Raw genomic sequence first — 72,089 nt, 5'->3', positions numbered from 1 at the left:
TCATGCATGTATATTCATCCAATAAAGCTGTGACCTTGCAGACCAGAATGGTTTGTGTGTGCTATCTATTCCAGCTGATGGGGGAGAGGAGGGAGCATTCAGCTACTTGCGTGACCAGATTTTATTCCCTTTCTTATTCCCTTAAGGCCAACCCAAACCTCACATCTTTTTAATTCTACAACTGAAGATTGGTTTCTAGGAAATTCAGAGTTGCCTATTTTTTTCTCTTATTTTGCCTTTGGTCATAGGTCTATGCCCTAGAGCAGACATGTCAAAATCTGGCCCGCCAGACAATTTCATAATTTCACTTAAGCTAGCCCGCTGGCAGACAGGTACAAGTGCCGCATCAGCTGTAGGTTCACGCAGCTTCCTGGTCTCACATTAAAGCAGCCTGCAGAGGATTGCTGGTCAGCTGTAGCGATCCTAGCAGGCTGTTGTAACCTCAGTAGCACGTTCCCTCTGCTGTGGTCTCATACGTCAGAGGAGGGGTGGGACCGCAGCAGAGGGAACATGCTACGGAGGCCGACGGCAGCCTACTAAGATCGCTACAGCTGACCGGCGATCCTCTGCAGGCTGCTTTAATGTGACACCAGGAAGCCGGGATGGAGGGAGGGAAGGAACAGAGGGCCAAATCTCAGGCCAAAAGGAAAAATGCCAGACCTCCGGGGGAGGGAAGGGAAATGGAAGGGAAGAAGAAAGAAGGAGACCCTAGCAAGCGAGTTATCAGAAGACAACCAGAGCCTGGGACCACAACATGATTTGAATAATGGCCAGACAACAAAAGATAGAAAAAATAATTTTATTTTCTGTGTTGTGATTACAGTATGTCAGATTTGGAATGTGTATCCTGCCAGAGCTGGTGTTAGACAGCAAGCGTGAACTAGGACCTAAAAGAGAGAGGAAAAGTCTTTTTTATTTATTTTGTTTATATCACAGAGCCGGCGTGGGGTTGGAGAGGTTGTAACTAAGGGGTCCTTTTATTAAAGTGCACATTTAGTGTGCGCTAAATCGGTTAGCGTACTTTAATAACAGGACCCCTAAGTATCTTAATAAAAAATTTGGCCCGTGACTTTAGCCTATATTTTAGATTTCGGCCCCTTATGTGATTGAGTGTGACACCCCTGCTCTAGAGTAACATATTTTGGATTATAGTTTCTCAGTATTCCTAATCTTCAAGAAGTGAATCGTGTAAAGAACTCTGTCTACAGAGGAGTTTAATCTGTTCATGTACCCTATATTTTGTTTTATACTGTCACACTGCCATCTAGTGGCAGAAAAAAAAATTTAAGTTCCTACATATGTTACAAGAAACTCCAAGGATGAGGCTATTAATTTTACAGTAGTCATCACATATAGCAATGTTACTTACCGTAACAGTTGTTATCCAGGGACAGCAGGCAGCTATTCTCACTAGTGGGTGATGTCATCAGACAGAGCCCCGGTACGGACGTCTCACAAGCACGTGTTGCTTGTAGAAACTTAAAGTTTCTAGATGCCCGCACCGCGCATGCGCCGGTGCCTTCCTACCCGGAGATCCGGGCGTGTCTCCTCAGTTCAGGTAGCTAGCCTGAGAAGCCAACCCAGGGGAGGTGGGTGGGACGTGAGAATAGCTGCCTGCTGTCCCTGGATAACAACTGTTACGGTAAGTAACATTGCTTTATCCCAGGACAAGCAGGCAGGTATTCTCACTAGTGGGTGACCTCCAAGCTAACCTCAGTGGGATGGAGGGGGAGTTGGCGACTTAAGAGAATAAATTTTTCAATACTGTTTGGCCAAACTGTCCATCCCGTCTGGAGAGGGTATCCAGACAATAATGTGAGGTGAATGTGTGAACCGAGGACCAGGTGGCAGCCTTACAAATTTCCTCGATTGGTGTTGATCTGAGGAATGCTACTGAGGCTGCCATTGCTCTGACCTTATGGGCTGTGACCTTACAAGGAAGTGATAATCCAGCCTGGGCATAGCAGAAAGAGATACAAGCCGCCATCCAATTAGAGATGGTGCGCTTTGATACGGGTCTTCCCAACTTGTTAGGATCGAAGGAGACAAAAAGTTGAGGAGTGGTTCTGTGTGGCTTGGTGCGATCCAGGTAGAAAGCCAAGGCACGTTTACAGGCTAGAGTGTGAAGGGCCGATTCTCCGTGGTGAGAATGGGGCTTAGGGAAGAATACTGGAAGTACAATGGATTGGTTGAGATGAAATTCGGAGACCACCTTAGGCAGGAATTTCGGGTGAGTGCGGAGGACCACCTTGTCATGATGGAATACTGTGAATGGTGGATCCGCCATCAATGCCTGGAGTTCGCTGACTCTGCGAGCGGACGTAAGGGCTACAAGGAAAAGCACTTTCCAGGTGAGATACTTAAGAGGGGCCCTGTTGAGTGGTTCAAACGGGGGCTTCATGAGATGGGAAAGGACTACATTGAGGTCCCAAACTACTGGGGGTGGTTTGAGAGGAGGGTTAACATGGAAGAGTCCTTTCATAAATCTGGCGACCACCGGATGGGCCGAGAGGGGTTTCCCTTGTAGGGGCTGGTGGAACGCCGCAATAGCGCTCAGGTGGACTCGTATGGATGTGGACTTGAGCCCAGATTGAGATAGGTGTAGGAGATAGTCCAGCACGGAGGATAAGGAAGCTCGCTGAGGTTCCTTTGACTTAGAAACACACCATGAGGAGAATCTGGTCCATTTCTGGGAGTAGCATTGTCGAGTGGCGGGCTTCCTGGAAGCTTCCAAGACCTCCCTCACTTCTTGTGAGAATTGGTGAGGGGTTACGTTGAGAGGAACCAAGCTGTCAGGTGGAGAGACTGCAGGTTGGGATGAAGTAGTGATCCTTGATGTTGAGTAAGTAGTGAAGGAAACACTGGAAGTGGTACTGGTTCCCTGCTGCTGAGTTGAAGTAGGAGGGAGAACCAAGGTTGTCTGGGCCACCGAGGGGCTATTAGAATCATGGTGGCCCGTTCGAGTTTCAGCTTGACCAGGGTCTTCTGGATCAGCGGGAATGGTGGGAACGCATATAGAAATCGTTTCCCCCAGTTCAGTAGAAAAGCATCTGCCTCGAGGCGATGAGGAGTGTAGATCCTGGAGCAAAACTGAGGCAGTTTGGAGTTGTGGGGAGCCGCAAAGAGGTCTATCTGAGGCGTCCCCCATTGCGTGAAGATTTGGTGAAGGGGTCTGGAATGGAGAGTCCATTCGTGCGGTTGTAGCAGACGGCTTAGTTTGTCTGCTAAGACGTTGTTCTCCCCCTGGATGTATACTGCTCTGAGTAGGGCGTTGTGGCGCACCGCCCAGTCCCAGACTCGTAGAGCTTCCTGGCAAAGGAGGGCCGAGCCCGTGCCTCCTTGCTTGTTGATATAATACATGGCGGCCTGATTGTCTGTGCGAATGAGGATTACCATGTCGTGAAGTAGGTGTTGGAAAGCTTGGAGCGCATTGAAGATGGCTCTGAGTTCCAGTAGATTGATTTGGTGTAGTCTTTCCGCACTGGTCCAGAATCCTTGGGTGCGGAGACCCTCCAGGTGGGCCCCCCATGCATAATTCGACGAATCGGTTGTGAGAACTTTCTGATGGGGGGGAGAGTGCATCAGCAAACCTCTGGATAGATTCGAAGAGGTCATCCACCAAAGTAGAGACTGCCGAAGAGCAGGTGTGACTAAGATGCGTTTGGATAGTGGATCGGACGTCTGATTCCACTGTGATGCCAGGGTCCACTGGGGGATCCTGAGGTGGAGTCTGGCAAAGGGTGTCACATGTACTGTGGAGGCCATATGGCCCAGGAGCACCATCAGTTGTCTCGCCGGTAGGGTTTGGCGAGTAGACACCGACTGGCAGAGATGAAGAAGAGACTCCATGCGTTGCAGAGGCAGGAATGCTCGGAGTCGGGTGGTGTCCAGGACCGCTCCGATGAAGGGGAGGGACTGGGTGGGTTGTAGATGAGACTTGGAGAAGTTGATCTCGAAGCCCAAATTCTGGAGGAAGTAGGTTGTAGCCAAGGCCGCCGAAGTGACCTCTGGGGCTGACGGGGCCTTGATGAGCCAGTCGTCGAGGTATGGGAACACCTGTAGACCCCTGTCCCGGAGTGCTGCGGCCACTACCACCAGGCACTTTGTGAAGACTCTGGGGGACGAAGATAGGCCGAATGGTAGCACTCGATACTGTAGGTGCAGATTTCCCACCCGAAATCTGAGGAACTTTCGGGAGGCCGGGTGAATGGGGATGTGAGTGTAGGCCTCCTTGAGATCCAGGGAGCATAACCAGTCGTTCTGCTCGAGGAGGGGGTATAGAGAAGCCAAAGTCAACATGCGAAACTTCTCTTTGACCAGGAACTTGTTGAGGGCCCGAAGGTCTAAAATGGGTCGCAGGTCGCCCGTTTTCTTCGGGACGAGGAAGTACCGGGAGTAAAACCCTCGGTTCAATTGGTCTGACGGGACCGGCTCGACAGCCCGAAGCTGAAGTAAGGTTTGGACTTCCTGAAGAAGAAGGGCGGTCTGCGTCGAGCTTGAAGGATACTCTCTTGGAGGATGGTCCGGGGGGACCCGGTGGAATTGAAGAGAGTATCCTTCTCTTATGATGGTGAGGACCCATAGGTCCGTGGTTATGGCCTCCCATCGATGGTAAAAAAGATGGAGGCGGCCCCCTATGGGAGAGGCCGAGGTTATGCTCCCGGGAGGGGCGTCAAAAGGGCTGGGGAGCCTTAGGTACAGCCGGTGGCTGAGGTTTTTGCTGAGACTTCTGGGGAGGTTGTCTCTTCGCAGGCTGTCTCGCAGCAGGCGTTTGTCTGGGCATGTAACGCCGCTGGTAAATCAGGGGTGGCCTGGAAGGTCGAGACTGTTGAGGTTTGGGTTTGGGCCGCAGGATGGATTGAAAAGATTTTTCATGATCCGACAGCTTCTTGGTAACAGTTTCGATAGACTCATCGAACAGGTCAGCTCCAGCACATGGTACGTTGGCGAGTCTGTCCTGTAGGTTGGGATCCATATCGATTGTACGGAGCCATGCCAGGCGACGCATAGCTACCGCGCTTGCGGCGGCGCGTGCCGAGAGTTCGAATGCATCGAAGGAGGATTGCATCAGCTGGAGGCGTAATTGGGAGAGGCAGGCTACCACTTCCTCGAACTCGAATCGAGCTTGGTTGTCTATGAACGGAGTGAACTTGCGGAGTACCGGCAAGAAGAACTCCAGATAGGAAGAGAAAAAGAAATTGTAGTTCAGTACCCGTGACGCCATCATGGAGTTTTGGTAGAATTTTCTACCAAATTTGTCCATCGTTCTCCCCTCTCGGCCCGGCGGTACAGAGGCGTAGACCTGGGAGGGATGAGAGCGTTTAAGGGAGGACTCGACCAGTAGGGATTGGTGGGAGAGTTGAGGGCCCTCGAACCCTTTATGGTGCACGATGCGGTATCGAGCATCGAGTTTGCTGGGGATCGCCGGTATGGAATACGGTGTTTCGAAGCACTGCATGAAGGTCTGGTCCAGTAATTTATGCAAGGGGAGCCGAAGCGACTCCGTTGGAGGGTTAGGTAAATGCATGGTGTCCAGATACTCTTTGGAGTATCGGGAGCCCGTGTCAAGGGTCACATCCAGATCATCCGCCATTTGTCGGAGGAATGATGAGAAGGACAATTGTTCCGCCAGCGTCGGTCTGTGGGACGGGCTGGAGGAGGAGGAGGCCTCCAGGTCCGTGGACATGGGGGAGTGGCAAGGAGAATCGGGCACCGATGTCTCCTCGTACTCCGGGCCCCCCGGGGGGGACACCTCTGATGAGGAGTATCCCCTACGTTGCAGTTTTTTCTGCGGTGACACCTCCGAATGGCGTGAGGAGTGCCAGGATGAGTGTCTCGATCGGTGCCCGTCTCGGTGGCGGGACGGGGATCGGGATCGTCTGTGCATCGCATGGTCTCCCGAGGCCCCCAAGTGGATAGGGCTGGAAGCGGTGGATCGCAACTGGGTTTGCGATGCGGGTTCTTGCGATGCTACCCAAGTCTGGTAAGGAGTACGGAAGAACTCTTCCTGACTATGCCCAGGGCTTCGAGTATCGATCGGAGGTCTGGTCCCATGTTGGCGCGGAGGCGTAATGGGTTCTAATGGCGGCATATCGGTAAGCGAGGCTTGCCGCGTGGGCATCGCCGCCCTCCCCCGTTCGTCCTCGTCGGTTGTCGAGGTCGAACGGTGTGGGGGAGGGGGAGGAGGCGGACCGCCCCTTTGGACCGGTACCGGGAGGTCACCCTGTATGGCAGCGATGAGCCCGGGTCCGATGGTCTGCATGAGCTCAACGAATTGAGCTTCCAGCACGGACCGTAGCGAAGCCGATAAGGAGGGATCCGCACCGAAAGGGGGTCCTCCTGCACGGACATCGCGCTCCTTCGAGGCCGAGTGCTTCTGCTTAGTAGCTTTCGGCACTTTGATGACCATTGGTGGCACTGTGGAAGGAAGAGGTACCTGAACCGAGGAGACCGGGGCAGGCACCGACGTCGAGCTCGTGGATGGTGTCGGGGTGAGCGATGCCGGTTTCACCACACTCGATGCAGGAGGGGTCGATGCCGGTTTCGCCCGAACCGGGGAGGTATCAGATGAAGTGGAGGCTGAGGGATCCTTAGCTGCGTCCATCTTGAACATCGATTCCCACAATAGGCAACGCCGCTTGAATGAGCGTGCCGTAAGGGTAGAGCAAGGCCTGCACGATTTCGGGATGTGGTCAGGGCCCAAACACTGCAAACAGCGCCAGTGAGGGTCCGTGAGTGAAATCGCGCGTTGGCACTTGCTGCACTTTTTAAACCCGGTGATTGGCCGGGACATAGGCCGGAAAATCTCCGCCGCGAGGTCGAAGCCAGTGGGCCTGAGCCACGTGGCCGGCCCGTTCGACCCGCCGGAGGAAATAATCTTCTTTTTTTTTTTTTTTTTTTTTACTGAAAAAGAAAAGTACTGTTAACTGTAATTAAAAGAAAGCGAAAACGCGGACAAGGAAGGCAAATTTAACTGAATTCAGCTAGCGCATGATGAAGTTGAACTTCTCAGCTCCGCGGAAAAGAAAGAACTGAGGAGACACGCCCGGATCTCCGGGTAGGAAGGCACCGGCGCATGCGCGGTGCGGGCATCTAGAAACTTTAAGTTTCTACAAGCAACACGTGCTTGTGAGACGTCCGTACCGGGGCTCTGTCTGATGACATCACCCACTAGTGAGAATACCTGCCTGCTTGTCCTGGGATAAAATAAGATTATTTCATAGAATAATGTGTGGTGTATATAGATAATTGAGTGTCATCTTCATATTATATTAGATGATACTTTGAGGTGAATTCAATACAGGTCGCTAAATGCTAAGCACCGAAATAAGGTGCTAAGCTGGTATTTATTCTATAACTACAGAGTTACATGCCATGTCTATGGTTGGCATCAATGATGGAACCTAAATGTGACAGGTATGTAAATGCAACCAAAGTGTTTTGTTCAATCTTAGATCCGGCCATTTTTCTTCTGTACTGCACGTTTCGACTAAGATTTAATGCAGTTTACAATAAGATTAACCATCACTGAATGAAAGTTAGGTGGGTACAACTCTGAGAAAATATAGGTTTGAGGTTTTCTGAAGCCATAGTACGAGCAAGGTTGTTGCAGGTGGAGGGGGATTACGTACCAGGGACCCAAGATATGGAATGACGTGGATGCATGCAGCTTCTTCTGAAATACGCCTGAAGGGGGGGGGAAGGCTAGTTTGAAGGAAGCGATAGGCAATAAGAAAAATTCATTCAGGAAATGGAAAAAGGACAAAACTGAAGGGAACCAGAAGGAGCACAGGAAGTATCAAAAAGAATGTCACCATGTAGTTCGAAAAGCCAAAAGAGAGTATGAAGAGAGGTTAGCCAGGGAGGCACGAAATTTCAAACCGTTCTTCAGATATGTTAAAGGGAAACAGCCAGCTAGGGAGGAGGTGGGACCGCTGGACGAAGGAGACAGGAAGGGAGCGGTGAAGGAGGAGAAAGAAGTCGCAGAAAGACTCAACATGTTCTTCTCGTCTGTATTTACAAACGAAGACACAACCAACATACCGGAACCTGAACAAATCTTCAATGGAAATCAAGCAGAAAAATTAACATCCATGGAAGTGAGCCTTGATGATGTACACAGGCAGATAGAAAAACTTAAAACTGACAAATCCCCGGGTCCGAACGGAATCCATCCCAGGGTTCTGAAGGAATTAAAGGAGGAGATAGCGGAACTACTGCAGCAAATTTGCAACCTATCCTTGAAAACAGGCATGATCCCGGAGGATTGGAAGATAGCCAATGTCACGCCCATCTTTAAAAAGGTATCAAGAGGTGACCCGGGAAACTACAGACCAGTGAGTTTGACCTCGGTTCCGGGGAAACTGGCGGAAGCACTGATTAAAGAACACATCGATGAACATCTGGAAAGAAACGAACTTTTGAAAACAACCCAACATTGTTTCTGCAGGGGGAGATCATGCCTAACGAACTTATTGCACTTCTTCGAAGGAATTAACAAACGGATCGACAGAGGAGACCCCATAGACATCATATACCTTGATTTCCAAAAAGCCTTTGACAAGGTGCCTCACGAACGTCTACTCCGGAAACTGAAGAACCATGGAGTGGACGGAGACGTACATAGATGGATCAGAAACTGGTTGGCGGGTAGGAAACAGAGGGTAGGGGTGAAGGGCCACTACTCGGACTGGATGGGGGTCACGAGTGGTGTTCCGCAGGGCTCAGTGCTCGGGCCACTGCTATTTAATATATTCATAAATGATCTAGAAACAGGCACGAAGTGTGAGATAATAAAATTTGCCGACGATACAAAACTATTTAGTGGAGCTGGGACTAAAGAGGAATGCGAAGAATTGCAAAGGGACTTGAACAAATTGGGGGAATGGGCGGCGAGATGGCAGATGAAGTTCAACGTTGAGAAATGTAAAGTATTGCATGTTGGAAACAGAAACCCGAGGTACAACTATACGATGGGAGGGATATTATTGAATGAGAGTACCCAAGAAAGGGACTTGGGGGTAATGGTGGACATGACAATGAAGCCGACGGCACAGTGCGCAACAGCCGCTAAGAAAGCAAATAGAATGCTAGGCATAATCAAGAAGGGTATTACAACAAGGACAAAAGAAGTTATCCTGCCATTGTATCGGGCGATGGTGCGCCCGCATCTGGAATACTGCATCCAATATTGGTCTCCGTACCTTAGGAAGGATATGGCGTTACTCGAGAGGGTTCAGAGGAGAGCGACACGCTTGATAAAAGGGATGGGAAACCTCTCATACGCTGAGAGATTGGAGAAACTGGGTCTCTTTTCCATGGAGAAGAGGAGACTTAGAGGGGATATGATAGAGACTTATAAGATCATGAAGGGCATAGAGAGAGTAGAGAAGAACAGATTCTTCAAACTTTCGAAAAATAAAAGAACAAGAGGACACTTGGAAAAGTTGAAAGGGGACAGATTTAAAACGAATGCTAGGAAGTTCTTCTTTACCCAACGAGTGGTGGACACCTGGAATGCGCTTCCAGAGGGCGTAATAGGGCAGAGTACAGTACAGGGGTTTAAGAAAGGATTGGACAATTTCCTGCTGGAAAAGGGGATAGAGGGGTATAGATAGAGGGCTACTGCACAGGTCCTGGACCTGTTGGGCCGCCGTGTGAGCGGACTGCTGGGCATGATGGACCTCAAGTCTGACCCAGCAGAGGCATTGCTTATGTTCTTATGAACCACTGATGAGGTCTTGCAATGAGAAAGGAGTGCATAATGGTGATGTCTGTGCTAAGTCCTGCGGCGTTATCACCACAGATGGCTTTATGGACCATGCAGGCTCTCTTGTATTGTATTCTCCTCTTTACTGGGAGCCAATGTAAGTCTTTCAGGAGTGGGGGAACACTGTCAAATTTGCTCTGCTGGAAAATTAGGCTGGTCGCTGTAGTCTTTTGCAATCTTTTTCTGCTATACCACTGCATAAGGAGTTACAGTAATCCAGGTATGGGAGGAGGTCCGCTTGTGCAATTGTTCTGAAGTTCGACTAGCTCAGCACAGGTCTGATCACTCTTCATTGCCCAAGTCTGAAGAAGAATTTCCTGTGTTAATTTAGTCCATACAGGTGAGATCCAACTTTAGGATTACTCCTAGTACCTTTGAAGACCGCGCTAGGTTGAGTGTTCTCCAGTTGTCAGTGCTAGGTCTGTATAAGATAATGTACTGTAGTTTCTGAACCACAAAATCTTAGTTTTTAGTTTATTGAGTTTAAGAAAGTTCTTGTTGACCATATGCAGATGCCATTGATCAACCTTCCTATATGTGCTTTAGTGTCTTTAGCTCGGGTCAGTAGGAAAATGTCATCTGCATAGGAGAGCATGTGAACTTGAAGATTCAAGAATATCTTACCAAGGGCACAGGGAGGGGAAGAGAGGTGAGCCTTAGGGAATTCCACAGGAGGCCTTTCAGGCCTCAGATATGTCGTTGCCTTTTCTCACTTCATAAGTTCTGGTGGATAGGAAGTATGTGAACCATTTCATTACCGTGCCTTGTATGCCTAGCTCGCTAAGTTTGAATAGTAAGAGCGAATGGTCCACAGTCTCAAATGCCACTGATAGGTTAAAATATAGGAAAACCAATTGGGTGCCCTTGCTTAGGTATGTTTTAGCCTCATTAATTAGAGGTTCAGGTGGATTACAAGCAGCATATTGCTTCATAGAATTCTGTATAGAGATATACTGTATATACTCAAATATAAACCAAGATTTTTGTGCCCCAAAATAGGGGCTCTGTTTATATATAGGTCAGCGCCCCCCCCCCCAGACTTGGCACAGTCTTCCATCAGTTCGTCAGGCTCTGCACCCTATCCCTCCTTCCTACCCTGTCCATTATACCTCCTCTCTGTTGATATTGTGCTTGCTGCACCTTCCCTATGACCTGCGTACCTGGAATCCCTGTTGGTCCAGATGTGTAGTGGGCAGGAGAGAGCTTTCTGTGCTCCTGCCCCACTGCTAAACCGGGCGCTGCCACGAGTTCTGGCTTCAGCTGTGCCAAGCAGGAGCGCTGGTGCTACCAAGGTTTCTGAAATGGGAGTATGATGGCCGACTACTGCTGGATGTTGTGCTGTGACAATCCAGACACAACTCATAAAAAGAAATCATACTCTAAGCATTTTTGAAGAAATATTGGTTGCTAAGCGACACGGTCTAGTATAATTATGCGATGCTGTGTACTTATTTCACTTTGGACCGAAGATACTGCAACATTTCTTTTAAGTTGATGCTGCAATTCTTAAAACCCTATATGCTAAAACGCTATAAAGTAACATTAGTCATATCTTTAAAAGTTTGTGTGACTGAAAAAACTAACAACAGATTTGAAATCAGCGTGAAAAACTGATTTTGAAAAAAAAACATGTTGTTGCCTTGTGTTATTTTATTTAAGCATTTATATACCACTTATAGTCTAAATCGTTTACATTCAGGTACTCCATATTTTTTCCCTATCTGTCCTGGAAGGTTCGCACTCTATCTAATGTACCTGGGGCAATGGGGGATTAAGTGGCATGCCCAGGGTCACAAGGAGCAGTGTAGGATTTGAACCCACAGTGCTTAGCATCTAGCTAAGAATTGTCACAGAAGTAACAGGGCAAAGAGAGCACAGATATGAAAACAGAGAAAAATCTTCACATGGTTAGGATTCCAATCCCTCATTATGTAATAAATGTTACATGTAAACATAAATTGGAGTGCTTTAATTCACAATTGTAAAATAGATATGTTTCTTGTAACAAAGCAAATGGCAGCATATAAAGACCCGCATGGTTCATCCAATCTACCCAGAAAGGTGGCTAGGATCGGACCTGCTGCTCCATGCATGTAAATATGTTATACTTTTTGTACGTAAGAACAGAAGCTTTTTCCATACTAGGACAGACCAAAGGTCCATCAAACCGAATACCCCGTTTCCAACAGCAGCCAATCCAGGTCACAAGTATCTAGCACAACAAGAGTAAAACAGATTTCACGTTACTTATCCTAGAAAGAAATAAAAAAAAGTAGTGGATTTTTCCAAGTGCTTATGAACTTTTCTTTTAGGAAAATCTCCAAACCTTTATTAAACCGTGCTGCTTTTGCCACAATTTTTTGCCACAAATTTCAAAGTTTATTTACATATCGAATGAAAAGCACAGTTACTTACCGTAACAGGTGTTATCCAGGGACAGCAGGCAGATATTCTTAACGTATGGGTGACGTCACCGACGGAGCCCCGGTACGGACCTTTTTAACTAGAAAGTTCTAGTTGGCCGCACTCCTTCCCGCCCGACGGAGGAGTGCGTGGTCCCCAGTTAAGATAAGCCAGCTAAGAAGCCAACCCGGGGAGGAGGGTGGGACGTAAGAATATCTGCCTGCTGTCCCTGGATAACACCTGTTACGGTAAGTAACTGTGCTTTATCCCAGGACAAGCAGGCAGCATATTCTTAACGTATGGGTGACCTCCAAGCTAACAGAGAGGGAGGAGGGATGGTTGGCCATTAGGAAAATAAATTTTGTAACACAGATTGGCCGAAGTGTCCATCCCGTCTGGAGAAGGCATCCAGATAGTAGTGAGTAGTGAACGTGTGAACTGAGGACCAAGTGGCAGCCTTGCAGATTTCCTCGATAGGTGTGGAGCGGAGGAAAGCCACAGAAGCAGCCATAGCTCTGACCCTGTGGGCCGTGACAGCACCTTCCAGAGAGAGACCGGCCCGAGCATAACAGAACGCAATGCAGGCAGCAAGCCAGTTGGAAAGCGTCCGTTTAGAGACAGGACGACCTAGACGGTTAGGATCGAAGGTCAGAAAGAGCTGAGGAGACGAGCGGTGAGCCCTGGTACGATCAAGGTAGTATGCAAGGGCATGCTTACAATCCAGCGAGTGTAACGCCTGTTCCCCAGGATGGGAATGGGGCTTAGGGAAGAAAACAGGCAATACAATGGACTGGTTGAGGTGGAAGTCCGAGACCACCTTAGGCAGAAATTTAGGATGGGTACGCAGAACCACCTTGTCATGGTGAAAAACAGTGAAAGGTGGGTCGGCAACCAGTGCATGCAGCTCACTAACCCTCCTGGCAGAGGTGATGGCAATGAGGAAAAGCACCTTCCACGTAAGAAATTTGAGTGAAGTTGTGGCAAGAGGCTCAAACGGAGGTTTCATGAGGGCTGATAGAACCACATTCAGGTCCCAGACGACTGGAGGAGGCTTCAGAGGTGGTTTGACATTGAAGAGGCCTCTCATGAACCGGGAAACCAGGGGATGAGCCGTAAGAGGTTTTCCGAGGATAGGCTCATGAAACGCAGTGATGGCACTGAGGTGGACTCTGATTGAGGTCGACTTGAGGCCAGCGTCGGAGAGAGAGAGCAAATAGTCCAGTACAGTTTCCACCGCCAATGAGGTGGGATTGTGATGATGAAGGAGACACCAAGAGGAGAACCGGGTCCACTTCTGATGGTAACATTGGAGGGTGGCCGGTTTCCTGGAAGCATCCAAAATACGACGGACAGGCTGAGACAGATTCTCTAGAGAGGTCAGCCCGAGAGAAACCAAGCTGTCAGGTGGAGCGAGGACAGATTGGGATGTAGTAGAGACTGATGCTGCTGAGTAAGTAGTGTAGGAAACACAGGAAGAGGAATGGGCTCCCTGGAGTTGAGCTGAAGCAGGAGGGAGAACCAGTGTTGGCAAGGCCACCGAGGGGCGATGAGAATCATGGTGGCTCTGTCCCTGCGGAGTTTGAAGAGCGTCCGCAACATCAGAGGCAGTGGAGGAAAGGCATAGAGGAACCGATCCGTCCAGTCGAGCAGGAATGCATCCGGGGCCAGACAATGAGGAGAAAAGAGTCTGGAACAGAACTGGGGCAGCTGATGGTTGTGAGGAGCTGCAAAGAGGTCCACCTGAGGAGTGCCCCAGCGAGCAAAGATGGAGCGGAGTGTGGGAGGATCCAGAGTCCACTCGTGAGGTTGAAGGATGCGGCTGAGATTGTCGGCCAGGGAGTTCTGTTCGCCCTGGATATAGACAGCCTTGAGGAAGAGACTGTGGGTCGTGGCCCAGGTCCAGATGCGGTGGCCTCCTGACAGATGAGGGGAGATCCGGTGCCGCCTTGCTTGTTTATGTAGTACATGGCAACTTGGTTGTCTGTGCACAGGAGCAGAACCTGAGGGTAGAGAAGGTGCTGGAAGGCCTTGAGAGCATAGAACATGGCCCTGAGTTCCAGGAAATTGATGTGATGTTGACGCTCCTGAGGGGTCCAGAGTCCCTGGGTGCGAAGATCTCCAAGGTGAGCTCCCCATGCATAAGGGGAGGCATCTGTGGTTATGATCATGGAGTGAGGGGGTAGATGAAAGAGTAGACCCCTGGAAAGATTGGAGGAGTTCAACCACCATTGAAGAGATTGCTGAAGAGACGATGTCACAGAGATGGGATGAGAAAGAGGATCGGTGGTCTGTGACCATTGGTTGGCAAGAGTCCACTGAGGTGTCCTGAGGTGGAGTCGCGCCAGAGGAAGTACATGGACCGTCGAGGCCATGTGGCCCAGGAGGATCATCATCTGCCGAGCTGGAATGGAGTGATGAAGGAGCACCTGGCGGCAGAGGTGGAGCAGAGTTCGATGGCGGTCGGAGGGGAGAAATGCCCTCATTAGAGTGGTGTCGAGAACTGCTCCAATGAACTGAAGTCGCTGTGTGGGAAGCAGATGCGACTTGGGGTAGTTGATCTCGAAACCCAAGAGATGGAGGAACGAGATGGTGTGATGAGTGGCTTGTAGTACAAGCGGAGACATAGGTGCTTTCACCAACCAATCGTCCAAGTAGGGGAACACCTGAAGGTCGTGAGACCTGAGGAAGGCCGCCACCACAATAAGGCACTTGGTGAACACTCTGGGCGATGATGCGAGGCCAAAGGGTAGCACTTTGTACTGATAGTGATGGTGCTGTATCTGGAACCGTAGGTAGCGACGTGAAGTCAGATGGATTGGGATGTGAGTGTAGGCCTCCTTGAGGTCTAGGGAGCATAGCCAGTCGTGGTGGGAGAGAAGAGGGTAAAGCGTGGCTAGGGAGAGCATTCTGAACTTCTCTTTGACTAGACACTTGTTGAGGTCCCTGAGATCGAGGATGGGACGAAGGTCTCCTGTTTTTTGGGGGACCAGGAAGTAGCGGGAGTAGAATCCCTGAACCCTTTGGTCCAGAGGTACCTCTTCGATGGCATTGAGGAGAAGGAGGGATTGGACCTCCCTCAGGAGGAGGGGGGTTTGGGAGGAGTGAGAAGCAGACTCTACGGGAGGATGGTCTGGTGGAAGAGTCTGGAAGTTGAGAGAGTAGCCGTGGCGAATGATGTTGAGGACCCACTGGTCCGAAGTGAAGACCTCCCAACGGCTGAGGAAAAGCTGAAGACGTCCTCCGATAGGTTGAGGGAGAGGCAGCGATGGTGGGAGAATGGCTATGCTCTGGAGAAAAGAGTCAAAAGGGTTGAGACGGCTTAGATGAATGGGGATGGAAAGAGCTGCTGACATCTCCCTAAGGAATTTAGAGAAAGAGGATTGCTCTGGTTTGGAGACGGTGTCGGTCATGGAGGGTTCTTCATCGGTTGACGAAGCGTCCTCTTCGGTACCGTGAGGGGAGTCTTCCCACAAGTCTGGGTCCCTAACGTCGGGGTGCGTACGTTTGGACATCGGCGTGGAGGGCTCGGCATGGCAGGTCTTTGAGAGAGATTTGCCTGAGCGCACCGAGGCGGTACCGGGTGAGGAAGACCGATGTCGTTCCTGGGACCGGACAGGGTCGGCAGTAGCACGGGTATGCACTGTAGGTGTTTCGGCCAAGAGCACCGGCATGGAGGTATTAATCGGTACCGAGGGGGTCGACACCGATGGGACAGTGCGAGGCTCGGACCGGTCCTGTACCGGAAGGTGCGGTGCCAGCAACGCCGGCAACAGTTGTTGGAGTTCCTGTAACTGTGTTTGGAGTATGGCTGCGATGCGATCATCCAGGGGAGGCACCGGTACCGTTTTTTTCTTCTTCGGTACCATAGGTGCCGCTCTACGCTCCGGCGATGAGGAGGCCGATGATGAGGCACTCACCGAGATCGGAGCGGAGCGTTTGCGGGGCCGGTGCGGTGCCGGAAGGGCCGGTGTCGCAACCGTAGCAGGAGGGCGCTCGAGGGAAGTGGAAGGTTTCTTAGCCGGCTTACCTGGGCCCAACGACCCTGAGGAAGGGTCCGGTGGTGTCGACGTCGTCGGTGCCGACTTTTGGGGTGCCGTCGACGTCACGGCAGGTTCCATGGCAGATCCGGTACCAAACAAAATATTTTGCTGGATCTGCCTATTTTTCAAAGTGCGCTTTTTAAGTGTAGCACAGCGGGTGCAGGTGTCAGCCCGATGCTCTGGACCCAGGGCACTGGAGGCACCAATTGTGCGGGTCTGTGAGAGAGATCGGGCGTGCACACCGCTGGCACTTCTTAAACCCCGGTTGAGGGGGCATGAAGGGAAACACGGCCTCCGCAAAATCAAAGCCGGAGGCCTGTATGATGACAACAGGCCCCGCCGGGACCGGCTGGAAAAAATAAAGAAAACTCGACGAGTTTTTTTTTGTTTTTTTTTAATAGGAAAAATAAAGTAATCCAAAGGGAAAAAAAGAAGAAATTCGGAAAAAATACGCGAGCGGGAAGGCAAACTAAATGATTTCAACGGCCGTTGAAAAACATGCGACTTCTTCGCTCCGCGGAAACGAAGAAACAGGGGACCACGCACTCCTCCGTCAGGCGGGAAGGCACTCGCGCATGCGCGGTGCGACCAACTAGAACTTTCTAGTTAAAAAGGTCCGTACCAGGGCTCCGTCGGTGACGTCACCCATACGTTAAGAATATGCTGCCTGCTTGTCCTGGGATAAAAAAATATTCTCTTCAGGTTGTTTTAAATTTATTACTTACCCCCTCTTCTATGAAACCGCGCTGCTCCCGATGCTCATAGGAACTCAATGAGCGTTGGGAGCAGCGTGGCTCTCTACGCTAAAAACTGCTAGCGCGGTTTCGTAGAAGAGGGGGTTAGTAGACTCATTGCATGCCCCATAGTCCTAGTATTTTTGGAAAGAATAAATAAGTGATTCACGTCTACCATTTCCACCCCACTCTTTTATAGACTTCTATCATATCTCCCTTGAGCCACCTCTTTTCCAAGCTAAAGAGCACTAGATTCTTGAACCTGTCCTCACAGAGAAGTTTCATCCCATCCCCTTTATCATTTTCTTTGCCCTTGCCTGTACCTTTTCTAATTCTGCTACATATTTTTTGATACCATATAGCTTCACAAACAGATACCCTACAGCATATTCTCTACTATCAGGGTATTTTGATATTCCTTCTCCAATTAAAAAGTTATTTCTAGAAGTGAATATTAAATGTATTATAGAGCTCATCTAACATAGATCTATCCAGGAGGAGAACAGATGTTGTTTAGGAACTTCCTTGAAAAAACCACAGCGAAACACAGTTCTATATCGGAACTTAAATCCCCTTGCTGCGTTGATACAAGAGAGGAGCATTAACTTAACCATAATTTTTTAAAGAATAATTTATTGAAGCATAATTAAGATAAAATGAAAATATTAAGATAAAACAAAAGGAATAAAAAAAAAAAAGAACATAAGAACTGCCATCTCTGGATCAGATCTTCGGTCCATCAAGTCCGGCGATCCGCACACACTGAGGCCCAGCCAGGTATACACCTGGCGTAATTTTAGTCACCCATATCCCTCTATGCCTGTCGTAAGGAGATTTGCATCTAGTTTGCTTTTAAATCCTAGAACGGTGGATTCCGCAATAACCTCCTCTGGGAGAGCAATCCAGATGTCCACCAATCGTTGCGTGAAGCAGAACTTCCTGATATTTGCCCTGTACTTGTCCCCCCCTTAGCTTCAGTCCATGTCCTCTTGTCCGTGTCACATTGGACATTGTAAATAATTTTTTTTCCTGCTCTATTTTGTTGATTCCTTTCAGTATTTTGAAAGTCTCGATCATATCCCCTCGCAGTCTCCTTTTCTCAAGGGAGAACAATCCCAGTCTCTTAAGTCATTCCTCTTATTCCAAGTTCTCCATACCTTTTATTAGCTTCGTTGCTCGTGGCCGAGGTCTTGGAGAATATGCTGTAGGATATCTGTTTGTGAAGCTATATGAGTATCTAAAGATATACCCTCAAGAAAATATTATTTAGCATTACATGCTGGGAGTGTGCATTGCTTACATATTTTATAAGACATGGGGCTCCTTTTACAAAGGTTCGCTTAGCACGCACTAAAATGCCCCACGCACTAGCCGCTACCGCCTTCTTTTAAGCAGGTGGTAGTTTTTTGGCTAGCGTACGTTAATCTTGTGCATGCACTCAAAACACTAGTGCACCTTCGTAGAAGGAGCCCATGGTGCTCAAAATTGCACACAATATTTCAATTGCACTCGCAACCTAGAGCGATACCAAGGCATTATAATATTCTGTTTTGTTCTCCTTTCCTAATAATTCCTATCATTCTACTTGCTTTCTTAGCTACTGCTTCTCACTGAGCAGAGGGTTTCAACACATCAAACAATGATACTTCTTTTCATGGGCAGTGACTCCTACTGTGCAACCTTGCCTCATCTACCTTGTAGCTATAGTCTGGGTCCTTTTTTTCCTACATGTATCACTTTGCAATTATTCACATTAAGGTCCTTTTAGGAAGGCGTGTTAGGGCCTTAACGCGTGCTAGCCGCTACCGCCTCCTCTTGAGCAGGCGGTAGTTTTTTTGGCTAGCGCGTGCTAATCTGGTGCGTGCGCTTAAAACGCTAGCGCACCTTCGTAAAAGGAGCCCTAAAGTGGAGGAGAGTGTGGCGTAGTGGTTAGAGCTACAACTCACAGAGAGTTGCACAGGGACAGAAATCCCACTCATCCCCGCCCGTCCCCGCTAGGATCCTCTCCGTCCCCACCCTTCCCCATCAGGATCCTCTCCATCCCCACCCGTCCCCGCCAGGATCCTCTCCGTCCCCACCTGTCCCCGTCAGGATCCTGTCCGTCCACACCCATCCCCGCAAGGAATTACCTCCATCCCTGCCCATCCCCATAAAAAGCAGCAATTACTTCTGACAGGATCATCAATTCCACAGTTTGTTTTGTGTTTGCGCTGCTGTTTTCCTTGTGGAATCTCTTTGGTGGAACCCTTTTTTTGTTTTCTGTTCAGGTAATTCACTTATAAACCCCCTCTTTTACTAAGGCTGACATGTCCATTATATTATATGGACAACTCTGCTTCTAAAGCCTTCCATCCCCGTGGGAGTCCCATGGGCCAGAGGGGGGTCCCCGTGGGAGTCCCATGGGTTAGGGAGGATTCCCACGGGACCCACGGGATTCCCGCGATCCCCATTCCCGTGCAGACCTCTACTCACCACCCTGAAGTTATAGGTTCAAACCCCGTGCTGCTCCCTATAACCCTGGGCTAGTCACTTAATCCTCCACTGACCCAGGTACATTAGATAGATTGTGAACCCACCAGGACAAATAGGGAAAATGCTTGAAGTACTGTTATGTAAACCACTTGAGTGTGGTTGTAAATCTATTAAAAAAGGCAGTATACAAGTCCCAATCCCTTTCCCCCCTTCATCTGGCACTTGGATGCCCAGTCACCTGGTTTCATTCAATGCTCTTGCAATTTTCCATAATCCTCTTGTTATTTTACAATTTTGAATAACTTTATTAGTACATTTAATTACCACATTAGTTATTTCCATCTCTAGTTTATTACATTAGCTATTCCCATCTCGATCATTTATAAATATGTTGAGTGGAAGGTGACATAGGGTTGTATCGCTCCGAGGAATGGATGTTACCAGTGGTGTGCCTCAAGGTTCAGTTCTTGGGCCTGTTCTTTTTAACATTTTTGTAAGCAAAATTGTTGAAGGGCTGTCAGGTAAGATTTGCTTCTTTGCAGATAACACCAAAATCTGCAATGGAGTAGAAACCACTGACGGTGTAAAAAAAACATGAGGAAGGACATAGCAAAGCTTGAATTATGGTCTGAAATTTGGCAGCTAAGATGTAATACTAAGAAATGCAAGGTCATGCATTCGGGCTGCAAAAAAATTCAAGGAACAGTACAGTTTAGGGGATAAAGAATTTTTTGTGCAAAGAGGAGCGGAACTTTGATGATTTTAAGGTGGCCACACAGGTTGAAAATGCAATGGTGAAAGCTAGAAGGATGCAGAGGTAGAGAGGTATGGCTAATAGGAAAAAGGAGGTATTGATGCCCCTGTGTAAGACTCTGGTGAGATCTCATTTAGAATATACTTCTCCCTCCGTATTCGCTGCGATAGGGGATTAACAGACCAGCAGATACAGAAAACCCGCAAATAACTTTTCATGTTATTCACAGTTTTCTATTAAAAACCATCGTGAATATGGTGAAACCACAAATAACATGGTGGGAGATCTGGCCTGTTCCTGAAGGAGAGGCAAAACATGGTGATTTGTGGGGAGGAGCCAGTAAGCTAAAAACTGTGAATAATCGAAACCACAATGGCTGAAACCGCAAATACGGAGGAAGAAGTGTACTGTATACAATTCTGGAGACCACACCATCAACAAGATATAAACAGGAAGGAGTCTGTCCAGAGGAAGGCTACTAAAATGGTCAATGGTCTTCTTCATAAGGCATATAGGGACAGACTCATGGTCTCAATACGTATACTCTAGTCTAGAGGGAAGGAAATACCTACATGGTATAAATGTGCATGAGGTGAGTATTTAATTTTAAAGGACGCTCCAGACTAAGAGGGCATAGAATGAAGTTAAGAGGCTGGTAAGAAGTAATCTAAGGAAATACTTTTTTTTATAGAAAGAGTGGTAGATGCATAGAATAGTCTCCTGGTAGAGATGATGGAGACAAGACTGTGTCTGAATTAAAAAAATAATGGGACAGGGCATCTCTTAGGGAGAGGAGATATTGGATGCTGCGGATGAGCAGACTGTATGGGCCATTTGGCCTTTATCTGCCATTATGTTTCTATGTGGTTGAGCAAGCAGCAGGAGAGGTGCCTGCTCAGACAATTCAGAGTAACTTAGAAAACATGATGGCAGGCAAAAGCCAAATGAACTATCCAGTCTGTCCATTCACAGCATCCACTATCTCCTCCTCTACCTAAGAGATCCCACATGCCTGTCCCATGCTTTCTTGAATTCTGAGTAGTGCCATCAGGGGGCTGGGTAAATCCCCAGCCCAGTTTTTGTGGGGTTTTTTTTTAACATTTTTCTGATAGTTTGATTTGTCAAGCATGAAGCCCGCTCAACCAACTAAACTACTTCAAGAAAAAAGTAAACAAACAAAAAAAAAAAAGCATAAATGCAGGCTGGAGCTTCACTGAAAGCCATGACAGCACATCACTGCCAGAACAGCTGCTCTCAATGATCAAGTCACAGGGTGCCAAACTCTCCACTGCTCTCAAAATTACTCAATATTAGAGGAGTCTGGGCACTATTAAGCTCGCACTTAGCAAGAGCCATGAGGTGCAGAATAATACAGAACTGCTGCTCTGGAGAAGGCAAGAGAGGAACCATACCTATTGGGGAGTTAGGGAGTTTACAGGGTCAATGGAAAACACAACTGCCCCCAAGGCCTTACAACAAAATAATTCTTCCAGAATGGTCAAGTTTTTCTCATCATTCTAAGAGGATTTCTTTATCAGTTAACAGCACTTTTGTTGCACAAACCCACAGAGAAGTTGCATAGAGTGACAGATTCAAGAATTCTCACACTACTTCTGATTCAGCAGCAAAAATCATAAGTAAACACTGGTATATAGAACGCTCATCTTTGGCAAGGAAAAAAGAAGTTTCTTGAAGGTATTATTCCTAATATTAATGAGCTTTGCTGGGTGTATATAGAGTAACAAAGGTATCATCCCATTCCCTAGCTAATTCCATCAACACCACAAAAATAATGCCCAAAATGCTGCAAAGTAGTTATCCAGATGTTCTTCATAACAGAGAAAGGAATTTCAAATATGGAAGCCCTCTAGTTTTATTTCAATCAGTAAAACATTTTACAGATAACAACCAACCACATGTCTTTGTTATTTTGTGCAGTTCTTATAACAGATAAAAATGTTCTTTCAGTACACTTACTAGGGGGGAAGAAAAGAACTCAAACTCAAATATTGCATTTCTTTACAAAAGGAGTCACTTTGAGGAATCTCTTGTGAAGTAAGCACCTTGAGCATCTTAACTATGCATGGGACATCACAGATGCCTTTTACAATATAATTTGCAGTGTTTCTGGATGTCTTGTCAGCTTTTGCTACAGTGAACCATGAAATTATTTCATTTAAAAAAATTTGGAATAGCAGGTAAGGTTTTTGGTTGGTTCCTGCCCCCCCCCCCCATCAATGAATGTACCAATATGTGATAGGAATGAGCTTCATTGTGAACAGGACTACCCCAAGTATCTTCATTATCAGTAACTATTATATTGCCTTATTATGTAAATTGCTCATATTATAGATTTTATGGAGATGACAATACTTTGTAAGAACAAAATCATTATCATTGGAGAACTTTTCTAGAAACAATAACTTGAGATTGATCAATTTTCAAAAAGTTCCTATGATAACACCTAGAGAAATGCTGAAACGATATCTTCAAGAAATATTGGAAATTCCCGAGTCTTCATTACCACCTTTCACGCAAGTTTATTATCTTCTGGTTAGGACTTGAGATACTCAGCAAGTAATAAATCAAGAACCTATGAACATTTCAGCTGTATTAGAATCATCTGATAGAGAAATGTCCGTTTCAGATACTTTATTGTTGACGCTTGCACTTATCCCCGGTAAGAGTTGGCTCATGAGAATGTTCTATAAACATAGGCAAAAAGAATTTCTAGGTTATAAGATACAAATGTTTCCAGATTTAGTAAGGGAGACTCAAAAGCGTAGAAGAGAATTTCTTTTGTTAAAACACGGTGTTTTGGTTTTAGGGGCAATTTTTTTTCTTAGACACCCTTGTAAATGTGTAATTCATTATAAAACTCAGAAGTATGTTTTCTTTGAACCTCTCCAACTGACGACTTTCCTGTCCTTGTCCCCATTGGAGGAGAGTGCTTAATAGAATAAATGTCCTTACTCTCTGATAGCTTATGATGTCATAAAGACTACTTTTCTTTGGTTAACTCGCATTTGAATCACATTTTGGATCTATTTGAGGACTTGAGAAGATTTATATAAGTTTATTATTGCTTATTTAGTTTTGGTGTGACAAGTTAATTTCCCTCATCATGAATCTACTTTCTGTACAAGTTCATCTTGATTATATAAATTGAAAATTTATAAATAAATAAAAGAACAAAATCACTTCAAAAGACTTGTGGAACATACTACTCCCTTCCAAAAGATAGGCTAATGCTAGACCCAAAAGCCCATATACTTAAATCCATTTTTTATCCTTATTTTAACTTTATGATGTAACCATAGTAATACTTAGCTCGGGTGTACGCTCTTTACCCGGCCCTCTGAACGACAGAAGATCTCAGTTTCACTCTCATTTAAAGTAAGAGAGCTTCTTCAGGATCAGAATGGTTAATACTGTCCGAATTTCAGGCCCCCATAAGGACTTTCAGCTTTTTCAAAGGATCATGAAGAGATCCTGCCTCGAAGCTTCTTTCAAGGCGTCTTTCATCACTTCCGAGTTAATATGCCAGAAGTGTCAATCTATTCTGAGGATCATAAAATAAGGATAAAAAAATGGATTTAAGAAGATGAATTTAAGAAATGATACAAAAGAAAATGGTACAGAAAGAAAATCTCCATATACATTAAATTGAATAACGTAAAAGAGACTGAAGGACTGATAACTCGCCAAGACTAGTTCTACCGGCTAATAACTGTGGGCACTTGAGATCCAAAGTCGCTAATTCAATTTAATTCAAATTAAGTATATGGGCTTTTGGGAATACTTTGTAAGAGACATTGTTTTGTGGGTGCATAGGGGTGACAGCTACTAAGCTGACAATGTATGTAGTGCTGTGGGGGGTTCTTCTAATTTTATTTTCCCTTGGGGGTGATGCGGATGGAAGGGGTGGAAAAGGGTAATGATGGAGGTGGGGTAGGATTGATTTGGGGTGGAGGGTAGGGGGAATGAAGGATGGGGAGGGGTGTGTTTTGTGGGTGCATAGGGGTGACAGCTACTAAACTGACAGTGTATGTAGTGGTGTGAGGGGTTCTTCTAATTTTATTTTCCCTTGGGGGTGATGTGGATGGAAGAGGGAACAAGCAGTGGTGGGTTGGGTCATGGGAGTGTGCATGTGGTGATGTAGGGAGGATGTGTCTATAGGGGGCTATGGGGAGGAAATGGGGGTTACCTGTAGTGTGTAACCTCTTTAGCTAACAAAGTGTTTTAAAAGGTTTTATCATACACACTGGGGGCATAGACACTACAAAATACCATCTCGTTTCTCAAAATCATCCCCCAAAGGAACACAGTTCTCCTATCATCAGTTCTATCCAATACCTGCAACTGGTCCACTATCCCTTTACAGAACAGTATGGCTACTCCCTGCTTCTTGACCGTTGCAGAGGCAGCCACGCTAAACCCCACCCACCAGCGCTTTAGCCCAGCTTGCTCCGGGTCATTTAAGTGTGTCTCTTATAAACATGCAATATATATGCTATGACAAGCCTTTGCTGCTCATTTGCCAAGAGGTTACACACTACAGGTAACCCCCCCTTCCTCCCCATAGCCCCCTATAGACATATCATCCTCCCTACATCACCACTACATACACTCACCAAGCATGCCAACACATTCGCCAGTCCCAACTGCAGTGTGTCCAAAAGATAATTCCACCAGCCTCTCCGGGCAAGTTCATGGCAGTCACACTGATTCCTGGGTCTTCTGCAGGTCATGAGGGGGTGCTCCTTTCCTCCATTCCTTATAATTCTTTAAAATCGCTTTGTTCAATGTCACAAAATCTTCTCGTCATACCTTCTTTAAAATTAATCAATAACTGCTATCACTGCCCCTACTCTCTGGCATTCACTGCCAAATCATTTGTGCAATGAATCTGAAATAAAAATTCAAATCAAAATTTAAAACATTTTTGTTCCAGGATGCCTTTGGACAATAACTGTCCTAAGGACAAAAAAACCAAACAAATTTTATCGCTTTTTACCCTAACCTATTGTATTTTTCTTTTTTTGTTTCGCTTTCTCTTTTACAATTGTAGTTCTTCTCTTTCTCTCATATTGTTTGAAGTAAGTCCATTTGTCTTATTATGTTTTATTAAGATGTTTTGGTTTTATCTAGTACCCCTGATTTTGAATCTGTTTTTATGTAAAGTTTATATTGTACACCGCTTAGAAATTTGATTAAGCGGTTTAAATTTTTTTTTTAATAAACTTGAAACTGGAATCTTGATCAGCCCACCGCCTTCTCTGATTTAGCAGAAGTCTTATCAGCATTGCATGTTGCCTCCTCAGGGAAATTAGGGGCCTCCATCGCTGATCGTTTTTTGTCAAAGTTCCCATCATCACAGCCAGTGTATCGCAAGCCCTTTGCATGTAAATAGTGTGTTACAGATCTCAATTTTCTGTGTTTACACTGCTGTCATGTCCTGGTAGATATCTACTTTGTGGCCCTGCCAAACAGTCTTTTCTCTTCTTGGCAGCATGAAAAATTTATTCTGTTTGAAGCTATTTAGATAGAGCAATATGTCCCGTGGACTATTAGCTAGGTGACCCAGGATTCAATGTACTCTCTCCAAGCCAATAGTGGTGTAGGAGCCCTCCAGACCCCCCCCCTCCAGGAGGTCCATGCATATGTCCCTCACCACCTGCTTGGTGTCCTGTTACAAGGCCTCCTCTGGTATGCCTTGAATCCGCAAATTACATCGCCTGAAGTGATTCACCAGATCTTCTATTTTCTCCCAAAGCTCCTGTTCGCTTTTATGAAATGCTGTTAATTCTTGTTGAGTGTCCACAATATCTTCCCCATAACTATCCAGACAGTGCTCCACCTTGTCCTGCCGTCAGATGAGTTCAGCCACTCCCGACTCGGGTCATTCACTGCCTGGGTGATATCCTGGCGCATGGAGGTAATTTCAGATTCAATATCCAGCAAAAACTGCATGCTAGAAGCCGGTATGTCTATAAGATCCTTTGCGGCAGTATGTGCTGGTTTGCCACAGATGGAGATGAACTCTGCCGTGTCTGGGCCCCTGCCATGCTGGCCACATATGGAGGACTAGAGTCTCCTTGGATTCTGCCTCCAGCGAAGTGATACAACTCCAGCTTTCGTCGGGTCATCACTCCAACCTCCATATGCCTCTCTAGGCTGAGGGGATGCCAAACAGCTTCATGGATGGGGTTAATTAATCTCACGGCTGACGGAGCTCCGGTTAGAAGCTGCCTGCCATGCCAGTGACGTCCTACACTCTCTCTTTACGGAGTATTAGGCAGTGACAGCGATTGCCACATACAGCATGCTGCTGTCTCAGAAGCCTTGCCTCTGATGCATCCCATCCCTACTCTAATGGAACTTTGGCTTTCAAAAGCTGCAGCATAAGGCTTCCAGGCCAGCTGAACGCAACCGTGTGTGGGACTCGCTGCTGTTGACAGAATCATTGTTGCTGCTAGAGCCTGAGCCTGCCACTTGTCACCGCCAGAACCGGAGACTCAAGAGAGGAAAACATGAATGGGGGGCGGGGGCAACAAGAATCAAAAAAGAAACTGCAGACTGATATGTACAAGATGCAATGTTTATTTTACCCAATATTAAAAGCGGTAACCAATACTACCTTTTTACAAACCAAAAGACCGAACACGGTCCGTGTTTCAGAAAACACACCTTCTTCGGGAGGCGGCGCAACAAACATTAAAAAAAAAAAAAGTCAAATCAAATAACTTTAAATTGGAAAAGCATGTGCAGGATAAACGAAATAAATAAATCACACCCCAGCATACATATGCTCATGACGGGCATTACTGAGCTTCCAGAGAGAAATACACAATAATAATAATAACAGTTTATATACCGCAGGACCGTGAAGTTCTATGCGGTTTACAATGATTAAAAGAAAACCAGAGAACTAGCACATAGTTCTCTGGTTTTTTGAACACTATCATTGTTATTGTGTATTTCTCTCTGGAAGATCAGTAATGCCCATCAAGAGGGTATGTATGTTGTGGTGTTTGTGAGGGTGTGGTAGTGTTTGATTATTTGAACCTCTTATACTTGTGTTGTGGGTACCAGGATAAAAATTAGCCATTGCTGCTACCAAAGCCAAAAAGACTCAAAAGATGACAACTAGAGGAAGTATGTTAAGAAAAACAGGAGAGTGGTCCTAAAAAAAAAAAACCCAACAAAAAAAAAAAGAACAGGTCAAGTTAAATTGAAAAGCATGTGGAAGATAATTCAGCAGCCATGCTGAGCATTTGTTCAAAAGGATATTTTGGTTAATAAAAAATTGAAAAGTACATTCATGCTGAGCAGTTGTTCAGGATGTTTGACTTGATTCTAAACATATTACCTCTGTCCTCACAGAAATTTAATTGTGCAGATCATTTTTGTATAACATTTATTTTTTTGAATAGAAGCCAGGGTGAATAGATGCTTATTTGAATCGTGAATAGAATTTTAAGGTGGCATTATGACAGGATTTTGAAAATTTAAATATTCAAGTTTAGAGAACCAAAGTATTAATATTTTTTTCAGGTTAGTATTAGTTTGAAACTACTGTATTTTTTCTTGACCAAATGCAAGCAATGATTAAGCACAATTCATTCCAATTAAAATTTTAATTGTTGCTCACCCCTACTTTATTTGAAATTCACTCAGCGCTGGATGGCACTCAAAAGGTTATCATTTCTGTTTTCCTCAGATTCAGTGCTATTAGGATACTTTGGTAATGTACCAGGATCATTAAAAGATTTAGGAAAGATCAATTCCAATTAGAACTACTGTAAGGAGCCTTGGTGTTATTGATTTAAAATTAAACATGAATTCACGTGGAGGGGCATAATCGAAAGGGACGTCTAAGTCCATTTATGTCCATCTTGCAAGTCGTCCAAAGTTAAAAAGAGCCTAAGACACATTTTCGAAAGATACGTTCAACTTTTTTTTACTTTTGAAAATCGTCTAATTATACGTCCTGTCGATCTGATCTTCCAAGCCACTAAATCGTCTATCTTTATACCACATTTCTGTCCAACTTTCCGTCCAAGTCCAAAATGCCTAGAACAAGCCCTGTTGGACATGGGAGGGGTCTGCAAAGTGATGGACTGAACACCCAGACATGCCACCTAAATAGTGGGGTACCTTACAGGGCACTGCTGTGAACTTCACAAAAAGGGTGCCATGGCTTCTCCTCCCTACAGCTCCCTTATAGGTGACGGTGAGCCCCCCAAATCACTCCAGAATCCCCTAGATCCACTTATCTACCACCCCAAAAGCCCTTATAGCACTTATATGCCAGTACAAAAGGGTTTTGGGGTATATAAGGGCAGTAGACATGTTCAAGTATCAATGCAGTGATTACAGGGGCTTATGGGCATGGGTCCTCCTCTCTATGGGTCCCCAACCCACCCCCAAGACGACTTAAGCTGCCTCTGGGCTGGACGACTAGGCTTTCCTATGCCCAGCTGCCAGGTGATGGTCTGGAGGCTGAAATTTAAAGTTGTGAATAAAATTTTTATGGGGGTGGAGTGGGGGTTGGTGATCACTGGGGTAGTGTGTGGGGCTCTGTGTTATGTGTTTGCAGTGCTTATCTGGTGAGTTTAGGTGGTTTTTTGTGACTTAGACCATGTTTTACATGGTCTAAGTCACAATCAAGTTCCGTCGATTGTGGGCTTTATAACTTTCGGTTATACACGCTGTACGACTAAGTCTAAGCCGGCCCACGTCCCACCCAACTCCCGCCCTCGACACACCTCCTGAAATGCCCCATTTAGCTTTGGACGTTGAGCGGCACTATGAAGGCCTAGGTCGTTTAGAAATACGTCCAAAACCCATTTTTATTTTCGGTGTTTGGACGTTTTTGAGAAATGTCCATCCAAGTGCCGACTTAGGCCGGTTTTTCGGTGTCTCTCTCTTTCGATTATGAGCCCCATAATGTTCTGGTGAAGGAGAAATTAGGTCCTTACCTGCTAATTTTCTCTCTTTTAGTCCCACCAGACTGGCACAGAAACGTATGGGTTTACGTTCCTCTGCCAGCAGGTGGAGACAGACAACGACTTTTGGCATCACTACAGTCCCTCTTACAATCAGATTTAACAAATAGCCAAGCAAAAATCAACAAGATGCCCATTCTCTCCCACCAAAACACTACCACCCCTGTAGTGGGAGAGATGCTCATTCTCTTTCACTGCCACACAACATCCCCCTCTGCCTATGACCCCTTTCCCCTTACCTTGAAATAGTTGGCCGACTGGGATGCTTACTCCCTGTGGTCAGCTGGCCTGCCTCTTCAAAATGGGCCTGGCCTTCCCCTCCCCTGTGTATCCTGGTATGGTCCAGGTTGTCTAAGGTCTCTCCCATAGGGAGGGTCTTAAAACAACCTGGACCAATCAGAACCTCAGTACCCTCCCCAGATGCACCGGAAAGGGGCCCAAGGCACTGATTGGCCCGGATACCTAAGGCCCCTCCTAAGGGATCGCCACTGCAGGGGGGGAAGTGTTTGTGGCAGGAGAGAGTGGGCATCTCTCCTTCTGCTGGGGGGGGGGTACATGGCAGTAGGAGAGAATAGGTATCTCTCCCATTGCTGGGGGGTGGGAGATGTGTGGGTGTTGGTTGGCAGCAGGAGAAATTGAACGTCTTTCCCACTGTTTGGTTTTTTTTTTCTTTTTGCATTTATTCTGCACAGCGATGGGCACATGGAAATTGAGTGAGTCTTCACTACTCTCCGCCAACCTTATCTGTACGAGTGTTTTTTGGAGAATAAAATTCACTACTAGAACGGCTGCAATAGCAACCCGTTATTTAACACGCTTTTTTAAGAATCTAAGCCTGAGAAAAGACAGATTATCAGAGGGACTGCACATCCACTTGTACTGATGCCAAAAGTCAGTGTCTGTCTCCACTTGCTGGCAGAGGAGCGCAAACCCATCCGATTCTGTGCTGGTCTGGAGGGACGACGAAGAAGTAATTTTTTTAAGTTCCATCTGATCCAAACTTATTTTTATCACCAATGAAATTTCAAATGGTGTTTAGTTCTATTCTTGATAACTGTAATGGTCTCTTATCTTGGTCTTCCTATTTCAACTTTAAAAGCCCTCCAAATTGTACAGAACAGAATTATTGTGTTTCAAGTGAAGACTGGCTTCCGATTTACCAGAGAATACAGCTTAAAATGTAACTGTAATTTTACAAGAAATTTCAGGATATTTGGGAGCCATTAAAAAATACGGCAATGAATGAAAACCGTTTTTCCCCTTAAAAATGCAGATCCAAGGGGGGGGGGGGTATTTTGGTTTTCTTATGAGTGCAAATTGAATATAGGGGAGGGAGGGATATGGATTCTGAAGTAGATTTTGATAGACTTAAGTGATGTATTTAAGTATAAAATGATGTTATATACTTTTACACTTATTGTAAGAATTAAAAAAAAAAAAGTAACTGTTTTTAAAGCAATGAGTCAGGAAGCCCACATGAACTTTTGTTCTGAATCTTTATTTAATACTTATTGTCCAATTAGGCTATTGAGATAAGATTGTCTAGTTTACATATAAGAGAATTGTGAATAACATGTATCACAACCTTTCTTAAGAAAATAAAGGCACACACATGCAGGCTTTCATCTCTGAGTGTGGAGGATACATATGTATAACAGATCTTGACCTATGAATAATGAAATTGTACTTTTTGGCATGAGTTTTGCATAGACACTTTTTTGTATGTGGTACAATTGTGTAGTAAAACGCTTATAATATGATAAGTGTTTAATCAAATTTTTTAATAAACTTGGTTAAAAATGTTTTATGTATTACGTACAATACTTAGATAAGCAGATAATGTGCAACATAAATTGTTTTAAATAGAATATAAAATTTAAAAACATGATTTGTCTGCAGGATTTCCAGAATTCTTTCAATTAAATGTGACCATAAAAGAGAAGAAAAACTGCAACCAAAATATAAGTCTTTAAAAATATAAATACAGTCAAAGTCGAACTGCTAAAACATCTTGTCCAGTGGAAGTTAGATATCACGATGTCAAACTCTATAAAATGAAGAGATGAGAAGTTAGAACACCACAATTAGACAAGCTTTCTACATTCTCTGAATCTACACTTCTTCTTCTGTATACACAGGGGTTAGGGGCACAGCCAGCCCGCAAATATTGAAAAACCGCAAATAACAGGTCCAACTGACCCACCCCCGCCTCCCTCCTGATTCCCAGACCTTACCTGGTGGTCTAGTGGTAACACAGGGCAGAAGCAATATTCATACTCGCCTGCCCTGTGCAGAGCCATCATCAAAAATGGCTGCCGTGAGTTCCCGTGGTCTCACGAGACTACAATGGAAACTCACAGCAGCCATTTTTGATGACAGATCTGCACGGGGCAGGAGTGTAGGAAGATTGCTCCTGCCCTGCTAGACCATCAGGTAAGGTCTGGGGTGGTCCGGGACGCAGTGATTCACCCATAACAACTAGGGGGAGGTCAGGGGCAAAAAACCACGAATAACCATATCTGCAGGTACTAAACCCGTGGATTTGGAGGGGGAAGTGTATTTGTACAATTAAGATCATTAGACTTTAAAAATTTTCTAATTTCTAAATTAAACTAGATTTTGCAATTTTCTTAAAACATTTGAACTTAACTCAAAATGTACTATCATGAATATAATTAGATGCTCATGTTCAAAATATACTGCAGATCAATTAAAATATGTTTAAAAAATTTACTAGTGTTTAAACCCATTACATTCGTTATAGTAACGGGTGCTAGAATAGCCCCACCTATACCCTGACCCCACCCATGCCCCGTCTTTATCATGCCCAGACCCTGCCTCCCACTGATCCTAGTCCCACCACCTCACCTTTCGCCATTTCCTTAGTCCTCTGTACCCTTTTGGCCCTCATCGATCCTCTACTGCATTTATCACCCTTTCAGTACCAGCTCCATTCCTATCTATCCTTCCTTCCATTGCCTCCAAGGCCATTCTTCCTGTTCCTATATTCCACCCCCACCCAGCTTCTCTTCCTTTTTTACGAATTTCTCCGTCGTCTCTCCCCTGTCCCTTCCTACAGTACTGCAACTGTCCCCCTCCCCATTTCAACATGTGCCACTTTAACCCTTTTCACCCAACTGCACTCCAACACCAGAGCCTGCACCAATTCAAACCCCAGCCCCCAATAGTATCCTCAGACCACTCTCTCTAGCTCCCGATTCTCCCACCCCGACCAATGACAGCTCTGATTGCTTGATCTTGCAGGCAGCTGCAGATGATCAAACAACCGGTTACCGCCCTTTACACGGAAGCCAGACCGGAGGAGCAGAAACCGCCTCCTTCTCCGCATGCATGCCCCTTACAGCCCGTACCACATCAACCCCAGCTGCCAACGGTGTACTGCGCATGTGGAGGCAAGGAGTTTGAAGTGCGCATGCACGCTAAGGGTTTTATTATAGCGGATAATCTAAAAAAAGAAATGAAGGGAGGGGAACCAACTATTATAAAGGACAAAACAAAAAAATGAATTGGAAATTAAAAGGGTAAAGCTTTGTAATTCCAACAGAGAAAAGGAGAAACGGAGTAAAGGAGAAACGGAGTAAAGGAAAAACAAAAGCAGAGAAAGTTGCTTTACTGTGAGCAATCAGGGACTAGGTGAAAATAGGGAAGATTAAACTAGAGTTGCAGAAAGACCAGATTGAAAAGGTGAGTTAAGACAAATTACTGAACAGTGGAAACTGTCAGAATTACTGTATGCTGGCTGTGTCAAGCATGCAAGCAAAAGATTCTGGGATATAATATTAAAACAATCTGTCCCTTGTTGACTCTGGGAATGTTAGTGCAGATAAGACTGAATGGCCCCTGCTACTAAATGACTCCCAAAAGACCAGTACAGGCAATCCCCGGGTTAAGAACGGGTTCTGTTTTTTTTTAAACCGTTAAAGTTGAATGTGTGTGTAACTCGGATCCTGGTATTCTTCCCACCTTCTCCACCTCCTTGAGGCCCCTCTTGCATTCCTGTCCATCCATCCCTTCCATTATTAATCCGGAAGTTGTGCTCTCTCCCGAGTCCCAAAACGCCCCTCTCCCTCCCTCCTGTGCCTCTATGTGAGCAGACACCATTTTATTTCAAGTGTGAACCTCATCAGTTTAAAGAGACCGACAGCTCCTGCTGGAATAATTCATCCTCCTGATTCCTGACTGCCAAGCTCTCCTACTATGACGACGCCCAGATACTTTTCTTGGGTGTTATCTCTCAAGGTGAATCCTAGCATCTGGTAACTGTGATTTGGGTTACTCTTCCCATTGTGCATCACTCTGCTTTTGTCCACTAAATTTCATCTGCCACTTGGATGCCCAGTCTTCCAATTTCCTAAGGTCTGCCTGTAATTTTTCACAATCTGCATGTGTTTTAACAACTTTGAACAGTTTCATGTCATCTGCAAATTTAATCACCTTACTTGTTGTTCTAATTTCCAGCTCATTTATAAATAAAGTTAAATAGCACCAGTCCCAGTACAGATCCCTGCGTCACTCCACTGTTTATTCTCCTCCATTGAGAAAAATGACCATGTAACCCTACCCTCTGTTTTCTATCTGATAACCAATTTCTAATCCACATCTGAACTTTGCCACCTATCCCGTGACACTCTAATTTTCTCAGGAGCCTCTCATGAGGAACTTTATCAAAAGCTTTCTGAAAATCTAGATACACTACATCAACCGGTTCACCTTTATCCACATTTTTATTCACACCTTCAAAAGACAAGCAAATTGCCGAGGCTGAACCCATGCCGACTCTGTCCCATTAAATCATGTTTGTCTACGTGTTACACAATTTTATTTTTTATAATTGTTTCCACCATTTTTCCCAACACTGAAGTCAGGCTTACCGGTCTATAATTTCCTGGATCTCCCCTGAAACTTTTAAAAAAATAGACATAGCATTTTCCACCCTCCAATCTTTAGATACTACAGATGATTTTAGCGACAGGTTACAGATCACTAACAGCAAGTCAGCAATTTCATGTTTGAATTCTTTTAGTACCCTGGGATGTATACCATCTGGTCCAAGTGATTTATCACTTTTTAACTTGTCAATTTGACTTAGTACATATTCACCTAGATTTCTTTTAGTTCCTCCATATCACCCTTGAAAACCATTTCTGGTACATCTGTTACATCTTCTTCTGTAAAGACCGAAGCAAAGAATTAATTCAGTCTCTCCGCTATGGCCTTATCCTCCCTGAGTGGCCCTTTTGCTCCTTGATCATCCAACAGTCCCACGGATTCCCTCACAGGTTTTCTGCTTCAGATGAATCTTAAAAAAAAAATTATGAGTTTTTGCCTCTTTGGCAAGTTTCTCGTCATATTCTCTCTTAGCTTTCTTTATCAATGCTTTGCATTTAACTTGCCAGTGCTTCTTATTTTTTTCATTCGGATCCTTTTTCCATTCTTTAAAGAATGTTTTTTTTTTGGCTCTAATAGCCTCTTTCACATCACCTTTTAATCATGCCGGCTCTAGTTTCCTCTTCTTTCCACCTTTGTTAATACGTGGAATACATCTGTTCTGGGCTTCCACAATGGTATTTTTAAACATCCATGCCTGGTTTACAGTCCTAACCTTTGCAACTGGATCCTTTTAGCTTCTTTTTAACCATTTTCCTCATTTTATCATAGTCTCCCTTTTGAAAATTAAATGCCTGTATAGTAGATTTTTTTAGCAATGTCACTCCACGAATCAGCTCAAATTTGATCACCTTTCCTCGGCGGACCCAAAACAGTAACTCCTGTACTATGTCTTTCATTCCACTAAGGACCAAATCTAAAATAGCTCCCTCTCTTGTCGGTTCCTGGACCAGTTACTCCAAGAAGCAGTCATTTATCAAATTTAGGAATTTTTCCTAACTAGCACTGCCTGATGTAACATTTAACCAGTCAAAATTGAAATCACCCATTATACTGTTGCCCAATATGCCAGAATGTTTTATTTGAGTTAATTCCCTCTTTAACATATAGCACAACCCCCCTCCAATTTGATCTACTCTATCCTTGCAATATAATTTGACTCCAGATAATACAGTGTCCCATTGATTGTCCTTCTTCCATCAGGTCTCTGAGATTCCTATTATATCTACCTCATCATTTAGTGCTATAAACTCTAACTCTCCTATTTTACTTTTTAGGCTTCTAGCATTTGTATACAGACACTTCAAATTATGTTTTTTCCTTATATCTATAGCTGCTGAGAAGATGACAGGGATAATTTGACATCTTTACTCTGCTTCTCTCAAGCACTCCTGGCTTTCTTTTACCATTTTTGAAACCTCTCTATTGGGACTCCATAAGTGTTCTGATTCAACAGTATCCTTAAGGGACCACTCCACACTGAATCATCTGCTCCTGGGTGACTGTCTGTTCCCCCCCATCTCAGTTTAAAAGCTGCTCTCTCTCTTTTTTAAACATTAGCGCCACCAGCCCGGTTCCATCCCTGTTAAGGTGGAGTCCATTCTTTCAGAAGGTGAAGCCCCCTTTTCCAGAAATTAGCCCACTTCCTAACAAATCTAAAACTCTCATCCTTACACCATCACCTCAACCACCCATTGAGACTTCAGAGCTCTGCCTGCATCTTGGGTCCTGCAAGAGGAACTGGAAGCATTTCTGAAAATGCTACCCTGGAGGATCTGGATTTCAGCTTTCTACCCCAAATTTGGCTTCCAGAACCTCCCTCCCACATTTTCCTATGTCATTGGTACCTACATGTACCAAGACATCTGGCACCTCCCCAGCACTATCCAAAATCCTATCTAAGTGACACGTGAGGTCCGCCACCTTCACACCAGGCAGGCAAGTAACCAGGCGATCTTCACACCCACCAGCCAGCCAGCTACATGTCTAATGATCGAATCGCCAACTACAACAGCTGTCCTAACCCTTCCCTCCTGAGCAGAAACCTCTGGAAACACATCCTCAGTATGAGAGGATATTATATCTCTTGGTGGGCAGGTCCTGGCTACAGGATTATTTCCCATTTCACCAGGCTCTCCTTCTAGACCCCTCTCCTCCCAAGGCAGCACAGGGGCTACCAGACTGGAGATGAGACTTCTCTACAACATCCCTGTAAGTCTCCTCTATGTACTTCTCAGTCTCCCTCAGCTCCCCCAAGTTTGCTACTCTAGCCTCAAGGGAAAGTACTTGTTCTCCGAGAGCTAGAAGCTCTTTGCAGCACACACACATATAACTTCTTGCCAACCAGGAGAAAATCATACATGCGACACTCGGTTCAAAAGACTGGATAGAACCCCTCTTGCTGCTGGACTACTGTCCGCATCTTATTATTGAGCTGATTAATTAGTTAATTAAACCTTATTAAGCTACTAGGAATATATTAGACTAGTATAGAGAGTCCTATGATTATATTGTCCAGATATGATTGCATTGAGATTCCTGCCCTTCAGTGTCTTCCACCACCACTATCACCATCACTTTCAAAAAGGTGCAGGAGGCTGTAGCTAGACCAAAAGAGAGAGCACAGAACCGATAGTGCCTCCCCAAAAAAGCAAAGGGAAGGAATCTATGATGACTGATGAATAGGAATAAGTCACTGGAAAAAAGGGGTAACTAGAATATATAAGAAAGGAAATGATGAATATGACAAAAAAATGTTTCCCTCATGCAAAGATAACCATGCTCTTAATGAACAATGAAAACAGCATGCATCAAATGTAGTGAATTTTTATATATATGCTCAGAGACCCGGAGACTCTGAGATGTGACTCTCAAATGAATTCCCACCAACCAATCATTGCATTGTTTTGGAAAAGTTCTTTTATCTGTGCCCTCTTGACATGCATATAAATGTTCATGAAAATTCAAAAATAAAACTTTTTATCTCGAAATACAATTCCAACCTCATGGAGGCTGAAACTGGAGACCAAGGAGGAGGGAGAAGAGTTAGAAGGCCGAGCCCTCTGAAGATCCCCTGATGGAACCTCCTTCCCCTGCTTGCACATACAAAAAGCAGAGAACATTGCCAAAATAAAGTCAGGGGAAAACTTAAAAACTGTAGTTTTCTGCCTCTGATCGTCACCGGCAGAGCCACTGAAGAACTCCAAAAATTGCAGCCATGCTGGCAATCGGGGCCTCCCTGTGTAATCTGCCTGCTGCTACTTGGAGACCCAAGTTTGCTGCTGTTTTAGCGTCCCCTCCAGAGCCATTCCTTAGAACACCCCGATGGTACCTTTTACATAGCTCTCCACTCCAAAAAAAAAAGACAAAAGTGTTGGAGGGTTCCCAGACTCCCCAACATTGCCTGGGAAACAACTTTCCTTCTCGGGCTATTCTTTATCTTCAAATAGGAAAAAGCAGAACCCACTGGCTCTCTAGACTAGCTATCTGCCTAGCAGAGAAGCACAGTTGAGGCCCTAAGCACAATCTCTAAGGGAAGGACATGGTCACCCAGGTTTGGCACCCAGAGATCCCCTCAGACCTTCATCCCAGTCCAGTGCAAATTTGGAACAAAAAAAGGAATTCAGTTGGTATAGGTAAGAAAACAAAACAAAAAATTCCCCTGTTGGGCTATAATTCTGTACCTGACCGGGACTGCGCAGAAATGTCCACCATCTGCTGGAGACCGAGAAAACTGGCTGGCTCAGGGACTGCACAACTGGTATACAGCCAGGCTTTTCAGCTAGTCTTTGTCGGTCTGTACCCGCTGGTTGGGGTGCTATGCAAATGTTAATTTTAAGAGCTATCAAAGAAATTGTAGTTGATGAAATCTATCATAGCAAGAGGTCACAAATGAAACCGCTACTTGAAAATTATATTGTATCCTGTTTTGTTAAGCTAGGCTCAGCACCAGCAGGGATTTAAATGCTTGTGATGCGATTTAATGCAACACAGTGTGATACTATGTGTTTGTAAACTGTGTTGTAAAAGTGCTGCAGTGATTTGTTCTGGGACCGGTGCTATCTAACTTGATTATAAATGATCTGGAAATTGGAACGAGGTGATTAAAATTTACAGATGACACTAAAAACAATTCAAAATTGTTAAAACGCATGCACTGTGAAAAACTGCAGGTAGACCTTAGGAAATTGGAAGACTGGGAGTCCAAATGGCAGGTGAAATTTAATGTGGACAAATGCAAAATGATGCACATTGGAAAGAATAGCCCAAATTATAATTACTAGATGCTCGAGTTCATCTTGTGGGTCAGCACCTAAGAAAAAGATCTGGGTGCCATTGTAGAAAATACGTTGAAACCTTCTGCCCAAGGTGCGACAGTAGCCATAAAAGCAAAGAAAATGCTAGGAACTATTGGAAAAGGGATGGTAAACAAGACTAAGAATGTTATAACGCCTCTGTATCACTCCATGGTGTGACCTCACCTTGAGTATTGCATTCAATTCTGGTCTCCTTATCTCAAGAAAGATATTGCAGAACTAAGAAAGGTTCAAAGAAATGCAACCAAGATGATAAAGGGGATGGAATTTGTCTCATAGGAGGAAAAACAAGGAGGTTAGGGCTCTTCATCTTGGAAAAGAGATGGCTGAGGGGAGATGTGATTGAAATGTACAACCCTCCCCCCAAAAAACAAACAAACTATATTTCAACAAAGCTGATAAACCCTAAACAAAGCAGAATGGAATAATGTTCTCTGAAACTGTTTGTCATAAGAACATAATAGCAGCCTTACTGGTCAGACCAATGGTCCATCTAGTCCACTATCCCGTCTTCATGGAGGTCAATCCAAGTCACAAATACCTGGCAAAAACCCAAATAATAGCAGAATTCCATGCCACTGATCCAGGGCAAGCAGTGGTTTCCCCCAAGTCTGTCTCAACAGCAAGACTATGAACTTTACCTCCAGGAACTTGAGCAAACCTTTTTTAAAACCAGCTACATTAACCACTCTTACATCCTCTGGCAACACGTTCCAGAGCTTCCTGAGTGAAAAAATATTTCCTCCTATTGGGTTTAAGAGTATTACTCTGTAACTTTGAGTGTTCCCTAGTCTTTGTAAATTAAATGTCCAAGTAGATCATCATATGTAAACATTCCAAATCAGATTACCAGAAGTTACACAAACCACTAATTGCTCAACTAGATGGTAACATATATCGGACCCAACACGCTCCATGTTTTGGCAACTTGGCATTTGTCAGGGGTCCTGGTTTTGAGTGTGATTCCAAGGACAAGCAATTAGGAAAAATGTAAAGAAATGTTGAACACAGTTGTGATATATATGATGGCTCTTGTAATGATGCTAAAAATCTGAAAGGTATATATATCGGCTCTTCTAATAGCGCTAAATAACTATCACAAAGGTCTTCTGCAAGTAAATGAAGCAAAAACAAAACAAATGCAACCCATTGTACACATCAGAAGAGAGAAAAGGGCAGAAGTATGGTAGAATACCACTCAAGAAATGAATGGGAACAATTCCACATTATGAGAGATATACAGTATACGGATAACCAAAAATAACTATTCTAGTTGTTACTTTGTGCTAAATATTTACCTCTGCTTCTTTATGGCTGGTTTGATGGGAGTGATCTCCTCTTCACTCTCTGCATCAAAATCAGATCCTTCTATATCATCACTATAATCAGATTCCTCTGTGCCCTCCTCTTCCACATTGTCATGTACTGCAGGAAACAAACCAGACAAAGTTAGTTACTTTCAGTCAGAAAAGCAGATCTGTAGATTTGAATTTGGAGGGGAGGTGGTGTGGGAAGCAAAATATAGAACAGCATGAAGTCAAGTCACGTCAAGAGCGAGAGAAAGCTAGAGAGCAAACAATTTTTACAGTAACTCTCAAGCAACCAGAAACTACAGTTATCTGGCATCCACCAATCCCCAAGGGTTCTGGGTAAGAGTTTGGACTTCAAAAAAACCCGACATGATTCCTCATACACTTGTGAACAAACTGAACAGGTTTGTTAGGACAAAGTGATGAAGTGGATTAGAAACTGGATAATCAGCAGATTGTCAGAGGATCGTAGTGAATGGAATTCATGCAGAAGGTAAGAAGTAGAGTGACCCAAGAATTGGTATTGGCGCCTATCGACAGACTGGGTTCTTACCTCAGTAATCTGAGTTTTGTTAGTATGCACAGGAGTCATACTTGAGCTGCTGATTTACCGTTCCAACGAACTGCAAAAGGATACCCCTTTAAGAACTGGAGAACTCCTCCCCTTCTGCAGTGGAGCATTGCACCCTCCTCAGTTGGTACCAAAGCAATCAACTCCACTGAAATACAAGAGGAGAGACACGGGGAAACTTCCCCAGCAAGAAACACATTCTGCTCTGCTCTGAAACTTAGAAAAAAAAGAATAAATACTCGCATGAATAACTCAGATCCAACCTGCTAAGGGTAACAAGCAGGAGGAGTTAAGGGACCTTCCCAGGAGGAAAGAGAAAGGGAAACCCCCAATACCAGAAACACATTATTTCTTTATGTTAAGTATAACAGCATAGGTTCCAAGATGGACACTGACAATGTCGAAGGCAAAAACAAAACAAATCAAAACAAGTCCACACAGAATGGGCAGTATGGATTCCTGTGTATCCTAACAGAACCCAGATTATGGAGGTAAGAACCTAATCTGTCTGTTCTGTTGTGGATACACAGTCCACACTTGGGCCGACATACCAAAGTAGTGCCAAACGTCTAGAGATGGATAGATGAGCCTGTCCACAGTAGAGGACCCAAAGGCAGCATCCTCTCGAGCCGCCACATCACTCACTCTGTAGAACTTTTGTAAAATTGTGAAGAATAGCCCAAGTAGCTGCTCTGCAGATTTCATCAGGCAAAATGGCCTGGGATTCCACCCAGTAGGTCATTACACCTTTGGTGGAATTAACTGTCAGGGCATTCGACCTGCTTACAGCGCTGAGGTGGCTGTTTCCCGGCAGAATGGCAGGAAGAGGAAAATCGCCATAATGATCCAACTAGCAATGGTTGCCTTAGAGGCTGGCCTGCCCTGTCTCGAGTGACTGGTCAGTTCAAAAAGATCATCAGAAAGCATGGAGTCATTAGTCCTCTCCAGGTAGATGAGCAGGGCCCTGCGCACATCCAGCTTGTACAGAAGTTATCTTATTTATTTATTTAAAAAATTTATATACTGTTTTAAACCAAAACAGTTTACAAAATGTTACATACATAAAATTTTACAGCAAATAAAACAAACACAGATAATTAAGCCTTCAAAAAAAAAAAAAAAAAAAAATTCAGCAAAACAGGGGAAATCACTACTTAAAGAAACGCATTTACAAACAATTGAGTTTTAAGTAGTTTCCTGTATGTTCCCCTATCACTGCATTTCCGTATTTGCCCAACAAGAGAGTTCCACAATCTTATCCCTGCATAACAAAAAGGTTTTTGCGTTGGTTTCTACATATTTTGAACTAACATTCACCTTCAGCAGAGCAGAATTTTCAGAGTACAATGATATTTTTGGTTGGTAAATAGTCATCTTGCTCTTAAAGAATTCAGGGATCATACCATATAAGAATTGATGACAAATCATCAGTGCTTCATACTGAATTCTAAATGCAACTGGCAGCCAGTGTAACTGTCGAAGATAAGGTGTAATATGTTCATACCTCAATGTTCCTGTTATCAATCTAGCCACTGCATTTTGTACCACTTGCAATGCCCTGCACCTAGTCTTGGTTATTCCAAGGTACAGGGTCAGCTTAAAATATTCTCTACACTTATCATATGGGCCTGAGAGGTGGAAAGTCTCTGGGAACCCAAGAGGGTGGAGATTACCTTATCTGAAAAACCTTCTTTTACTTAGGCATTCCCTTTCAAGAGCCAAGCTGTTAAGACAACAGGGACCCAGATCGAACACTGGAATGGGACCTGCATCAGAAGATTGGGTGAGAGGGGGAGCGAAAGAGGATTTGCCACAAGAAGACAACAAACCAGATCTGCGTACCACGGGTGCCTGGGCCAGTCAAGAGCCACCAGGATCACACTGCCAATGTGATGAGCAATGCAAAGGAGGACTCTGCCCACCATCAGCCATGGGGGAAAAATATGCAGGAGGCCATCCAATGGCCAAGGTTGCACTAGAGCATCCAGCCACTTGGCCTGGAAATCTCTGCGCCAACTAAAGAACCTTGGCGCTTTGGTGTTGACACTCATGGCCATCAGGTCCATGATTAACTGGCCCCACACCTGCACAATCAACTCGAAGGCTGCAGGACCGACACCACTTGCTGGGATCCAGCATATGACAACTGAGGAAGTCCGCCTGGATATTCTCAACTCTCACTATGTGAGAAGCCAAGATGTCTAGAAGATGAATCTCTGCCCAAGCCATGAGCAGAGAAGCCTCCTGCACCACCAGACGACTCTTTGTTCCCCCCGATGATTGATGCAAGCCACCGCCGTGACATTGTCCGAGAGAACATGAACCGATTTGCCCTTCAGCAACGTCTGGAATGCTAGCAATGCCAACTGGATGGCTCTGGTCTCCAGAACATTGATCAACCAAGACACCTCCTCCAGAGACCAGCTGCCCTGAACCAAGCGACCAAGACATTGAGCTCCCCAACCGAGGAAACTGGCATCTGTGATAAACACTTTCCACTGAGGCTGATCTAGACTCACTCCCCACACCAGATTGGAAGACTGTAGGCACCAGAGGAGGCTGCAACGAACTAACCCCCGATGTGGAATGGGAGAGTCCAGATCGTACATCTCAGGCGACCACCACTGAAGAGGAGCATACTGAAGTGGGTGAATGCCAAGCCTGAGCCCACCTGACTACATCCAGGGAGGCTGCCATTGACCCCAACATCTGCAGAAAATCCTGTGCCCAAGGACACTGACAATCCATCAGGAAGCAAATCTGCAACTGCCAACTTGCACACTCGGGACTCTGGCAGGAAGACTCTCCCTAAGCATGAAGAGAACTCTGAGGTACTCCAGGGCGCTGAGATGGAGCCAACTGGCTTTTGGACAAGTTGACCACCCATCCCAGCAATTGCAGAATTCCACAACCCGGGAGCTCTCCTGAAAGCTCTTCAGTCGAGCCAGAATGCCCACCATCCCCTCATCTTGATTGGTTATATTGCTAGAGACAAAACTGACAGGACAAAAGGAGGAGCTCCAGGTGTAGGGCACTCTGCACATGATCAGTAAGCCAAAAGCTTACTATAGCTAGGGAAGAGCACCGACACACAGGCTCAGTCACTTCATCAACAAGTGTGCCTGCATATTCCCTGCTTGTCTCTGGAGAATGAAGGAACTATGCGGAGAGAGATCCCATCTGAAGGAAAGGCTCTCTACAAGACAGAGTCTGGAATTCCGAGACACGTCTCGCTGAAGTCAGGGCGACCAGAAAAAACTGCTTGTAGTATCATTTCAAAGAGAGATGCGTCTGTCAGAGGCTCAAATGGAGCTTTGGGGAGGCCAGAGAAAACCAAGTTAAGATCAATTGAAGGGAACAGTCTTCTAATTGGAAGGGAATCTCGCAGGAATCTGGCCACGTTAGTGAAGGACTATGGTCTTGGGCTTTGAAACAAGAGTCCAGTGAGTTGGACCCGAAGAGAAGTCACAGCAAGGCCCTTATGAAGGCCCACTGGGAGAAATGCCAGCATTATTGAAACAGGAGCAGAATACGGCTCCACACTGTTCTGGTGGCTCAAACGGTGCAGACTTCCACGCCTTAGTGATCGAGAAACAGGGACGAAGTGTGTGTCTCTCTCTCCTTGTCCACTGTTTTTTTTTTTTTCAATCTCTCTTTAGCCCCCCTGTCCTTCTGTGAATGTCTGTGTCTCTCTCTCCTTGTCCAGTGTTCCTGTCCTTCTGCGAGTGTCTGTCGCTCTCTCTCCTTGTCCAGTGTTTCGGGTTTTTTTTTCAATCTGTCTCTTTAGCCCCCCTGTCCTTCTGTGAGTGTCTGTGTCTCTCTCTCCTTGTCCACTGTATTTTTTTTTAATCTGTCTTTTTAGTCCCCTGTCCTTCTGTGAGTGTCTGTGTCTCTCTCTCCTTGTCCACTGTATTTATTTTTTTTCAATCTGTCTCTTTAACCCCCTGTCCTTCTGTAAATGTCTTTCACTGCCAGCTAACTGTTCCAGTATGTGTGACATATTTGTATCAATCTGTCAATGTCTCTTTTTTTTTATGCGAACGTGCGCACGTGGAAATTTGTTTTGACAACCGTGGAAGCAAAGATGAAGGTACATACCTCTTTACTTCCATTCAGGTTGGGTTGAGCTGCCACATTTGTTCTGGGAACATCACAAAGCTGTCTGCCTGTTTTTCTCCTCGGACAGTTTCCCTCCCCCTCAAGTCCCTGTGCACCACTTGCCACGGCGCATCCTCCCACGACCCCGGTCTGCATGTTTAGGTGTGGCTGTGAGTTCGGGCTGTTCAAATGAGCTGACACTTAGGTGTGTGTGTGAGTTCAGGAGGAGCTGGCGCTTAGTTGTGCCTGTGATTTTGGGCAAGGTCGGTGCATAGTCGGCCTGGAGGAGTCGATTGGGTTGGGGCTCCCATGCGCGATTGCAAGGTGGGCTGCGTGGGAGTTTGGCTTGTGTGAACAGCGGGCGTAGGGCTTCGTGTGGGGAAGAGTCCCGACTCCTTTTTCAGCATTTGTATCGCTGGTACTGTCGGCTTGGGCCACGTGCAGGAAGAGCTAAAAGCAGCGCTGGGGGCTCGGTAGGTGTTGGAAGAAGGCTGGGGAGCCTCTCGATGGATCGCTAAAAAAGGAGGTGGGGGTGGGCAGTGCGAGAATATCTGTCGGGGGACTGTCGCCACAAGGGAGCCGTTTTCAAAGCCGCCGCAGCTCCTCTCATGAGCTGCACTTGCGTCGGAAGATGAGAGAGGAGCCGTGGCTGCTTTGGGGGTCCGTAGTCTGAAGCTTTAGAGGGACTTAAGGGGACGGAGAAAAACAAATCGCGGATGCTGCGAAATAAGGCTGGTGAGTCGCGCATGCGCACTCCTGCGGCCACAAACCTACTGATCACGGAAGCACGCAAATAGGAGTGCACATGCGCGTCTAGCCTTTTATTATATAGGATGAAGGGCGTAGAGAGGGAGAGATTCTTCAAATTTTTGAATAATAAAAGAACAAGAGGGCATTCAGAAAAGTTGAAAGGGGACAGATTCAAAATGAATGCTAGGAAGTTCTTCTTTACCCAACATGTGGGGGACACCTGGAATGCGCTTCCAAAGAGCGTAATAGGGCAGAGTACGGTACTGGGGTTCAAGAAAGGATTGGACAATTTCCTGCTGGAAAAGGGGTTAGAGGGATATATATAGAGGATTACTGCACAGGTCCTGGACCTGTTGGGCCGCCGCGTGAGCGGACTGCTGGGCACGATGGACCTCAGGTCTGACCCAGTGGAGGCATTGCTTATGTTCTTATGACCTTTTAGATGTCAGAGAGTAGAAAAAGGGCAGAGAAACTCTTTCAGGCATGCTTGCAGAAGAGTAAAATCTACAGGTGGTTCTAGAGCTCCCAGTGAAGTAGAGGACAGTCAGAAAAAATCCGAAGTGAATTCCTTCTGCATATGGCTTGCCGCCATTGGGCGATAACCCACATGTCCAGAATGTCTCACCTATTGCAATGGAAAACCTATTATAGTTCCGATACTGCCAAAGCTTTCCAGTGCATTCAGATAGATTTTGTAATCTTGTATACAGTACTCCCCTGATATTCACGGAGGTTCTGTTCCAGGAACCCCTGCGAATATCTAAAAACCGCGAATATGGGACAAGGAGCTGGAGATGCCCCCTGCCTGGTGCTGCTGCCCCGTACCCTGAGGCTCCCCGACATGGAGCACTTCAGCTTGATCTAGGCTGCCCTTCTGATCTGGAGCGCTCGCCGGTCATCACTTACCTGCCGGTGCCCGAGAGCGACCCCCTGCCCACACTCTACGTGCAGCTGCACAGGGAAAGCACCCAAGGGTGGAGCCGCACAAGCAGCTGCTGCAGATCCAGAACGACTACCTGCTGCAGCTGCACTTCAGGGACCATGGCTGGGTGCAGGAGGAGGGCATGGAGGCCTGATTTAGGTGGTTTTTCGCCTGGGGAGGCAGGATAGGGCAGTTGAAGCATCGGCAAGTGAAGGAAATCACTCGCGGTATGCTCTGACCGCCTCTTCCTGCACTAAAGTTAGGCTTCACCAATCAGGAGCTACTTTGACACGCAGCTCCTGATTGGTGAAGCCCGACTTTAGCACAGGAAGTCCCGATCGGAGAATACCGTGAACTGTGAATGACCGGTGGAACACTGTATTTCATTGTGCACCACAAATATTCCAAACACTATGAAATTCAGAGCATAAACACACCTCTCTCCCTTAGAATCTTACCAATAAGATGATGTCCAGTGACATAAACTGGACCAGAGCCAGACATCAATCGGAAAGACACAGGGGGCTGGAGATTGAAGCGTTCTAGGTTCACCTAGGAAAGAGATTCAGCACAGTGTTAATCCATTTTCAGATGAAGTAAGAAGCTGCAAAATTCAGGTTATTGTCTCAGGTGGCTGCCTTTCATGGTTATGGCACTCAAGCTGTGTACAATACTATGTTCTAACATTTAAACAGTAAAAAGCAAAAGTAGTAATAAAAACCATCCTCCTGGCCCTTTGCCATGCACATTACACAAATGACATCAGAGTGCCAGGAGAGATGATATATGGGCCTACCACGGACACAAGATTTATGCCCTTAGGCACATGTCCAAAGGGGCATGCATGCCTGCTCCTGAGAGCCCCCTTCAAACTAACTGAGCAATCAACTGTGGAAAAAACTACCTTGGGATTTTCTCAGGTTTTGTTTGTTGTGCTAGTAAGATCAGTGTCCCTTTGGAACAAGGGCTGTGAAGTGGGTAACAGGAAGATTTAAGATCAAAGAAGGATGTCCTCTATTGCTATTAATAAAACTGACCATTTGGACTCCTTCATATTATCTAGATCGGAATGTGTCAAAAATAGGTGGAGCTGGCTCTCTGGAACGAGACATTTTTGTCCCAACTCTCACTTGCCTCCTAAACAGCCAGCAAATGAATTCACCTATTCTGTTGACTCCTAAACTCTGATGAAGAGCTGGGAAAGGATAGATTGGCATAATCTGTACTGGACTATTGAGATAGAAGGTGTTATGAATGATCTTTCTTTATCCCCTTTGGTAATTGTCTCATTCCTTCATCTGGAGTTTTAAGACCTGTTCTGTGCCCATCCAGCTCTATAATCACATGTTCCTCACCGCAATATTATCTCCTACTAGTCACAAATTTTTGATTTGTAGAGATTAAAAGACTAGATGTTTGTCTTATCTTTTCCCATGGTCTCCAGAAAATCTATATATCTAGTTTAGAGGGGGAAGTGAAGAACAAGATTAACAGAAGAAGATTAGATAAACCAAGTGTTAATCCTACCTTAAGAGTATATTGTTTTAGAAACTAGACAGGAACTTGTTGAAATGCTGTAAGCTAACTTGATTTTGCATTTTGATTCATGACCTCTTCCTGTAATAGCAAGCGCCTTCTATGTTCCAGGTTCCTAGGACAACTGAGATCTAATTGGTGAATCTGACTACAGGGATTGAGACATGCACAGAAAACCATCAAGGGGATATGGTGGTGATTTGTTCCTTGGATCAAGATCAACACATTTTTGGACGTTTGTTTTTTTTATTCCTAAAGGATTTGTAACGCTTTTTTATGGTCTTAAAATTGTTCCCAACCACACATAAATTTCTACCCAGATATTTCAACACTGCATTTTGTTTTATCCTGTATGTTTCTATGCTATCCTGAATAAGCACAGTTACTTACCGTAACAGGTGTTATCCAGGGACAGCAGGCAGATATTCTTAATGTATGGGTGACGTCACCGACGGAGCCCCGGTACGGACCTTTTTAACTAGAAAGTTCTAGTTGGCCGCACCGCGCATGCGCGAGTGCCTTCCCGCCCGACGGAGGAGTGCGTGGTCCCCAGTTAAGATAAGCCAGCTAAGAAGCCAACCCGGGGAGGAGGGTGGGACGTAAGAATATCTGCCTGCTGTCCCTGGATAACACCTGTTACGGTAAGTAACTGTGCTTTATCCCAGGACAAGCAGGAAGCATATTCTTAACGTATGGGTGACCTCCAAGCTAACAGAGAGGGAGGAGGGATGGTTGGCCATTAGGAAAATAAATTTTGTAACACAGATTGGCCGAAGTGTCCATCCCGTCTGGAGAAGGCATCCAGATAGTAGTGAGTAGTGAACGTGTGAACTGAGGACCAAGTGGCAGCCTTGCAGATTTCCTCGATAGGTGTGGAGCGGAGGAAAGCCACAGAAGCAGCCATAGCTCTGACCCTGTGGGCCGTGACAGCACCTTCCAGAGAGAGACCGGCCCGAGCATAACAGAACGCAATGCAGGCAGCAAGCCAGTTGGAAAGCGTCCGTTTAGAGACAGGACGACCTAGACGGTTAGGATCGAAGGTCAGAAAGAGCTGAGGAGACGAGCGGTGAGCCCTGGTACGATCAAGGTAGTATGCAAGGGCACGCTTACAATCCAGCGAGTGTAACGCCTGTTCCCCAGGATGGGAATGGGGCTTAGGGAAGAAAACAGGCAATACAATGGACTGGTTGAGGTGGAAGTCCGAGACCACCTTAGGCAGAAATTTAGGATGGGTACGCAGAACCACCTTGTCATGGTGAAAAACAGTGAAAGGTGGGTCGGCAACCAGTACATGCAGCTCACTAACCCTCCTGGCAGAGGTGATGGCAATGAGGAAAAACACCTTCCACGTCAGAAATTTGAGTGAAGTTGTGGCAAGAGGCTCAAACGGAGGTTTCATGAGGGCTGATAGAACCACATTCAGGTCCCAGACGACTGGAGGAGGCTTCAGAGGTGGTTTGACATTGAAGAGGCCTCTCATGAACCGGGAAACCAGGGGATGAGCCATAAGAGGTTTTCCGAGGATAGGCTCATGAAACGCAGTGATGGCACTGAAGTGGACTCTGATTGAGGTCGACTTGAGGCCAGTGTCGGAGAGAGAGAGCAAATAGTCCAGTACAGTTTCCACCGCCAATGAGGTGGGATTGTGATGATGAAGGAGACACCAAGAGGAGAACCGGGTCCACTTCTGATGGTAACATTGGAGGGTGGCCGGTTTCCTGGAAGCATCCAAAATACGACGGACAGGCTGAGACAGATTCTCTAGAGAGGCCAGCCCGAGAGAAACCAAGCTGTCAGGTGGAGCGAGGACAGATTGGGATGTAGTAGAGACTGATGCTGCTGAGTAAGTAGAGTAGGAAACACAGGAAAAGGAATGGGCTCCCTAGAGTTGAGCTGAAGCAGGAGGGAGAACCAGTGTTGGCGAGGCCACCGAGGGGCGATGAGAATCATGGTGGCTCTGTCCCTGCGGAAGTTGGAAGAGCGTCCGCAACATCAGAGGCAGTGGAGGAAAGGCATAGAGGAACCGATCTGTCCAGTCGAGCAGGAATGCATCTGGGACCAGACGATGAGGAGAAAAGAGTCTGGAACAGAACTGGGGCAGCTGATGGTTGTGAGGAGCTGCAAAGAGGTCCACCTGAGGAGTGCCCCAGCGAGCAAAGATGGAGCGGAGTGTGGGAGGATCCAAAGTCCACTCGTGAGGTTGAAGGATGCGGCTGAGATTGTCGGCCAGGGAGTTCTGTTCGCCCTGGATATAAACAGCCTTGAGGAAGAGACTGTGGGTCGTGGCCCAGGTCCAGATGTGGATGGCCTCCTGATAGAGGAGGGGAGATCCGGTGCCGCCTTGCTTGTTTATGTAGTACATGGCGACTTGATTGTCTGTGCACAGGAGCAGAACCTGAGGGTAGAGAAGGTGCTGGAAGGCCTTGAGAGCATAGAACATGGCCCTGAGTTCCAGGAAATTGATGTGATGTTGACGCTCCTGAGGGGTCCAGAGTCCCAGGGTGCGAAGATCTCCCAGGTGAGCTCCCCATGCATAAGGGGAGGCATCTGTGGTTATGATCATGGAGTGAGGGGGTAGATGAAAGAGTAGACCCCTGGAAAGATTGGAGGAGTTCAACCACCATTGAAGAGATTGCTGAACAGACGATGTCACAGAGATGGGATGAGAAAGAGGATCGGTGGTCTGTGACCATTGGTTGGCAAGAGTCCACTGAGGTGTCCAGAGGTGGAGTCGCGCCAGAGGAAGTACATGGACTGTCGAGGCCATGTGGCCCAGGAGGATCATCATCTGCCGAGCTGGAATGGAGTGATGAAGGAGCACCTGACGGCAGAGGTGGAGCAGAGTTCGATGGCAGTCGGAGGGGAGAAAAGCCCTCATTAGAGTGGTGTCGAGAACTGCTCCAATGAACTGAAGTCGCTGTGTGGGAAGCAGATGCGACTTGGGGTAGTTGATCTCGAAACCCAAGAGATGGAGGAACGAGATGGTGTGATGAGTGGCTTGTAGTACAAGCGGAGACGTAGGTGCTTTCACCAGCCAATCGTCCAAGTAGGGGAACACCTGAAGGTCGTGAGACCTGAGGAAGGCCGCCACCACAATAAGGCACTTGGTGAACACTCTGGGCGATGATGCGAGGCCAAAGGGTAGCACTTTGTACTGATAGTGATGGTGCTGTATCTAGAACCGTAGGTAGCGACGTGAAGTCGGATGGATTGGGATGTGAGTGTAGGCCTCCTTGAGGTCTAGGGAGCATAGCCAGTCGTGGTGGGAGAGAAGAGGGTAAAGCGTGGTGGGAGAGAAGAGGGTAAAGCGTGGCTAGGGAGAGCATTCTGAACTTCTCTTTGACTAGACACTTGTTGAGGTCCCTGAGATCGAGGATGGGACGAAGGTCTCCTGTTTTTTTGGGGACCAGGAAGTAGCGGGAGTAGAATCCCTGACCCCTTTGGTCCGGAGGTACCTCTTCGATGGCATTGAGAAGAAGGAGGGATTGGACCTCCCTCAGGAGGAGGGGGGTTTGGGAGGAGTGAGAAGCAGGCTCTACGGGAGGATGGTCTGGTGGAAGAGTCTGGAAGTTGAGAGAGTAGCCGTGGCGAATGATGTTGAGGACCCATTGGTCCGAAGTGATGACCTCCCAACGGCTGAGGAAAAGCTGAAGACGTCCTCCGATAGGTTGAGGGAGAGGCAGCGATGGTGGAAGAATGGCTATGCTCTGGAGAAAAGAGTCAAAAGGGTTGAGACGGCTTAGATGAAGGAGGCGGCTTGGCAGGTTGAGTCTGTGGGCGAGCCTGAGTCTGATGTTGGTGGCGAGGACGGCGAGACTGTTGTTGAGGCGGGTTGAGAGGTCTGGCCGAGAACCTACGCTGGTAAGAAGACTGTTGTCTGTAGGGACAAGCAGGTGGAGTCTTCTTTTTAGGTTTGATCAGAGTGTCCCACCTGGTCTCATGTGCTGAGAGTTTCTGGGTTGTTGAGTCCAGGGACTCTCCGAAGAGTTCATCGCCCAGACAAGGTGCGTTAGCCAAGCGGTCCTGGTGGTTAATGTCTAGGTCAGAGACTCTCATCCATGCCAAACGGCGCATGGCCACTGCCATGGCAGAGGCGCGAGAGGTCAGCTCGAATGAGTCATAGATGGAGCTAACCATAAATTTCCTGAGTTGGAGGAGGCTGGAAATTTGTTGCTGGAACAGAGGGACCTTACGTTCAAGAAGATATTTCTGTAAGGAGGAGAGCTGTTGCACCAGATGCTTCATGTAGAAGGAGAAGTGGAAGGTGTAGTTGTTGGCTCTATTGGCTAGCATGGAATTTTGGAAAAGGCGCTTACCAAATTTATCCATGGTTTTTCCCTCTCTGCCAGGAGGGGTGGAGGCATATACGCTGGAACCCTGAGATTTTTTCAAAGTAGATTCCACCAGGAATTGAGGTTTGTCAAGTGGGGCAATTGAGGCTTGTCAAACCCTGGGATTGGGATAACCCGGTATAAGCTATCCAATTTACGCGGGGCTCCGGGAACAGTGAGGGGAATCTCCCAGTTCTTATAGAAAGTTTCCCGTAAGATGTCGTGGACGGGCAACTTTAGAAATTCCTTGGGAGGTTGCTCAAAGTCTAGGGCATCGAGGAAAGCATGAGATTTCTTAGATTCGGACTCTAAGGGGATGGAAAGAGCTGCTGACATCTCCCTAAGGAATTTAGAGAAAGAGGATTGTTCAGGTTTGGAGACGGTGTCGGTTCTGGAGGGTTCTTCGTCGGTTGACGAAGCGTCCTATTCGGTACCGTGAGGGGAGTCTTCCCACAAGTCTGGGTCCCTAACGTCGGGGTGCGTACGTTTGGACATCGGCGTGGAGGGCTCGGCATGGCGGGTCTTTGAGAGAGATTTGCCTGAGCGCACCGAGGCGGTACCGGGTGAGGAAGACCGATGTCGTTCCTGGGACCGGACAGGGTCGGCAGTAGCACGGGTATGCACTGTAGGTGTTTCGGCCAAGAGCACCGGCATGGAGGTATTAATCGGTACCGAGGGGCTCGACACCGATGGGACAGTGCGAGGCTCGGACCGGTCCTGTACCGGAAGGTGCGGTGCCAGCAACGCCGGCAACAGTTGTTGGTGGTGTTGTTGCAGCTGCTCCTGTAATTGTGTTTGGAGTATGGCTGCGATGCGATCATCCAGGGGAGGCACCGGTACCGTTTTTTTCTTCTTCGGTACCATAGGTGCCGCTCTACGCTCCGGCGATGAGGAGGCCGATGATGAGGCACTCACCGAGATCAGAGCGGAGCGTTTGCGGGGCCGGTGCGGTGCCGGTGTCGCAACCATGGCAGGAGGGCGCTCGAGGGAAGTGGAAGGCTTCTTAGCCGGCTTACCTGGGCCCAACGACCCCGAGGAAGGGGTGTCGACGTCGTTGGTGCCGACTTTTGGGGTGCCGTCGACGTCGGGGCAGGTTCCATGGCAGATCCGGTACCAAACAAAATATTTTGCTGGATCTGCCTATTTTTCAAAGTGCGCTTTTTAAGCGTAGCACAGCGGGTGCAGGTGTCAGCCCGATGCTCTGGACCCAGGCACTGGAGGCACCAATTGTGCGGGTCTGTGAGAGAGATCGGGGGTGCACACCGCTGGCACTTCTTAAAACCCGGTTGAGGGGGCATGAAGGGAAACACGGCCTCCGCAAAATCAAAGCCGGAGGCCTGTATGATGACAACAGGCCCCGCCGGGGCCGGCTCGAAAAAATAAAGAAAACTCGACGAGTTTTTTTTTTTTTTTAAAGGAAAAATAAAGTAATCCAAAGGGAAAAAAGGAAGAAATTCGGAAAAAATACGCGAGCGGGAAGGCAAACTAAATGATTTCAACGGCCGTTGAAAAACATGCGACTTCTTCGCTCCGCGGAAACGAAGAAACTAGGGACCACGCACTCCTCCGTCGGGCGGGAAGGCACTCGCGCATGCGCGGTGCGGCCAACTAGAACTTTCTAGTTAAAAAGGTCCGTACCGGGGCTCCGTGGGTGACGTCACCCATACGTTAAGAATATGCTGCCTGCTTGTCCTGGGATAATATAGCATTACCTCCATTCCATTTAATTTTAAGATAATTTTTCCCATGGTCACAATGCTCCATTTGTTATCCTCATTCCATCAGATCTTCTAACGCAATAAAATACATACTATAGATGAAGCATACACAGGCACTGCTGGGGAAGGGAATCCCAGTCTTTACACAACTAAATCTAGTGGGGATGGGGTCTGATTCAAGATTTACACATTAACTGATGTGGGTAGGAAACTACACACTCACTCTTTCTGAAACTTCTGTGTTGACTGTAAAGTCTATTGCAGCACCTGTACCAAAATGTTTAAACAAGACAGGTGTAGTATGTGCAACATGCCATGCATATTAGACGGCACTCTCTCCTGCCATACCGTCCCCAACCTCACGAGAGAAAATTGGCAGGAGGGATGCCTACTCCCTGTGTCTAGAACAGTCAGGTTTTTCCCCCCAATAGCTAAAACCTCTGGTTTTGTTTTTGCATAGCCAAGCAATGTTAGTGTATCAATTGCTTGGCTAGTTTGAATCGGGTTGGTAAAAGCAGTCGTCGCTAAAGCTGTGAAAACAGGTTTAGCGACGATCACTGACTTTAATGCATCTAGCCCTAAGTGATTTTGCCCAGAGTCACAAGGAGTAGGCTGGGATTGAACTTGCAACAATGTAGGCGTCCTTCCTCGCTCAATTTTTCTAAAAACATACAAACCGATTGGTTACCAGACGTCGCTTGTAATCAGGACGCACGTTTCAAGAGTCAGGCCATAAAATTCCTTTCTTAGCCAGGTTTTTCCTGATCCCATATATCTTATAAACATGAATTTAAGCACAAGTACCACATAAACTGCAAGGTGTTAGTTCACATTACCATAGACTGGCAGGCGAGTTTCAGACTAGCAATTGGTATAGCAATTTCCTTGTTTAGGTGGTTGAGAGCTACAGCTTCCACAATGTTGCATTCATCTTGCACACCTTCCCCAAGACAAACCTGAAAAAAACCCACAAGTATGAATGAGGGCTAAATGAAAAAAAGCATATTATACATTACTTGCATGTTTTTAGAACTAGTTTATACATTTTAAAAATAAATCAGAAATGTTAGCACATTCTCCAGTCATCTACCAACCCGACTTCAAATCTTTAAGAGAATAGACTTTTAAATCACCTAGCCCAGTGTTGCTCTTATTGGCATTACAACTTTCATCTACAAACCATTAGATCAAAGACAGCTTTAATATTATCACTTGATCTCTCTGCTGCTTTTGATCTCATAGATCACCATCTTCTTCTGGATCAATTACTGTACAACAAATTGGCCTAAGAAATACAGCTATGGGATGGTTTACTTCTTACCTCTCTGCAAGATCTTATACTATTTTCTCTCAACATACACACACAAGGCCCTTCAACCCTGGTTCCAGTGTACCCTAAGAGTCAATCTCATCAACCCTCATTTGATTTGTTTCTATCAACACTGGCTCAGTCTAAGATTTATGATGTTCATCTAGGCCAGGGGGTCTGCAACCTTTAAGACATAAAGAGCCACTTGGACCCGTTTTCGAAAAGAAAAAAAAACTTGGAGCCGCAAAACCAATTTTTCTTTTCTTGCCTTTATCCATGGATGGCCTACCAGGGGGTTGAAAACAGCAACGTAAGTAGAAATCACAGGGCCCCATACCAAAATTTGCTATGCCCACTTCCCCTTCCTTTACCTGCAACCTTTGTGAAAATTGTTCGGTGTTTCTGCCGCAATACCACTGTACTGCTAAAAATCACAGATCACCACCATTACTGGGCCAATAAGCACCTCCTCTTCATGTCCCCTCTGTATCTCTATCCTTATTCAGTAGGTCCTGCTTACCCTTTCTCTTCTTTGTGTCACTATCTCCATTTTCAGCTATCCCCCCCTTTTCCTTTGTTACTGCACCCTGTAGCTAGAATCTTTCCACCCTCCCTCCACTCCGGCCCAGCCCAGTATGAAATATTTCCTTTTGTTTCCCTCCCCCCTCTCTTTCTCTCTCTCTTTTCCTCCCTCACCCACGAGTCCTGCATCTGGCCCTCTCCCTTCTACCTGCACCTGGCGTGTTGGGCACCCCTGACTTAGAGCCATAGCGCACGAGAGGGACTCCCACGGGGATGAAAACAGCCTACCTAAATTCTGGCGATGCAGGCATGCAGCTTACAAGTCCGGCGTTGCGGCGGGAAATAGCCATGCTGAGCAGTGAGCTCAGCACGTACACAGATGAAAGCCTTGCTTGCTGATTGGTCCGGCGGCACGGCGGGGCCGCCGGACCAATCAGCATGCAAGGCTTTCATCTGTGTACGTGCTGAGCTCACTGCTCAGCATGGCTATTTCCCGCCGCGACACCGGACTTGTAAGCTGCATACCTGCATCGCCAGAATTTAGGTAGGCTGTTTTCATCCCCGTGGGAGTCCCATGGGCCAGGGAGCCGCAGCAAAGGTGAAAGAGCCGCATGCGGCTCTGGAGCCGCGGGTTGCCGACCCCTGATCTAGGCAAATTCTGTATACTCTTGATACAAGAGATCACCACCCTAATCTCTAATCTGGTCCAAATCACTACATGGTTAACCCAACAGAGAACAAAACTAAACCCATAAGTCCAAGCTTATTCTTTTCACATATGCAAGGTAAAATTAGGCTACCAACACCAATCCTTCTTCAAAACATTCCAGTTCCATCTGCCACCTCTGTTCACATCCTTGGAGGAACACTTGACCAAAATCACACTCTTAATTCACAAATATTTCAAGTCATTCAACGCTCTTTCTTCAAATTACGAATGATACATATTAATTTGTTCCCTTCTCTTCCCCTCTGCTCTAAATATTCTCACACACTCATTGATTATACAACAACTTGATTACAGCAATTCTCTCTATGCAGGTTTGAAAAAGAAGGACCTCCGAGCTTTAGTGAGATAAGCCCTATGGAGAATCTTGAATTGGGTCTCCTGCCAAGCCGCCGATTTCATGAAAGCCTGCAAGGTATGAAAAAGTTCCAAAAATGTTTCAGGGCTATAATGCGTGGCTAAGTCCCTATTCCACCTATCTCGCAGAAGGGTCAATTTGCCTCAGGAATCAGATGACCGGACCACCCGATACCAAACCGAGAGGGAGCCCTGCGAGGCTGGAACGCTTAACAAATATGCATCCAAAGGTCCACACATCCATGCGTCCCCATACTGTTGATGAAGGCTCTGGTAGTAATGGCTAGCTTGCAAATAAGTAAAAAAATGTTGATGGGGAAGGCCCCACTGTTCCCGAAGGCGAGTAAATATGAAACAAAAACCCCCGTATCCCCATCGACCAGATGATAGAGAGTAGAAGCCCCCTTAGAAGCCCAAGTAGCAAACGGCAAACAACTCAGGCCCGGCTCAAAGTTAGGGTTACCCTGGAGTTGCAAGAAGGGAGAGGCCAGAAGGGAACGGGCCTGTGCCCGACGCCACCACCGTCATGCCAAACAGAAAGGGTGCAAGAACCGTAATTTGGAAGGTAAGAGTACCCCCTGACCCTCTGGTCATATGCAAGAGATTCAAAAAAGTAAAGGGTGCACACCAACCCACCAGCCACCCGGGAGGAGAAAACCTGACTATCCCGGTCACCTCCTCGTGGACAAAGCGCAGGAGAGCCGCCACATTATACGCTCAGACATCGGGGAGACCCAGGCCCCCATCTTGCTTAGAAAGTGACAACTTGGCATAAGCAATGCGTGCTGTTCGATGGCACCATAAAAAGGCCGAGAAAAGTGAGCGAAGTTTCTGAACATCGCGCTGTAACACCCAAAAAGGAACCGTTTGTATAGGGTATAATAATTTGGATAGAAAGATCATTTTTATCAGCGCTGCCGTCCTCAACAGGGATAGCGGGAGATCTCACCAAGCAGAACAGAGAGCCTGAATTTTGTCAATAGCAGCCAAAACATTGCACTTATACATGACCCGGGGGTCCGCATGCAGGTAAATGCCAAGATAGCGCATAGGCTTACGCACTGGAGGAATCGGCAACCCACTATGCCAATGTTCCCAACCGAACCCCGACAATGGCAATAGTTCAGACTTCTCACAATTCACTTTGAGTCCGGAGATAGGCTTGTGGGAGGAGTCTCTGTATACAAATGTAGGGGAGCGATTGGAACACTACTGCACTCCTTTTTGGAATGTCCTGAACTGTCTATATGGAATTTATCCCTTGCGCAGCTTCAATTAGTCTTGCAACGTGACTTAGAATGGGACTACAAAACACTACTTCTAGGTGATCAGGTCTTCCTGGAGAAACAGGGTCTCACTATGCCTCAGAGGCATTTCATTTATCTGACTTTGCTGACAGTCAAACGAACAATTTTACAATATTGGACGCAGGAAGGGTCTATCCCTTCGGAATGTTGGATCAATCAGATGATCGAACTGGCCCGCTTTGAAATTTGCTTTTACAAACACTCCACAAACCCTGAGATCCAGGTCTATTTGGCCTTGTGGACGGTGTTCCTGGGGTTGCCTCTGGTCTCTCAGATGGGAAGGGGTAGGGAGGGGGGGGTATGAATGTGATTGATGTCTGGAGTGTGCCTGTTGGGGTGTTTGGCTTGGTTGGTAGGATGTGCCTGGCTTCCAGTGTGTTGTGGCAGGGGGCAGGTAGGCTATGCTCTTCCACATAAAAAAAATATATTCTTGAGCCAACAGGGGTGACAGGCTGTCCTTGTTCATGGATGGTTCTGTAGTTTGTTACTCTTTCCGGTTTCTTAGTGTTGGTTGCTGTACTCTTCATTTGACTACCATTATGTGACTGCTTGTATGTTGCATCATGTCTGTTTCTCTTGTTGACTCTTTAATAAACATGTTTACTAAAAAAAAAAAAAAGGACCTCCGCTGCCTACAATTATTACAAAACACAGGTATCCACTTGATACAAAATGCAAGAAGTATGATCACATCACTGCACTTTTAAAAAAGGTACTCTGGTTACTTGTTTCCCATCGGATCGCCTACAAGATATTATTGATAACATATAAAGTAATAAAACTCCAGTGAACCTACACACCTCATGAATCTCTCGACACTTTACACATATTTCTGTTCTTAGTTCTAGTAGTCAGAATCAACTTACTATTCCCATCCATCCTGAGCTTATCAATGAACATATTTGATATGCGATTTTTGCTGTTCAAGGAACCAAACCCTGGAACTCACTTCCGCTCTCGATCTGCCAACAAACAACTCCATGTAAGTTCAAATCTGAACTTAAAAAACCTTTTCTCTTAAGAGATGCCTGCCTTACCTACTGCCATCCACCCTCAACCCTCCCCAAAGACAGCAATCTCTGAAAACATGATGCGACTCTCCTTTATGCGTTTTTCCTTACCCTCTTTTCTATCAGATAATCGTAGCTCCAAACCCTATACCTCACTACTGTGTCAATGTTTTTTAAATTCAACTGCACTCTTCCCATATTTAACTGTAAGCTACCCAGGTTAATTAATCATAAAAAACATTTTGATGCATTTTCATTCCGTTTGTTGGTTCAGTCTTCCATACTAAGTATGCTGGACTATTGTAATATTGTTTATTTGGGAACTTGCAAGAAAACCCTTAATAGACTTCGAGTTGTTCAAAACTCAGCAGTTCGACTGATTTTTGATTTGAAAAAATGGGAACATATTAGTCCTTATTTTTAAAAAAATTGCATTGGTTGCCAATTGAGGAGGCAAGAGTTTTATTTAAATTTATTTGTATCTGTTTTAAATCACTATTTGGTATGGCACCTGCCTACCTGGTTTCGCATTTTTGTTTGGACTGTTCTAACAGATCCACACGTCGAATTCATCTGTTCACTTTTCCAACAGTAGAAGCTTGTAGGTATAAAATATTTTTTTGATAGAACCCTTGCTTTTCAAGCTGGCAGAATGAATGACTGGTTGGGTAATATCTTTATGCATGCACCTTATCTTACTTTTAGAAAATTAGGAAAAACCCAGCTGTTTGATCAATTTATAATTTGAAGGTTTATTGTTTTAACTTTTTAAACTCATTTTTATTCTTATTTTAATATTGTATTTCGTATGATATGTATCTTTCTACTGCTTGTCCAGTATTTCTTGTTGTAAACCACCTCAAACTATTATGGCTTAGGTGGTATATAAGAATAAAATTATTATTAATAAAACTTGGATGCATAGCAGATTGAATGGCGACTGCTACAACCTTTGTTCCCGGCATTGTGTATTGCTGGGGACTGATTTCTTTTGCTCAATATTAGCATCCCGATACTGGGCCTGAGGCAACAGAATCCCTCAATGTTTATAAATGGGACTTGGATAACAGCTGAACCCTTATGACCACTAAGGACATTCACTTACAAAGATAACTGATGGAATTCATTAATATATCCCCTGTGTCTGATGTACCTCTGTAGTCTTTTGGGGTTGATGCCTCCACTGCCAATGAATTTGGGCTTGAATTGGTAGTAATGACAGACATGAACCTTCTCCCTCGCCAAGTGCCATCCTTCAGCAGGTGTCACACCTAAGGACATCATGGTTAGGTCCAAGACATGACAAGTAAAGACTAGGTGTCCATGCTGGACCACTGTCTTGTTCCATGGTGTGTACTCCTTGAACTTATCTAAGGGACAGACACTGAAGGGAAAATTTATACAGTACAAAATGAGTTTCTCCATCCTGGGCTCCAACGTCGTCATCACCCATGTGCGCTATGTAACCTGCTTCCCTCAAGGAAAAATATACTTTCCCTGGCTTGTAAGTATTTTGGACTAGTGCCTATTTCCTGATGTTTAAAGAAGTTTTAGTTCATAAGAACATATGACTTATCAATGGCCAACCCAGGTCCCAAGAACCTAGCTAGATTCCAACAGATTCTCTGCTGCTTATCCTAGGAATAAGCAGTGGATTTCCCCAAGCCATCTCAATAATGGCCTATGGACTTCTTTTAGGAAATTATCCAAATATTTTTAAACCCCACTAAGCTAACTGATTTCTTGACATTCTCTGGCAACGAATCCCAGAGTTTAATTACACATTGTATGAAGAAATATTTTCTCCTGTTTGTTGTAAATCTACTACTTAGTAGCTTCATCGCATGTCCCTTAGTCGTTGTATTTTTGGAAAGAGTGAACAAGCAATTCATATCTACCATTTCCACTCCACTCATCATTTTATAGACCTCTATCATATCACCCCTGAGCCGTCTCATGTCCAAGCTGAAGAACCCTAGCCACTTCAGCCTTTCATCATAGGGAAGTTGTCCCATCCCTTCTCTGTACCTTTTCTAATTCCACGACATCTTTTTTTTGAGATATGGCGGGACCAGAACTGCACACAGTATTCAAAGTACGGTCATACCAAAAGCGATACAAGGGTATTGTAACAATTTCATCTTTGTTTTGCATTCCTTTCCTGATAATTCCTAACATTCTATTTGCTTTCTTAGCAGCTGCTGCATATTGAGCCGAGGGTTTCATCGTACCCTCAATGACACCGAGATCCTTTTCCTGGGCAGTGACTCCAAACAGAACCCAGCACCACGCATTATAGTTTGGGTTTCTCTTTCCCACATGCATCCCTTTGCATTTGCACACAATCATCATCTGCCATTTTGACACCCAATCTTCCAGTCTCACAAGGTCCTCTTGCAATTTAACAAGTTTGGACAACTTTGCATCATCAACAAATTTAATTTTCTCACTAGTTATTCCCCATCTCTAGATCACTGATAAATATTAAAAAGCACTGGTCCCAGCACAGACCCCTGGGGAACCCCACTATTTACCAATCCAAAATAAGCTGTGGAGGCACATCCTGTAAGCAGTTAGCCGGCACCTCTCTTCCTTGACAGCATCTCAGGGCACACAGTTTGCAATACACAGGTCCATACAGTAAGGTATATGCATTTAACTGACACTACAATCATCTTGTGGGAGTTATCCCATAGCACAAAATGATCACTACATACCATCTGCACACTCAGGATGTGCTCAAAGCCATTGTCTTCATCTACTTTAAATGTGAAGTTGGGGGTGCTGGATGACAACTCGCAGCCTAGTCAATAGAAAACAAAACACATTAGAAAATGACCAAACAAGATCACTGGGCTCCCTGAAAACAGACATATACATTTATTGGAGCCAACACTCCTGTTTTAGTCAGAACCAATACAGTTACTACAGTTTTGCAGAGTTGTTTACTCAAATTAATATTATGTTGCATAAAACATACATAATAGGAACTTGTACCTTAAAAGTTCAAAATAATACTTACATGTTCAACAGATTTTTAAAAAGTGTGCGCATATATGAAAAAAAAAAATGTAATTAGAATGAAATCTATAAAATCTAAATGAATGTAGAAGAGATATCGCCTTCCCACAATCACAAATGACTTTAGACCAGCAGTGAAGGACAACAGATGTTAGCAGCATTATAAAAAGGTATTTTTTAAAGATAACCTGGCTTTTCAGCAAATTGTAGCTCTATCCTTCCCCCCTTTCTCTCCCCCCTTCTACACATAAGTTCATGTAATCCTTTTTCTTCTTCTCTACCCACTATTTTAAGTTCTTGTAAACCGTGTCGAGCTCCATTCTCATGGAGATGATGCGGTATATAAACTTAAGGTTTAGATTAGATTAGATAAGAACATAAGAATTGCCGCTGTTGGGTCAGACCAGTGGTCCATCGTGCCTAGCAGTCCGCTCACGTGGTGGCCCTTGGTCAAAGACCAGCGCCTTAACTGAGACTAGCCCTACCTGCGTACGTTCTGGTTCAGCAGGAACTTGTCTAACTTTGTCTTGAATCCCTGGAGGGTGTTCAGACTCTGGAAGAGCATTTCAGTTTTCTACCACTCTCCGAGTGAAGAACTTTCTTACATTCGTACAGAATCTATCCCCTTTCAATTTTAGAGTGGCCTCTCGTTCTCCCTACCTTGGAGAGGGCAAACAACCTGTCCTTATCTACTAAGTCTATCCCCTTCAGTACCTTGAATGTTCCGATCATATCCCCTATCAATCTCTGTTTGAGAAGAGGCCCAGTTTCTCTAACTCTCGCTGTACGGCAGCTCCTCCAACCCTTTAACCATCTTAGTCGCTCTTCTCTGGACCCTTTTGAGTAGTACCGTGTCCTTCTTCATGTATGGCGACCAGTGCTGGACGCAGTACTCCAGGTGAGGGCGCACCATGGCCCGGTACAACGGCATGATAACCTTCTCTGATCTGTTCGTGATCCCCTTCTTTATCATTCCTAGCATTCTGTTCGCTCTTGCTAATACTATATGTCTATGTTTTTGATTAAATATTTTTATTAGGATATTTTTTTTGTAAGGGATATGCCTTGAGACAGCAGATAACCGACTGACTAATGTTTCACATTATCATATCCCTGACCCGAATATGAAGGAAAGGCCGTAAGCACCGCCAAGCAGGCCTGTGTAGAAATCGACTTGCTCTTTTACATTAAGACAATTTTTATTGAGATACAACACAGAACGATAGCAACCACCAAAAGAAACAGCTGCATAAGAGGTGCATCAAGCTCTGCCACAATCGGCTTGCTCTTGTTTCTAAACGTACGTTATCCAATTGGCTTGCTGCTTGCATCTCGTTCTGTTATGCTCAGACCGGACTGACACTGGAAGGTTCTGTCACGGCCCATAAGGTTAGAGCTATGGCAGCGTCTGTCGCTTTCCTCAGATCAACTCCTATTGAGGAAATCTGCAAGGCTGCTACTTGGTCCTCAGTTCATACGTTCACATCTCATTATTGTCTGGATTCGTTTTCCAGACGGGGTGGACACTTCGGCCAATCTGTTTTGCAACATTTATTTTCATAGCGGCCAAACTTCCCTCCATCCCTCTTTTTGTTAGCTTGGAGGTCACCCATCAGTCAAGAATATGCTGCCTGCTTGTCCTGGGATAAAGCACAGTTACTTACCGTAACAGGTGTTATCCAGGAACAGCAGGCAGATATTCTTGCGTCCCACCCTCCTCCCCGGGTTGGCTTCTTAGCTGGCTTATCCTAACTGGGGACCGCGCGCCTCCATCGGGCGGGAAGGCACTCGCGCATGCGCGGTGCGGCCTACTGGAACTTTCTAAATTCTTAAGAGTGCAATTACTCTAAAATTGTCCGTACCGGGGCTCCGTCGGTGCCGTCACCCATCAGTCAAGAATATGCTGCCTGCTTGTCCTGGGATAAAGGGATTGTGCACTATTCTTCAAAGGGCCTAGCCAGTTAGGGGCATAGCAGAAAGATTTACAGAGGTTCTTCCTTAGGCCACTGCTGAACCAAGGCAGAGCCTTTGGGAAAGTTTTCTAAAGGGAGAAAACAGCAAAGGTAACACTAGTAAACTAATGAAGTTTTGTTTTTAGCATTGTCTTTCCGAAAATACAGAAACCAAGCTATAATCATACTAACACATTGTGGTAATCTAATATAGAAAGCCACCTCCTTTCTTCAGCTGAAGCATTCTATCTTGGCATTTCCCCTTGAGGCCATAAGGTCAAAACGATCAGCTCATAACACTGGTCCAAAATAAGATGGAAGACTGCTGGCACCAACTCCCACTCCTTTGTATCCAGCAGTGAAGTCTACATGTATTTTTTCACTGCCTGCTATGTAGGCAGTGCTTGGTGGTAAGAATCCACCCAACAGTATCTGGTTTTTGGTGTCTCCTGCTTGTTGATACAGGCCACCACTTTCACATTAATCAACCACCCAAGACCACTCTCTCCCAGAGTAAAGCAAACTGCTCGTCTCTCCAGGCAATTAATGGACCATGAAGTCTTCAGGGCTTGAATCAGTAGTCACTACCAGCCAACTGTATGGATTAGAGAATGACGCAGGGAAAAAAAAAGTTTGTCCCTGTCCTATTCCTTCAAACCATCTTATCCCATCCAAGCATACCTCAAATAGTTATGATTTTATATTAAACTTTTTATTAAAGTTTAAAAGAAATGATATTCTGTACAATTGTCATTTTATAAATACAAATACAGAGCAAGGATCAACAAAACCCCCGTCTCCCCTCCCCTTTACAAATATCCCCTCCACTATCGAGAAAACTGAACAAGCCAATTTACTACAGAATGCTACATAGAAAAATTAAGCTAACAGAATACTTCAGTCACATATGGCAAGAATAAAATTAGGGGAGTGCAACTAGGGCAATGCCCCTGGTCCGAGTGCCCTAAGCCAGCTGGAAGCTACAGAAGCACAGCCTGGGCTTTTCAGTCCCCAGTTATGTCTAACACCAGCTCTAGCAGGATACATAATTTCAAATCATTTTTTCCTACCTTTTGTTGTCTTGTCATTTTATTCTTCAAATCATATTGGTCAGTATTCTCGTGTCTTCTATTAATTTGCTTGCCAGGGTCTCCTGACCATTTGACATTTCTTCTTTCTCCATGCTCACCATCCATCTTCTATTTCTGTGTATATATTGCTCCCTTTGTTCAGCATTTCCCTTCTCTGTCTCCTATACGTCCCTTTCTAGTATTTCCTCTGTACCCATCTCCCTGCCTTCATCATTTCCCCATTCTGTGATCCCCATCTCCTGTGTGCAATATCATTCCTCTATATCCCTATGCTCCCCCACCAAAGTCCATCTTTTCTGCATTCTTATTCTTCTCCATGTCTAGCCATCTTCCCACTATGTCCATATATTACCCCCATGCCTGGCATTACCCTTTTTGTCCCTGTTCCTATGCTCCCATCCATGATCTCCCCTTTTTATATATCTCCGTGTCCAGCTTCTCCCCTCTTTTACACCAATGTGTTTCACATTCTTTTTCCTCCCTCTCTGTTATGTTTCAATACAAACAGTCCTTGGTATAAGAACACCCGACTTATGTCAAACTTATTTATGAACCAGGTTCCTGCCTCTTGCTTCCTGTGCCAATGCGCCCCTTCTTCCTTCCTGTCAAAATGCAATCCTCCTCCTCCCTTTAGCCCCCTTTCCTTGGGTTCAACATCTTTATCCACTCCATTCAGCACCCAGGTGTAGGTCTGGCATCTCTCCCTTCCCTCCAGCTCCAGTCCCCGTGCAACATGGGTCCAGCATCTCTTCCCCTTCTCCCAATCCGCAGGCTAGATCCATAACATCAGCCGATTCAGCAGCCCAAGCAATCATGAGCCAAAAAAACAAATTAAAACCCACCCATGCAACTCTCCTACTGAGTCAGCCCATTTGTGCCTCCTGCCTACCAGCATCTTAGACACTTCACCTACCGAAGAGGCAACGTCAGAGGCCTGCTCCAGGACCTTCCTCTGGCTAAGTCTCTCCTTCTGAAGTAACTTCTTGCCCCTTCCTGCAAACTGTACTGGAGCTGTCCAGGTGGGCTGTCTTTGCAGGGCTGTGGTTCCATCACGCTACACGTGGCCAACCTGGAAGCCATTTCTCTGACTTCAGAGAGAAGTTTGGGGTTGGCTGCAGGTGGCATGCTGGGAGCGCTGAATGCTACTTTGTGGAGGGATGAGTGTAGCTGGAGGGCATGAAGGAGGCACACTGCTGAGGTAACTCGTTTGACCCCACAACCCAGTGTGGGGGGGATCTTTGCGGGATTCCCATTGGCCCTATTCAGCTCTCTAGTTTGAACTGTTTGTGGAGGCATATCGACACTATATTATAGTATAATGGTGAAAAATATATGCATATCAAATATGACATTTATTTAATTTGTTTTCTATTCCATCGTCCCCAGAGAGCTCAGAACGGGTTACAGGTTAGATATACATAATTTCAGTAGAAATTTACGATACAAGCTTTTATCCTAACTTGACACATACTAGGGATCTAATAGTAATATACATTTTACTGGTTACAATTTGCCAGTTATCCTTACAGTGCAAGGTTTTCAGTACAAATTTTATCATAATATGATACAGTTTACAGGTTGATTTGCCATACCTACAATTCAAGATTTTACAAGTTTTCCGTATGTGATAGATACATACCGGTTCTGGTGCCAATATACATTTCTTCATAGTCCATCGTAAATAACAGTGAAGTTTAGGTTAACACAAAATTATGGTTATTACTCCATAAACTGCTATACTCACTTGTTTAAAATATACATAAATAAATTCTTAGAAAGGTTTGGAAAAGGGCTGATGGATACCCTTTTGTATGGCTGGTCTTCAAAGAAAGGCCTAGAGATACCACCCCCAAAGTGAGGAGAGGGGGGGGTGTCAAGAAGGGAAATGTAAATGACCTGGTACTTTATTACTCAGAATATTAAAAAATAATAAAATTAGAAATCCATCCTTCTATATTGTAATTAATTTACTTTAAACTAAAGGATTCCCGTTTAAATGTTTTGAAAGGCATCCTAAAAATGACATTACACTCATTTGCCTTAGGGCCCCTTTAATCAAACTGCCCTAGAGGTTTTTAGCACGAGCAGGAACGATAAATTAGGTCCTCGCTTAATTATAATTCCTATTAGCGTCGGAGCACTTAACTCCCCGCCCGCGTTAAAAACCTCTAGCGCAGCTTGATAAAGAGGGGGGGGGGAATTAATTAGTTCCATGGTGCAATCATGGAGCCAAAAAAGTATATAAGCCTTGTGAAGTTTTCTAAATTTTTTGCCTTGATCAAGAACACTTGTAAAAGAATGGCGGAGAATCAATCCCTTTACTTGGGATGCTGATACGTGTAATATGACAACATGGGCTCCACGGAGCTCACATCCAAGAAGGCACGGAACCTAATAAAAGGGACATACGAAGCGTGCTTATTAGTAGCTGTACAGTGGCACGAAGAGTAGGAAGCCGTTCAGCCTCCACGCACACGTGTTCGCACAGTCGGGAAGGTCTCCACGTTTTCTACCACGTGCGCCGCTTTATACTATCCCAATGCTAACAATTTAGCACTTACCGAAGAGAAAACTCTCAGCACGGGCGGGGACCCGGCCTCTAAACCTCGGGCACTCAACGCTTTCTAACTTCAAGAACGCAGCCATACCGGGAAACCAACGAGAGAAGCACAGCAGTTCCTTCCACTCACCACCTCTACCGGCATCTGACCGCCAAAGACTGTGTACTTAAACCCCGCCCCTTACGCTGGCGCGTACACGCACGACTAGTCTGTCCCTAACTGCGGCGCGCTCCTTTATTACACTTTTTTTTTTTGGGGGGGGGGAACTCTTTCAAACTTTAATTAGGCATGATTTGGAGCTAAAACCCAGAGATACTCTTCAGTATTTTGAAAACAAAAAGGATCCGATATTACAAACGTAAAGTTGATGGGGAATTAAGTCAGATGAAATTAGTAATAATCATCAGTGGTGTAGCGAAGGAAGATGGCGCGTAGCATTCTTCCCCGCCAGTCGCTCGCGCACCCCTTGAAATCTTGACCAGCAGCGAGTAGTACCTTTTTCATGGACAGAGATCTTCCTAGGCGCACACGTGGTGACGTCACGACCGACAAGCCACCTGGAATATGGCAAGGGTCAGAAAGTTCTAGCAAAACTTTCTGCGCCTGTGTGCGTTTTCTGAGCCCGATACACAAAATTGCCCAACTTTTTTTCAAATCCAATGTTTCAAATGTCGCAGCAGTGGGTTTCTGTGTGGTTTTTTCACACAAATAACAGGAGATACTACCTTCACAAACCGCTGAAAGCAGAAAATCAACAACGAAGATGACTGATGGATGTTCAATTTCCTTTATTGAAAAAATGACTCCATACGATCCTGTTTCGGCCCCAAAGGGCCTGCCTCATTTAAATGGAATCTCTTTGGCAAATCACTGATCATAAAGGTGCACAGTTGTCTATTGCCGGTTCTTTAATGCATTCTTAAACATCTGTAGAGATTGTCACGTGATGACGCAGAGCTAAGCGGCGGCTCCTGACTTTAGCTTAGAGAGTTGCGCGGGGACAGAAATCCCACCCGTCCCCACCCGTCCCCGCCAAAATCCCACCCATCCCCACCCGTCCCCGTGAGGAATCCCTCCGTCCCCACCCGTCCCCGCGAGGAATCCCCTCCGTCCCCACCCGTCCCCGCGAGGAATCCCCTCCGTCACCATCCTTCCCTATAAACTTCAGAAATAGTTATTTTATTTAATTATGCTACTGAATTAAAGGCTCTGGTAGAGACCCATTTACAAATAAGCAAAGAGACTATTAATTTGGAAATATTAATTGGGAAGAATACATACTTTGTAAATGGGTTTCTACCAGAACCTCTAATGTAAATATAAAATATAAATACTCAGCTGATGAGAACCCACAAACTGTCAGCTGAGGACTTCCTTTGCAGTTGGCCTGGGGTCCCTTTTGCCAAGCTTGGCAGGCAGCAGTAGCGTCCCTGAGTCACAGATGCTGGCACCTCAGTGGCTCATGGATGCTGCCAGCGACTGCTGCGCTTGGTGGAGGGGAGTTCTGACCATCTCTAGAGGAGGTCCTCTGCTGGCGGTGCTTGGGGATCCCCACCAGTCACAGCAAGGGCCAACAAGTACTTCAACACTGTAGAAATAAAACCAGAAATGCATTTCCTTTTCTTTTGAACACAAAACAAAGATATCTGCCATATACATTTCCCAAGGCAGATGACTCTATGCAATGTCACCTCGGTAACAAAATACAAAAATAGACAAATACACCCCCTCCCTTTTTACTAAACCACAATAGTAGGTTTTAGCACAGGGAGTTACGCTGAATGCCTCGCGCTGCTCTCAATGCTCATAGGTTCCCTGCGCTAAAAAACAATATTGCGGTTTAGTAAAAGGGAGCCATAGTGCAAAATATAGACAGCAGATATAAATTCTCAAAACAGACACATTTTGATCACTAAATTGAAAATAAAATCATTTTTCCTATCTTTGCTGTTTGGTGATTTCATGAGTCTCTGGTTGCACTTTCTTCTTCTGACTGTGCATCCAATCTTTCTTCCTTTCTTTCAGCCTCCTGTATGTTTCCTCTCCTCCAGACCTCATTCTCTCCCCCAACTTTTTCTTTCTGTCTCCCTGTTCCCCCTTCTTTCTGTCTCTCTGTCTGCCCCCTTTCTTTCTTTCTCCGTGCCCTCCCCCAAGCCACTCGGTTTGCTGCCACCGCCATCGGGGAATAGTCCCCAAGCCACCGCTGTCCCAAGCTTTCCCTGCAGAAGCGTCGCGCTGACCAGCATTCCGCTCCCTGACGTCAATTCTGACGTAGGAGAGGAAGTTCCGGGCCAACAATGAGTTCTCCTCATTCCATCCAGCCTGAGCCCCATCTCTCCTTGATCCAGCATTTCCCTTCTGTGTCTGTCAGAATTACCATTCCACCTATTTTCCAGCATCACCCTTCTTTGTGTCCATCTCACCTATATCCCTATCTCACCACTTTTTCAGAATCTTCATTTGTCTCTGTCCTTGTCTTTACCCCATATTCACCATTTGCCCTTTCAATGTCTTTATCTCCCCCCCCCACACACACTTTTTCAGCATTACTTCTATGTCTCTATTTCACCTCCTCTTCATGTCCCCTCTGTATCTCTATCCTTATTCAGAAGGTCCTGCTTACCCTTTCTCTTCTTTGTGTCACTATCTCCATTTTCAGCTTTCCCCCCTTTTCCTTTGTTAATGCACCCGGTAGCCAGAATCTTTCCACTCCAATCTTTCACCTCCACTCCGGCCCAGCCCAGTATGAAATATTTCCTTTTGTTTCCCTCCCCTCTCTCTTTCTCTCTCTCTTCTCCTCCCTCATCCACGAGTCCTGCATCTGGCCTTCTCCCTTCTACATGCACCTGGCAACGCCCCCCTGCTCCGTGGCTCTCTTAAGCAACTCGTCAGCAGCGGTGATCAAGACAAGCTGCCGACATCGAGGCCTTCCCTCTACGAGTCCCACCTTTGTGGAAAAAGGAAGTTGAAACAAGCGGGACTCGCAGAGGGTAGGCCCCGACGCCAGAAGCTTGTGTCGATCGTTGTTGCCGAAGAGAGCCGCAGGTAGAAGGGAGAGGGAGATAGGAAGGCTGTAGAAGCTCCGGAGCATGACACCGAACCCGGCCAGGATGATTTCTTTTTCAGGCTGCTGCTGCCGCTGCCATCCCCCACCCGAAATGACAAAAAACAGCCTAATGCTTGCGTTGGGAAATAGCCATGCTGAGCAGTGAGCTCAGCACGTACACAGATGAAAGCCTTGCTTGCTGATTGGTCCGGCGGCACGGTGGGGCGGGGCCGCCGGACCAATCAGCAAGCAAGGCTTTCATCTGTGTACGTGCTGAGCTCACTGCTCAACATGGCTATTTCCCGACACGACGCCAGACTTGTAATCTGCATGCTTGCATCGCCAGAATTTAGGTAGGTTGTTTTCATCCCCGTGGGAGTCCCGTGGGCAAGGGGGCGTCCCCGTGGGAGTCCCGTGGGTCAGGGGGGCATCCCCGTGGGAGTCCCGTGGGCCAGGGGGCGTCCCCGTGGGAGTCCCGTGGGCCAGGGGGGGAACCCGCGGGATCCCCGCGATCCCCGTTCCCGTGCAGACCTCTACTTTAGCTCCGACCCTCTCGTGCCTAAGTTCTTGCTTTTTTGCCCTTCAATTTACTTGTTCCCGCTCCTACATATCCCTGGGTCATGTCTCATACCATTTGGGTGGAATTTGGCCAAGTTATGCTCCCCTGACCAGCCAGGGCTCAGCAACTACAAGGGGCACCCAATATGGCATCTCCCTCTTCCTCACCGCCAGAAGTGCTGCTCCAAGAAGATGCGGTAAAAGAACTCACTAAGAACATCTCGGCAGCGATCGTTGACCGTCTCGCTAAGCTTCAGGCCATGGTTGAGGATATCCGGGATTGTCTGGAGCACCATGGCCAGCGTCTTCAAACCGCGGAGACCAGAATTGCAGTGAAAGTAGACCGCTCATCCACCATGGAGGCGCAACTACAGGCCATGGAAACACGCTGCACGACTATGCACAAGCGACTCGAGGACCAGGAAAACCGTGGCCGCCAAGTCTATCAAGGAGGAAATTGTGGAAAAGTGGCGCCTGGAGGCCGTGGAATTTTCCTCTGCGAGCACTGGTGGAGCGTGTCCATCGCCTGGGACCTCGCAGAGAGGGAGATGGTCAACCTCGGCCTGTTATAGCTCAGATCCTTAATTTCGCTGACAAGGCTCAACTGATGTCGCTTTATTGGAAGAAGGGCCTGCTGGAGTATAATGGCAATGTTCAATGACTACTCTCCGGAGGTTGAGCTTTGGCGCCATACTGCTCTGAGCTCCGAAACCAGGGCCTCTGGTTTGTGGTCCAGTTCCCTGCTCAGGTGCGCATCATGGAAGCAGGGGGCCCGAATATGTGTGACACCGTGGAGGATCTTCAGGCCTATGTCCAGAACTTTGCTCCCCTGGCCCCTTAATTATAGGCATGCGCTTGGGTAACTGTCTTGTCTTCGGGGTCAGTGTTTAACCCAGTTGGCAGCGTGTACTGCTACTGAGAGATCCAGGACTTTGGACCTACACTGTTATATTTTGTAGGACACAGTCCCAGAAGTACTTTACAG

At 45.8% G+C, this 72,089-nt stretch overlaps 1 protein-coding gene across 1 annotated transcript; it reads right to left on the bottom strand.

The window, feature by feature from the left end:
• Positions 1-30,660: 30,660 nt before the first annotated feature.
• NPM3 (nucleophosmin/nucleoplasmin 3) lies at positions 30,661-67,962 on the bottom strand. The gene is made up of 6 exons (XM_033940141.1): positions 67,501-67,962; positions 61,593-61,678; positions 54,480-54,599; positions 46,517-46,610; positions 39,706-39,832; positions 30,661-31,230 (listed from the first exon to the last, which is right to left on the bottom strand). Exons 1-6 carry the CDS (start codon positions 67,583-67,585, stop codon positions 31,224-31,226), a joined length of 519 nt encoding a protein of 172 aa, XP_033796032.1. The 5' UTR covers positions 67,586-67,962; the 3' UTR covers positions 30,661-31,223.
• Positions 67,963-72,089: the final 4,127 nt, after the last annotated feature.

The sequence above is a fragment of the Geotrypetes seraphini genome, chromosome 4 (assembly GCF_902459505.1).
Source record: "Geotrypetes seraphini chromosome 4, aGeoSer1.1, whole genome shotgun sequence".
In the NCBI taxonomy this organism is placed as follows: domain Eukaryota; kingdom Metazoa; phylum Chordata; class Amphibia; order Gymnophiona; family Dermophiidae; genus Geotrypetes; species Geotrypetes seraphini.
The sequence above is the reverse complement of the archived record's forward strand: the minus strand, read 5'-3'. Positions and strand labels throughout refer to the sequence as shown.

Excerpts from the sequence above, each read along its gene's own strand:
- NPM3 (XM_033940141.1), bottom strand. The coding sequence starts at position 67,585 with ATGGCTGCGTTCTTGAAGTTAGAAAGCGTTGAGTGCCCGAGGTTTAGA. Across the intron at positions 61,679-67,500 it reads TGCTGAGAGTTTTCTCTTCG|GCTGCGAGTTGTCATCCAGC; the intron begins GTAAGTGCTAAA and ends TCTATTGACTAG. Across the intron at positions 39,833-46,516 it reads CACTGGACATCATCTTATTG|TACATGACAATGTGGAAGAG; the intron begins GTAAGATTCTAA and ends TGTTTCCTGCAG.